A 72,089-nucleotide genomic window follows, 5' to 3' on the forward strand; every position below is an offset into this window, starting at 1 on the left:
ACTCCCAAGGTCTACCCAACAAAAGATGACAAATATCCATAGGCATAATATCACACAAGACTTCATCATGATAATTCCCAATTTTCAATTTCACCAAACATTGCTCACTTACTAACAACTTAAGTTCATCCTGAATCCATGCTATCTGATAAGGCTTAGGGAATTTCAATCTTTCCAAATTCAACTTATTCACCATCTCTTCTAAAACAAGATTATATGAGCTACCACTATTAATAACAACTTTACAACACTTACCGGATACCTTTCATCTAGTCTTGAACAAATTCTTCCTATGCAAAGGCTCTTCGTCTCCTCCAGTATGACACAAAGCTCTCTTCATCATCAACAATTCTCCATTTTCTGGTTTATTGTCTAATCCGATGGGTTTTTCTTCCACCACTGTTTCTCTTCCAATATTCTCTGTCTTCTTACATTCGAATGCACGATGTCCTTCTCCTCCACACTTATAGCAGGTTCCTCTAAATTTTATCTTATCTTGTCTTCCAAACTTCTCATTCTAGTAGCCATCTGGTTCTCTCCTCTAGTAGATATTTCTATCATCCTTCTGGCATGAATTACCTTCTTTGTTCACTTCCTTGTCCTTTCTCTGATTCATACTAGTTCCTCTACCTCCAATATATCCTCTTCCTCCTTCAAATCTTCCTCCGATAAACCTTCCACCTCTTCCTCTCTTCCTCTACTCATGTCTTTTGTTTAACTTCTCTTCCGCCTTTAGGGCATACTGGTAAGCCTCTTCAACACTCCAGTTTGATCAAACTGATTTCATCTTGTATAGAGATCCACAATCCATTCAAATATCTTGCAACTTGTTCAACTTCATCATCAACATGTCCGGATCTGATATTCAACTTGTAAAATGCTTCGATGTATTCCTTCACACTAAATTCCTTCTGTCTCAAATTTTGCAACTTCTGGAACATATTCACTTGATAATCAGCTGGCATAAACTTTGACTTCAACTTAGCAATCATCTGATCCCATGACTTAATCTTCTCTTTACCTCTTCTTTGTCTATCAACTTGCAAATGCTCCCACCAAAGAGATGCATGACCCTTCAACTGGGTATAGGCATATTCACCTTCCTCTCTTCTGCAGTGTTTTCAAAATCAAAATACTTCTCCATCTCTGAGATCAAATCTATCAATTCATCTGAATCTAACTTCCCATCATATTCTAGTGGGGTAAAATGAGGTTTAGTATTCTCCCTACTCAAAACCCTTACACTCAAAACCTTAAAAAACCTTTCCTCATCTGGATCAACCGTCGATGGGTTTACTTGTTCATGTCGAGGCTTCTTCTCCTTCATCTTCACTTACATCTTCAATATGTCGGCCTCTTCTCTGGGCTATCTCCCTAGCTTCCAACTGGGCTACTATACCTCACAACATCTCCATCATAGCAAGGTTTGTATTCCCATGAGCTCCACCATTCCTAGATCCTCTTCATGGCATCATTCATGCCGGTCCTCTCTAGCTGTACGTCAGACTGTAATCCGCCACCCTACAACAAAAATTTCAGGACACACAACCTCTAGAATGAAACTTTTCTCTGATACCACTTGAAGCAGTCACCGGTGAGGAGGGACCTCAAAGAGATCAATCCAGACTGGTCAGCAAGAGTAAACACAACAGAACACAAAGATATGATGGAGGCAATGCAGAACAGATTGTTTTATTTTATGAAAATTGATTACAACCAACCAGTAACAACCGGGTTACAGCATAACCGGCTCACAGGCCTAGTAGAACATACAAAATAGGTCACAACCGAGACCTTGAATCTTAATATCTATCTTCTATGCACAATCTCACTACCTGATTCTTCAATTGATTACATTCGAATGTGAAATTACAATTATATATATGATCCAAAGGATCCAGTCGGCCCAAAAAAGGGATCAAAACCTAAAGAACAAGACCTAAAGTGTAAAATTAACAAGGTCGGCCTCTGCCAAGAGATTCCTTCGAAAAATCCAAAGGATGAAACGTAGATTGCAGGAAAAGGTTGGCCACATGCCAAGGAACTAGTAACAAGAAACTGTCAAGGAAACTGATAATGATATCTTGTCGAACAAATGATCCAAATGTGATGCGGTCTAGAAATAAGAAAGATGATCAAGTCTTCAAGTAGAATCCAACTCCACAGGATCTGATGAGCCAAAACTAGGACACACAAAAAAGAAAAGTTGAAACTACAAACAGAAAGCAAAACAAAAAGAAAATATTTTTGGTTGATGCAAGATTGCTATGAACCGGGGATGCTCCTGCATCATGAATGCTTCAGTCTTACCTATGAGAATGATCAGTTGAAGCTTGAGTTGGCACAATCAAGGAATAATGGTCAAGAACTTGAAAGACAGATTGTTGCCTTAAGAGATGAACTTGCTATTGCTAATGATTACAAAGACAAATTCAAAGCTAGCTCAACAAGGCTTGATGAGATACTGGAAAGTCAAAGACATGGAAAGGACATGCGAGGACTTGGATTTGAGAAAGGTGAATCCTCTAGATCTAGACAAAGCAATGCAAAACCTGATCAGAAGAAGAGAAATAATCCTCGGGTAAGATAGGCTAATGCCCATAAATTCAATGGTAGATGCTTTACTTGCAATAAATTTGGTCATATGGTGAATCAATGCAGAAGTACGATGAATAATGGAATGAGCAACATGAATAATGTTCCTACCTTTACCGATTAGTGTTTCATATGCAATAATTTTGATCATAAGTCAAATATGTGTAGAGAAGTAATGAATAACTTCCAAAATAAGAGGTGTTATGCTTGTGGGATGTTTGGACATATCTCTAACTAGTGCAGGATGAGATCAAATTAGATGACTTCAGACCTATACAAAATATTGTTTATCGTGCATGTAATAAAATCGGTCACATTGCAAAGTACTGCAGAAGCAAGAATAGTGCTCTGATAGACAAGAACAAATCAGATGAGAAGGGCAAGGAAAAGGTAGAAGAGATCAGAGACAAACATGAGAAGATGTAGGTCAGAAAAGATGAATATAAAGAAAACAACGGATCTGCACCCGAATCTGGTGCAAGATCTTCATTCGATAAATAGGGTTTTTTGCCTTAGGGGGAATTTTTCATGCAGATTCTAAGAACCCCCTCTTCGGTGATCTGCAATCAATTCTGGAAGGTTGCAGAAGGCTTAAATAGTATATACATATGTTATCCAGAAGTTTTGGAGAAGATTTGATGCTCCGACAAGCGACTTTATGAACATCTAGATGAGATAGATGAAAGAAAGGTTGAAGAAGCAGATGTTTTATACTTGCATAATTTTAATAAAGCTTTGATTGAGCTGGAGAAGAGTATTCCTAAGGATCTATACAACATTATTGATGCAAGGAGACTAGCTGCTAGCAGAATAGATAATGAAATGAAAGAAAGAGAGTTGATAAATGTTTGTGCCTGTATCACCCGAGATGAAGTCAAAAGGCTCATTGAGGAATCTAATAAGAAAGAATTCAGAAGCAAAAATAGGGTAAACAAATTGATGATTGGCATGGTGGAAGAGGTAAGAAAGGAAACTAAAGATATATGGAGAAAAATAATTGTGAATGATCCTTTGTATAAAGATGCATTTAAGTCTTCTCAGTCAAAAGTAAAAGAAGGTGCTCTTGATGATCAGAAGGATGAAACTTTTGACTAAGGTACATCTGGAAGATCAAGACCACACAACTCTTGATGCTGAGACCGGTGATAATCCTTCGGTGGTGGTCAGTATTAAAGCAAGCCCTGAGATACAAAAGTGAGATACAAAAGGATGATGTTGCACTAAGTGGCAACACCGGTGCACAAGATAAAGGGGATGGAGCACAAAAAAAGGAACCTGAGAGAGTAGAGGAAAAGGTTGTTGAGCTAGACAAGGGAAAAGGAGTTGTTGATCCAGCAATTGACACTCCTGCAGTCACAAGGACCCCACCTCAAATATCTATTAATCTAGATGGTCCACTAAACCTTGGACAAATGTCACTTGTAGAGAAGCTAATGCTTGCAGTAGTTATTCAAGCTCAGGCCAGTCGGGATATGGTAAAATCTGAGTCAAAAGATAAAAAGATTATTTTGATGTTTGTCGATGTTTTGCAGAAGGTGGCTCCAAGCGTATAGTTAGATTCTAATGCTAGCCCCTCTAGTAAATTGTTACAATTGATTAATAGTGTAAATACCAGTTTTTATTCTTTAGAGAAATCCACTACTAAGCAAGTTTTGGATAGATTCAAGGAAGTAAGGATGCAAACATTCTGAAAAATGATTGAAGATGATAGAGTGAGATTGAATAAAGGTCTGCAGGTTATTTCAGATGCATTGGCAGAAGGTGGTAAATTATATAAGTCTTGTCTAATTTTTCCCAAAATTCATTGTAGATATAGACAAGCAAATAAGTATTTTCTAGGGTAAACTTGCTAGTATTTCACAGTCCTTTGATCCCAATGTAGCTCTAGTCAAAAGTGTTGAAGGACAAATATTGGCTCTAAATGATCAGTGTGAGAATTTGTTGAAAATAGCCAAGATCAAGAGCACATTGAATAGAACAATAAGAGAGACAAAATAGATTGATAAGAATAAATTATATTCTAATCAAGATGCAAAATACAGATCAACTGGATCATCAAGAATTGTTACATACAATGTAGATGAGCTTGCTTATAAAGACAAGGCTAAGAGACAAGAGAGCACACAATGATGACATGTGTCTCAATGAGATGCAAGGTAGGTAGGAGAAATAATAAAATATTCCACATGAGGTGGATCGCCCACTGAAGGTGGAATTATCACTCCATAATAAGTGGATATGATAAAGTAATAACAAGATCACATCATAAAAGGTGGAAATTCTCCTACATTACACTCCCAATGTATGCACATCCCTAAGTGTCTCATATGCAAACTACTATGTGGTGTATGTACCTAAGTAAACTTAAGTAAAGTGAAATTATATCCAACATGAATAAATAATTACACCAACAATCAAATCTCAAGCCTCAATGCGGACAAGGATAGAATTTTGAGGAGAGTTGGTGAACTCCAAAACTTGATTGCTCCCTTGTTGGACACCATGTTAAGAAATAAGGTAGACTATATGAAGGAAATGGATCAAGCTGTGTCATCTGATCTAAAGGAAGTAGAGATTCATGCAACTCTATTTAGTGCATTCATTACAGTTTTGGATAACTTGAAGAGTGGGTGGGACACTCACCTAGGATTTTTGAAGACCATTTTTGCTAACATCTTCAAGTATTTGTAAGTCTCCGGCAGGTATCTCTGTATATAAATTTTGGACATCACTCCATCTTTGGCATTGATATCAAAGGGGGAGAGAAAAGGTGAAAAATGTACAGTATTCAAAATTCTTTGTCTAAGGGGGAGCCTTAGAAATTCTTTTGATACGGTGTACAATTCTCAACACTTAGCCATTTTTCACGAGTGTTGCCATCAATGCCAAAGGAGGAGATTGTTGGCAATTGACACTCATCTGGTGGCTTTTGATGGTTGATTTTTGGTTTAGGGTTTTCATTAATGGCAACTCTTCATGAGATTCCTAACCGGTAATCACGGATCTTGATTTTCGAAAGAGGATGTCAATCGGTAGCCAATTAACCGGTATTTTAGGATGAACATAGCAGTTTTGGTCCATAAGCTTTCTGATGATTGTGGTGTAATGAATCATGTTTGGGATGATTGGGCCGACATAGAGATATCATTTTATCATTGTTTTGGTGATCCACATTTATCTTTGGTGATCCGGTCAAGCCGACATATGACTACATGTTACATTAGTAGGTGGACTTGATAAATGATCTAGTTTGTGATACCAAATATATAAGACCAGTGTGGGAGATCTTTTTGATGGATGGTATGATTGTGTGTGAGTGAGTGGTGATCAAGAATCCTTTGTAGCGTAGTTTCACATGCATACTCTTGATCTGGTAGCTGACTGATACAGTGAATATGTCGTAACAAAGCAGAACAACAGAGGTGATTCAATCAATGTATTTGGCACTTAACTGGAACTCATCTAGGCATTGTAGATTCTATTTTGGAGTTCATTTTCTATAATTCATCATTGAAATTAATCAGTAAGGAAGTGAGCCTTTCGGGGTTGTAGCCCTTATTGTAATTGAGCAGTGAGCTCTAGGCAGTGTGCCTAAATGCTTGTGCATTCCCCATATTGTAATATTGTTTTGCTACTGGCCATAGTGGAAGAATATTGTGGGTTCAAATCCCACCATGGTTTTTCCCATTTGGGTTTCCACGTAAAAGTGTTATGATTTTATGGTTGATTATTTTAGGTTCCTGCATTTCAGTTTCATGTGCATGCTTCTAGTGGTTTAAAGTTAAGTCTGAAAATTTGGTAACCAGTAGATCACTGATTCACCCCCCCTCTCAGTGATCCTTGATTCCAACAGTTAAAATTTATTATGTTGTCATACATGGTATTACTAGTAAAGATCTTAGCGTCAATAATTTTTTATTATAAAATTTATAAGATTACTTATGCACAAAAATGTTAAATGTCATAGGTGCAATCTATTTTATTCAGAGATATTTATCATTAGTTTGTGATCCATCATTTTTCTCAATGTATTCTATGATATTATTTTTCAAATGTTTTTTCTTTCTTTGTGTGTACTTTCTTATTTTTTAAAAGTTAAAGTTAAATAATTTATTTTATTTGTTTAATAATATTATAATTCAGAAAATAAGAGAATAACATTTATTTTATTATGTAAACATTTTCATAAATTTTGAATTATAATTAATTCTTTGTAATATGTCTTGATCAATTATAATTGAATTTATATTATTAGATTGATTAATTAGATCAATTTTAAGTATATAAATATAGTAACCACTTAGTTTAAAATGTAAAATTGTACCACGTGAATCACTTTTGGCTTGGAGTTATGGACCGATAAGGTCACAAATAGGGAACCTCATCCCCATTTAACAAAGTTGAGACTTAAACTTGTGAGCACATTGGATCAATGAAGGAACAAGCCTACAATCACAATATTCCAATAGGGATTTGAACCTTGGCGGTCACTGTAATGATGAAAAAAATAGGGTTTCCCCCATTAGATGTAGCGAAAACCACTATTTTTTTGGTTCAAGACCATTACATTCAAAAGAGGGTTACAATCCAATAGATCTAGTCACAAACCAGTAGGGATTAGGACTTAGAATTCTAATTGGATTGATTGGGTCTCTCTTTTGTGAGTTGAATTGCTAAAATTAGGGTAAAAGTGTTGAAAATGAAGGTAAAAATATGGAAATAGTAAGCTACAGTTATTAGATTAAGCCATGAACCTAAATCTAAGCAATGTAAGAAGATTCAAACCTATTCCCCGAAAGAGCTCCTAAAAATTCGGGACCATTTTTCCCATGCCCTAGTCCTCCAAACTTTTCACACTCCAAAGGGGGATTGATTCATCATTATGAATAATGCTTATTCTAAAGATCACAGCTTCGTACCTATTTCCTACACACACAAAAGAATGGGAAATAGGTTGGGAATAGGGGTTTGCCTAAGTCAAACCCTAGTTTAGGAATTAACCTTGAATGAAATGTTGCAAATACTGAAATAAATAATGGAAGATATACCTTAGATCTACAATGACTGATAATGATGTTTTTCTTCTTGAATGTAATCACATATATTGTATGAAATGGCATGAACATGATAAAACCCTAATTACACACACATGCTTGCATATGAATGATGTAATGTTGCTCCATAAGGGATAAATGAAGAATATGCAACCTTGAAGATATCTAGAGATGCTTGATGATGAACACTTCAATGCTTGAATGATAGATTGCTTGAACATGGATAGATTGGATGCCTTGTGATTCTCTCATATGATCAAATGAGAGGTATGGACCTCCTTATATACTTGTTTATCGAAAAACACCTTAATTTTTTGACATAGGCCAACATGGAGATCACAATCTCGATAGCTCATTGTGATCGTCAAGAAGGGCCAAATTAAGGTCATGTTTGAGAGGACCAAGGCACCACACCCTAGTCTCAATGAAGACCATGGTGCCACGCCCTGGTCATACCCCATTTTAGGTCCATGTAAGGTGAAAATGGAAAAGGAGGCTAGAATTGAATGGTATGGGCAGAATTAGGTCCTGGTCTAGCTTTGGGACATGAACACTAAGAGGAGGGCCAAAATGTGGACCAAATTGTAAGGGAGTACAATTTAGGATGCTACATTTAGCCCCCACTTTAGTGGGAGTATGAGCCTACGCAAATACTCGCGGTAAAGTAGGCGAAAGAGAGATGAAGAAGAGGATCAATGAGGAGCATGATCACAAGGAGTGTAAGACATCACTAATTTTGAGGGATCAAGCCCCCAATCTTAGGATATTAACTCACTCGAACATTTGCAAGGGCACACAAAACAAAACAAAACAAAAAGACAAGGCAAAAAGGCAAAAGACACAACTCCAAAGCTAAAGACCAAAAACAAAAACAAGACCTCAAGTCAACCAGCTGAAGAGACCTCAATATCAAAATGTCTCAATAGCTAATGTCATTCCTTAAAAATGTCATGTCAAGAACATAAGCGACCACACAAAAGAGAAAAGCACTCATCATCCACAAACCATCAATAGTAAATCTATGAGTTCATGAGAAGAAGAAAAGAGAGAGCACAGATACACGTTAAATATATTTTTCTAAGTGATCCATGAGACGAATGATGAGAAATAACATGGATGCTTGCCCCTAGATATATTTTTCTAGGTGATCCATGTTGGGGAGGAGAGTAGGAATAGTCTATCCATGTTCCGCTAGTTCCACTCATCCTTGTGCATGTGTGCAATTGATGTTTGGTTTCAAGTCTATAGTACCCTATATAAGAGTTTGTTTCCTTTGGTTTCGAGTGTGATTCAACCTGTTTAAGACATATAGTGCAAACACAAATGCTAAGGGGAAAATGTGTGAATACCAAGGGGCGAATGTCTAGTTTCGGGAACATATCATGTAAGAGTTTGTTTACTCTAGTTTTGAGAATGTGTAACCCCGTTTAAGATGAATCCATGCCCGGTTTTGAGGACATCCTATGTAAGAGCTTGTTTTCTCTAGTTTCGAGAATATGTACCCTATCTAAGACATATATCAAATGTTGCATCTGGTTTCGTGGATGAAGCATCTTGTGTAAGAGTTTGTTTACTTTGGTTTTGAGAATGAACCACCCATTTAAGACATGCAAAAATATGGTACAATATGGTACAAAAAGGGCAATATGGGTGCCCCCCCTTAAGATGTCAACATAGCCCTATGTTGATGTATTAAGGAAGCCAAGAACAAGGATGCATGTCTTCAACACCAAGGAGATATCCTTTAGGCAATAATGTCATAAATCCAAGCTAAAGAGGGAATACTCTTCAAGCCAAGATAAGATAATTGAAAAAGAAATATCTCGCAACGAGTGTAAAGAGGATCCTTGGAGGAGAAGAGATCTTTTCTCAAAAGACATCTACTTCCAAGAGGAGTTTCTTAAACAATCATAGCATCTTCTACCAAAAGAAGTGAAGGAGAACAAGAATGCATACCTTCCCCCTATTTCTAGGTGAAAAGAGATTCTTGATGAAGGATAACACACTTTTGATCCAATGTGAGGGGTAAGGTTTATAATAGATATACATTGCCAAGTGAAGAAGATGTTGTAGCCAAGGACTTACACCTCTTTGCATAAGAGATAATCCTTGAGCAAATAACAACTTCACACAAGGAATGACATCGAATCATAAGAAAATACCACTTGACCAAGGAAAAGTAGATCCTTAGAAAGGAGAGAGAAAGAAATCATTGCCCCTCAAGTCTAAGGACAATGAGAAGAATTACACAACCTCTAAGGAGATATTAAACATAAGAAAATGCACAATGTACTCACATGCATGGATATTCAATGTAAGAAAAGACAATTAATATATGTTAAATGCATCTCTCAAGAAGAGGTAATCTTCAAAGAGAGAGAGAGAGAGAAAGAGAAAGAAAGAAAGATCACAAAATCCCCCAAGGAGGGATTTATCATAAAAGACATACCATTTCATGCAAGAAAGGATATCACAAATATGAAAAATGCAACCTCTAAAGGGAATAGTGATACATTATATATATATATATATATATATATATATATATATATATATATATATATATATATATATATATAGAGAGAGAGAGAGAGAGAGAGAGAGAGAGAGAGGTTCTTGCCCCCTAAGAATAGAGGTAAGAATAGACCATTTTACTGCCCCAAGATGTTTGAAATTGAAAAAGCACCACCTCTAATGACAAAGAGCCCCCAATTAAGTTAACTACTTGTTTCATAGGGTGAGGAGAGTGCTAAGGCATTACTTTCTCACCAAGAAAGAGAGCAATATCAGTTGAAAGATAATTTATTTGAGCTTTATCAAATTGTTCTTGAAAAAATTCATTAAATTATTTACTTTCCAAGAGAATGACAACCACTATGATGAAAAACACAATGCTCATCACCTTCTTTATGCTTTTTGCTTAACTTTACAAAAGGAAAAGCAACATTTTTGTCATACTTTAGTTTCTAGAAGATTCTAGTTGCTAACCTTTCTTGATCATCAATAGAAATAGGATTTGTCTCTTGTGATGTAGGATTAGGATTGCTAGAAGAAGAAGGATTTGTTGGCATTGAATTTGTCATTGATGTCAACATGTGTGTGTGCAGGGCTGACAAAGTTGCAAAAGAGTGTCATTGATGTCAATCAGGAAGGTCAACTTGCAGGTTGCAGATTAAGTAGAAGAGTTGTTGAGATTGCAATGATTGATGTCATAAGTTGGAGATACTTGCAAAGATCACAGTGATCAGGTTGATGGATCAGATTGTTGAAGAAGACAGTGTTGTTGCAGACTCCCACAATGCCATATATTGTGTCGATGAAGTTCCTGTTGGATGTCCTAAAGCTGCTCAAGTGATCATATCGAGATAACTCAGCCGATCAAGTGTTGTGAATGTGATATCTACTTTGGTGGTTGGATCAGAATAACCAGGCCGATACCGAGTTGTGTGGAGGAAATGGTTATCAGCGTAAGTTAGGTCGATGTCGGGTTGTGGGCAGTTTATGTCATATCAGGGTAGCTATACCGACCAGGAGACCAAAGATGTGCATCAGAATAGGTGAACATAGGTGGAGTAGCAATTTTGTGTAATACTGATAGAGTAAACTACTCTGATGTCAGTGAATCAGAATAGTTATGGTGACCAGGAGACTGAGGATATATATCAGAATAGCTACTAAGGGCGGAATGACAATTTCCCACTATGTTGATCGATAAAGCTATTTCAACATCCTCCTATCAGGATATTCTATGCCAATGCGAACACCATCAGATCACATATAAGATTGGGACAACTATTTCGACAGAGGAGAATGAAGAGAAGACCCCTTTTTAAGATCATCAAAATAATGTATGCCGATATGTTGAAGGAATTTGGAGTTTTCATTTCGAAAAAGCTACGGCAATGTATGTTCAGGTTGGGTCATCGGAATAAATGTGTATTGATGGTTTAGTGTCTAGATGCTAATCCGATAGTTATGGCTATTTTGATGAGTGGTTGTTTGGCTTGTAGTCTACCAGTTCGGGGTAACCTATGCCGATAAGGTCTGTCAACCTGGAGAATATGCCTCAAGATAGCTTATGGCGACACTTCAAATCAAAGGTGAAGATTTCATCGGAGTAACTCATGCAGATGAGAGGGATCAAAGGCATCAAATGGCCATCGGGATAGGTTGTGAAGGTGGAGTAGAGGCAAGATGTCATCCCGGTAGTTAAAACTATACCGATGGAGCTTTGAGAAACCGACATTGGGATTGCTATGGTGATGAACATGAGCAAAGAGAAATCCAAATGGAGGAGTAGATCGGTATAGGTGTTTGTGTCAACCCGATGTGTTTACAAAGCATACCACCATACAACTCGATAGTCCACATAAGCTTTGACCAAGTCTGACCCGACGACGTGGCATGTACGAAGCGATTCAAAAGACACTTGTCAAAAAAATGAAAGGGTATTTTGCCAACAGAATTGAAGTTTTTGATCGACTTTGTGGCCATGTTTGCAAGCCGATAGACTCAGAGGTCCACAAGGATGTTGATTAGGATTGATAGACCGACTAGGATGATGATAGTGATAACACGTGTAATCCAAGTGGTCAAACAGGAGAGCTGAAGTACCGAAGACGGTGTTGGTGATCCAATTCGGACATGAGGATGGTGAATTAATTAATGGAGATCCAGTAGCAGACAGGTGCGTGACTCAAGATGATTAACATGCGGGAAATATGATCTTATAGACAAACATTGAGATTAGATAGTTGTAGGTGAGGTCGTTGATCTTGTAGATATAGAGCTAACCAAATGAAGGGCCATTTTGATGAGATTTGATAACAGTAGTTGATGTAGCTGAGTTGGGAGAGTTGTATGGACAAGTGGAAGAGAAGGAAGAGATAACACAAAGATGATGTGGTGTGTGGAATCGCCATAATGACGATCTTGATCAAGTCCTCTTGGTTGAATCTTGCAGATCTATGACTTAGATTCAAAGTTGATCATGAATATAGGTTGGCATGTCAGGAAACTTGAACTATCTACTGGCCAAACATAAATTGACTAAGTGAATGATTTGTAAGATACATTGGAATCTGTAAAGATCATAGGGCAATGAATGTGATTTGACTGGGGTGGTTGGCTCGTAGTGAGAGAACGGTGAAGAATTGTTGTGGTAGAAAGAGTGAGTTGGAGAGAGAGAAAAAGAGAGGAAGGAGAGAATAGAGTGTTAGTGCATGTTTGTGTGTGTGTGATTTTGCTGATTAGGGAAGGAGGTTGCCATAAAGAAAAGTAGAAGATAAAGAACGAGGATGTTAGACCAGAGTGAAGAGATCTGGGGGATGTACACACAGAGAGGTAGAAAATTGAGCAGAAACGAAAGACTAATTTTGAAAAGACAAAAGGGCTCATGAACAAGATAAGAGTGTTGTGACTGAATGAAAGTGGGGTGTTGATGTGTGTACATAACATAGAGGAGAGCAACTTAGAATGGAGTAGAGTTGTGTAGAAGTGTGTTTTGCAGAGAGTGGAAGCATTAATAGATAAGAGTGCAACAACTAAGTCACGAGTAGTGCAAACCTGAGCATGAATTGAAGAGAGGTAGAGACCTGAGATAAAAAGTGCAGAGCTAGAGTAGACATAATAGCAAGGTAGAAGGCATAGACAGTGAAGAGAACATACAAAGAGAAGACAACAGAGAACAGAGCAGAAGAGAAGAAGAACTGAGATAGAGACTTAAGGTTAGAGAGAAGATGAGAGTTTAGTCTATCTTGAGAGTAGAGTCTTTGAGAGTTACAAAATATCATTTGTAATAGGGTGCTTAACTGGTATTTGTAATCTATACTCATTATAATCATTTGAGTGGGTGCTCAGAACTAGGGGTTGGTGCTCCTTTGGGTTGTAGTCCATAAAGCTAGGGGTTGGTCCTCCTTTGGGTTGGTGCCCATAAACTTTAGGGGTTGGTGCTCCTTGGGTTGGTGCCCTAAATGTTGTAATCAGTTTTACTTGTGAGGCTAGATTGGAGCAGTAGACTCCAACAACATTTCTCACCAAGGTTTTTCCCCACCGTGGGTTTTCCTCATATGCACTTGCATTATGGGTTGCCTCTTATGTGTGTGTACTCATGTGTTTGATATCTCTGTTCATTGCTTTATGATTATTGCTATTAAAGCTTAGATCTTTTAAAAGGTAAAAGTTTTTATTGATCACCACAGATTCATCCCCCTCTCAGTGGTCCATTGTGTTCCTTCAAGATTATCATCTATGATTTTAACTATGCCTCTATCAATGATTCCTTTCATTGCATTAAGAAAATTAGGACAATCATTGGAAGTGTGATCACTAGTTTGATGATATGAACAAAAAGGAGGTTTTGAAGAAGAAGCACTTTTAGCTACACGAATGGCTTGTTGTCTTGCAAGATGGTCTTTGAAGTCTTGAATCCTTAGGAGGTCATCCATAGGAGATTTGTGATCCTTTCCTAGGCCTTTTGTGGTATTTTGTGTAGGAGGGTTTATAGGGACTCAAATTCCTTGTTCAATTTTTCCAAGTCCTCATCCTCTAAAACCTTGTTTTGATATTATGTTAAAGCCACTCCTATAAGAATCTTTTAATTGAGAAGGTGAAGGAGCACTGTAATAGATTTAATTGAATTTTTTAGTGTAAGTGTGTTTAGAAGGAACAAAGGGATTAGTAGATAAAGAAGGAATATCTTGTGGAGGAGGATTTTCCTTTCTTTCATCATGCATATCCTCTTTGGTAGATTGGAAAGGAAAATCCTTATTAAGGCCTCATCTTTACTTAATGTTAGATTGGGAGATATATCATGAATGAAATTTATAAACATCATCTTCTCTACAAATGTTTTGATGACTAAGATAAGCTCTAGGAGAATAAGGAGGATCGAGAGAGATAGAAACATCAATATTTTGATCGTGCCCCTCTTGCACTAGGGTATGTGTATGAGAAGAGGATGGTGCCATGTTACTCTTTAATTCTTGATCTCCATTAGAGAGATCAATGATAGGATTATTAGCTTGTCCTTCACTCACATATAATACCCTAGGAAAGGTACAAGTATTAGGTTCCCCATTAGCATCTCTAGAATTGGGATCTATAAAAGCTTTGAGGTGATCTACATATGATGCATTTTCCCCAAAACGTGATAATTAAACAACATGCACTATAAGAAATCATTGAGATTGAATTGATTGAAAGGAAAAAAATTTGAAAATCTAAAAACACAATATGCCAAAGTGCTATGAATGAAAAGAAGCAATGTGAAATGAAAGAAGCAAGTATCCAACACATGATTTTGATAAATATAAGTGAAAAGAAAGGTGATCATATGTGAAATAGAATGTAAATCAGATCTATTAAATGTCATCATGAATGTTTTAAACTCAGATCTAAAAATTAATTTGAAAAATGAAGCAACCCACAAATTGAATTAACCAAAATAAATTAGGGTTTTAATGAATTAAACCTCTAAATTTATGTAACTTGATTAAAATGAGATCTATGAATTTGAATTTGAATTTTGAATTTTTTCTAAATTAGATCTAAAGCAATGAATCCACTTTTAGCAATCCACAAGCTCAATTTTAGAATTAAAAATTAGGGTTTTTTGTGAATTTAACCTCTAAAGTTTTGAAATTCAATTGGAAATTAAAATTATAAATGTAAATTTGGATTTTAACTTATATAAATAGTCAGATTCGAGAACATAAAGCATAATTAATGGTGTAAGGAGTCGGGTTCACCAAAATGTAATGATGAAAAATTAGGGTTTCCACCATTTTTTTAATCGATAATATTGGATTTTATTAATATAGAAAAGGAAAGTTATAGCTTCAAAAGAAAATAGTTTCTATCATAAAACCACCAACCACCAACCTCCAAACCACCCATCCCAGACAAAACCACCCATCCCAGAAAAAACTACCTACCCAAAACAATTATGCAGACCACTAGCCAAAATTTTTTTTTACAGTAGCACTATGCACGAAACTAGTCAATACAAAGCATGAGGAAAAAAATTGACATAGTCCAAAAAACATAGAAATGGGAATAAACTCCCAAACAGAGACAACACAAATACATTTCACAAAGGACTACCTAGAAGGATTTCCAGGGTTTGCTTCCTACCCGCCACCACTACCTTCGTTCTTCTGGTCCTTAGCCTTAGCCTTCAGCCTGTCACTTCCTCATCCCCTGCTTCTGCCTGAGCTTGCCAAATCACCTCCTCCAACTCCATAATCTATGCAAACATCTTCAGCACCTCCCACCCTCTCCTCACCACCTCTCTGAATCTTGCCTTCACCATCTCCCACCGCCTAAGAAAGGGGATACACCTGCCTCTCAATTCTTGATGGAGCTCCAACTCCCTTTTGAAAATGTTCCCTTCACCCAGGATATCCCACTCCAGAAGAGACTCCATATTGTCAAGGAACTCTACTAGTATTATTGCCTTCATTACCTTTCAGACCTACTCACATGAAGAATCCAGCTCAAGTCCCCACGCCATGATAAGTGAGTATAAATTCACACGGGTCTGATACCGATGGCCAATCACTCCCAATTATTCACCAAGGACCAACTACACACTCCTAATCAACAATGGGTCCTTAGAGTGAAACATGTTCTTCAGCCTCCGCTCTGAGAACGGTCCCCAAAATGTAGTGAGAAGTTTGGGTGTCTTCAATGTGAAATTGGTCTTCATTGCAATCTGGAAAACCAAAATGCCAACCTCAAACTTTCTAGTGAAAAATCATGCTTGTGGACCAAAAATCTTCCTGAATACGCAAAGAATGACACACACTTCCCCACTCTCTCCATAAATACACACTCCTTAGGATTCACCACCACTATAGGATAAATCGACATTAATTGCCAACTTTAGTTGAGCCAGCCTATGCTCTTGGAAAGAGAACTGGCGACATCATCACACACTTTGCATTGACAGTCAAGTACGAAAACGTACAGGCCAATTACGAATGCCATTGGACAATGGCATCATCACCCCCCTGCCATCTCGTCACACATCATCCAATTCACACACCACGTTGGATAATTAATCCACCAACACATTCCCCCCCCTCCTAATATAAGAAATACAAAAATCTAAAAAAACATTCAATTTTGAGCAAATAATTGATACAAATTTATTTAGTTGCCAACTTGAAGATGCTCCTTTCACAATTGCATCCACCACCACTCTAGAATCCCCTTCTAGATGCACTCTCAGGATATTCATGTTATTAGCCAATTCCACTGCTAATAAGGCAGGCTACACCTTAGCCTCGTTATTTGTCCCATCTTGCAACCTCTACATCCCATTAAAAAGGACCTTCCCCTCATCATCACAAGCTACACACCCAGCACCTGAGATGTTTGGGTTACCTCTTGACGCTCCATCAAAGTTGATCTTAATCCATGCCTTCTTTGGTCTGGTCCACACCTCTTCACCTCTCCTAACCACCTTACTCGAAGGATGAACCCTGGAAAACCCATGAACAGGTCATTAGGGTTTCCACCATCGGATGTAGTAAAAACCACTAATTTTATGGCTTAAGACCATTACATTCAAAAGAGGGTTCCAATCCAATAGATCTAGTCACGAACCAAGAAGGATCAGGACTGAGAATTTTGATTGGATTGATTGCGTCTCTCTTTTGTGAGTTGAATTGCTGAAATTAGGGTAAAAGTGTTGAAAATGAAGGTAAAAATACGAAAATAGTAAGCTACAGTTGTCGAATCAAGCCAAGAACCTGGATTTGAGAAATGTAAGTAAATTTGGATATATTCCTAAAATTTTGTGACCATTTCACCCATGCCTTGGTCCTCCAAACTTTTCACACTCCAAAGGAGGATTGAGTCGTCACTGTGAATAATGCTTATTCTGAAGATTGTAGCTTCGTACCTATTTCTTGCACACAAAAATAAGGGGAAACATGTTAGGAATAGGGGGTTGCCTAAGTCAAACCCCGATTTAGGAATTAACCTTGAATGAAATGTTGCAAATACTAAAATAAATAATGGAAAGATATACCTCAGATCTACAATGACTGATAATGATGCTTTGCTTCTTGAATGTAATCACATATGTTGTATGAAATGACATAAACATGACAAAACCCTAATCACAAACACATGCTTGCATATGATGATGTAATGCTGCTCCACAATGGATAAATGAAGAATATGCAACCTTGAAGATCTCTAGAGATGCTTGATCATGAACACTTCAATGCTTGAATGATAGATTGCTTGAAAATGGATAGATTGGACGCCTTATGATTCTCCTACAATTCTCCCATATGATCAAATGAGAGGTATGGACCTCCTTATATACTTGTTTGTTGAAAAACACCTTAATTTTCCAACATAGGCCAACATGGAGATCACAATCTTGATAGCTCATTGTGATCGTTAAGAGGGGCCAAATTAGGATCCAATCTAAGAGGACCAAGGCATCACACCCTAATCCCAATGAGGACCATGATGCCATGCCTTAGTCCTACCTCATTTTAGGGTCAAAATCAAGGAGCCATGTGAGGTGAAAATGGAAAAGGAGTCTAGAATTGAATAGTATGGGTAGAATTAGGTCCTAGTCTAGCTTTGGGACGTGAACACTAAGAGGAGGGCCAAAATGTGGACCAAGTTGTAAGGGAGTACAATTTAGGATGCTACAGTCACAACAAAAACATCGCTAATTAACCAACATACTATAGGATGAACCCCAATCTAATACACTATTCATTAGGGACAAGTGCATGCTATGTGAGCTTAATTTCATTTTTTATTGAAAAAGTTTGTGTACCAATTAATAGAATCAATGATGCATGATTGATTTTCTTCGTATTTTTTTTACACCGCATATAAATAAACTAGGATATTAAAATAAAGTGCCATAAGTACCTAATGGTGGAAATAATTTCCTTCCACATTGTGAATTTTGTATGAGGCAATCCCAAAGTACTCAAATGTGGAGGTTGCTTGGTAGAAAAGATTATGAGTGTGCCTGTTGTTAAATTTTGTTTAAGGAGATAAAATGGGAACATAATAAGGGTGGTAGAGCTAGAGAACATTATGGGGGACATTTATGTGAGATTGGAAGCTATGAAGAATGATTAATGCAAGGATGTGGATTCATAATAATGTGATGAAAAGGAATGTGGAGTGTGCATGAATGAGACATATGGAGTAAGTAGAGGATAGATTATTGAGAGCCATCACACATTGATAAATTTCCAACTATTTTGGGCATTTATATCCAATATATTTAATTAAATGGATCATGAATCTTGAGAAGAACATTAAGAATGATTCTATTAAATCCCTTATGAAGGTGAAACTTACATGTAGCAAGCTAAAGGGGAATACACCACTATAGGGGTATCACAACTAAAAGGATAGGTGGTGAGAAGAGAAGCAAAAGATATGAAAATAAAACAATATTGTTTCAATGTTGAAGGTGAAGTTCCTACTTGGGGGTTATGAGATGACCTTATTCAAGCAATTACACAATCTGAGGTAGAATAAGCTAAGTGTAAATGACCATGTAGAAGATTTAAATTGATTGATCATTCATATTGGACATGTGGTGGATGACATGGAGATAGTTTCAAGGCATGTGAATGAAATACATCTTTCTACTAAAGATGTGTTTTGTATGTAATTGTTAATTTCATGGACAGAGTCTATCAATATGCATTGAAGGCAAAAGAAAGGTTGTCTAGAAGGCAACAAAGTACCATGTGAGGAAAGAGGAAGTTCATCTATTAGTAAAGAGGTAAATTCAATACAAGCATTCAAAGAACAACTAAGCAACCATAGGATTGATAGTAAGCACAAAGAGAAAGAGGGTCCTTTTAAGGAATAGGATGCTCATAATGTTAAATATTTTTCCTTAAAACATGCTTTACATGTTGAGAAATATGGTGTATGTTTAAGTTTCCATTCATACAACATGATATTATTATGCATAGAATGGGTACTTAAGAGATTATGCTACTCAAGGTAGTATAGGAGGTAGCACATTATTCAATGATATAAAAGAACTAGAGTGCGTGAAAGCAAAATTATGATGAACATAATGCTAATAATGTCAATAAAGAGGAAGAAGAACATAATTACGTATATTATCTTGGTTTTATGAAGAAGGTAGATGAACTTGGCCCATAGAGGATTAAACATCCTACTCCATACAAGTTTTCATGAAGTTGTTGAAGGGACACTAATTAATAACATATGAGAAATGCAAGTTCAATTTTAAGAAAGGAAATATGAGGATGCATTCTTTTGGATGTCGTGCCAATGGACTATTGCTATGTTTTATTTGGATTGATCTTAGTATTATAATAAGATGGAACCATGTGTAGATGTAAAAAATACGTACGCATTTATAAGAGGATGGTCAATATTATAAAATTTGGATCCTTTAAATGATGTGTGGAAATGGAACAAAATATGAAGATGTTGTTGGTATCCAAAAAAGAAACTCTAGAATGAGTTAAAGAAAGTTCATATTGTAAATATTACATTTATATGAAATTAATGACCAACATTATAGATGTAAATTTGATCAAAGTTCATGCACTATCATAAAAACAAAATCCTCTTCATTTGTTCATTTTCAATCCTATTTAAATTCTATATGACATCCTCTCTCCCAATTCAAATAATCTCCTCTCTAACTTCAAAATACACTTTTATTTTGATTAATTTAAATTTTAGTTCAAATTCAACCAAATACTCATTTTTAAATCCAAACTCTTATATCAGAATTAATTGCTTTATGCATTTATTTACCAAAATATTTTGAAGCGAGCGTTTTACTTCATTGTTAATCGAACCCATTTTTGCTTTCGAGCTCATTCATTATGGGTTTTCAACAGCAGCCTGGAAGATATGAGACGATAAGAGTTTTCACGAGCAGATATCTGGTTTGGTTTTGATTTATATTCACCAAAATAAGCAAATGGTTTGGTTTGGAATCACACGGAAACGATGACGGTGGTCCTCTACATTTGTACCAATCCACATTCATACAATGTCCTCTATTGCTCATTTCAATCTCAAGCTCAGAGCTCTCTGCACGCAAGGTCGCTTGAAGGATGCAGTATACGCTCTGCTTCATACAGACAACGTTCATGTAGATACTTCTACATATCTTCATCTATTGCAAACCTGCATTGACAAGAAAGCTCTCTCAGAGGGTAAAAAAATCCACTTTCACATCAGTGAGAGAATACCTACACTTGCAACAGACACATTTGTACAGAATAAAATTATCAGCATGTATGACAAGTGTGGAAGTGTTGTGGATGCTCGCAAAGTTTTCAACCTAATAACTGAACCAGATGGAGTCTCATGGAATATGATAATTGCAGCTTACAGAAGGCATGGAATTCATCAAGAGGCATTGGCATTGTTTCATCAAATGCAACAACTGCCTGTTCAACCTGATCGGTTTACACTGTCTGGTGTTCTCCCTGTGTGTGCCAAATTAGCATCTTTAAAGCATGGTTTGCAAATCCATGGAAATATCATTAGGCATGGATTTCAATCTGATGTTGTTTTGATGAATACACTAATAGACATGTATGTCAAATGTAAAACTATAGAGAAGGCACGCAAAGTGTTTGATAAAATGCATAATACAAGCGTGGTTTCGTGGACTGCTATGATCACAGGATATGCACAAAGTGGTATTCTTGATGAGGCTTCGAGACTTTTCCATGAAATGCCTCAACCAAACGTGGTCTCGTGGACTGCAATCATTGCTGGCTATGCACAAAATGAGTTTGCTGAAAGAGCCATGGCGATTTTTAAGCAAATGCTATTGACGTCTGTAAAGCCAGACGAATCCACGTTTGCATGTATCCTCTCCGCTTGTGCCAAACTTGCAGCTTTGGAACAGGGTACTGAAATTCACCAAAAAATAATAGAAAGTGGTTTTTCCCAAGATGTTGTAGTTGTAACTGCACTGGTAGACATGTATTCAAAATGTGGCAGCATAAAGAAGGCTAACAAAATGTTTGATAAAATGCCTCAACGAAACATAGTCTCATGGAATACAATGGTTGTAGGATATGTACAAAATGGTCTTGTTAATAAAGCTGTGGAGGTTTATAAGCAAATGCAACTGGCAAGTGTGATGCCAGATGAAGCAACTTTTGCCAGCATCCTCCCTGCTTGTGCTAAAATTGGAGCCTTGGAACAGGGTATGGAGTTTCATCAGAGAATAATAAAAAATGGGATTTTGTCGAACCTGGTTACAAATGCTCTGATATACATGTATGCAAAATGTGGTAATATTTTTAAGGCACGTGAATTGTTTGATAACATGTCTCAGTCAGATGTAGTTTCATGGAATGCAATGATTGAAGGATATGCAATGAATGGCTATATTAAAGATGCCCTCAAACTCTTTGAACTAATGAAACACTCTGGAACCAAGCCTGATCGTGTGAGCTTCCTTTGTGTTTTATTTGCATGCAGCCATGCAGGTATAGTGCATCACGGTTGTGAATACTTCAATTGCATGAGTGACTCTTATTCCACTATGCCTACAGTGGATCATTATGTATGTATGGTAGACCTTCTTGCCCGTGCTGGCTATCTTGATGAAACTCTAAACTTCATTATTAAAATGCCAATAAAAACTGATGTGGTTGTGTGGATGTGTTTGCTTGGTGCTTGTAGATCACAAAAGAATACAAGTTTAGGAGAATTTGTGGCAACACGCCTTTTTGAGTTGGATCCACAAAATGTTGCACCTTATGTTCTTCTCTCAAACATTTATGCAGAAACAGGCAGGTGGGGTGATGCTCAAAAGCTAAGGAAAATAATGAAAGATAAAGGAATGAAAAAGGTACCTGGATGTAGTTGGATTGAAGTTCATAGATTGGTGCATGCTTTTTGCGTAGGTGACAGATCACACCCACAATCAGAAGAGATCTATGCAGAGTTGGAGAAATTGTCGTGGGAGATGAAGGCAGGAGGGTATCTGTCAGATACGAAACCTGTGTTGAGTGATGTGGAAGAGGAGGAGAAGGAATTTCTCCTCTGTCACCATAGTGAGAAGTTGGCAATTGCTTTTGGGTTAATAAACACCCCACCTGGAACAACCATTAGAGTTGTCAAGAACCTCCGAGTATGCATCAACTGCCATACTGCAACCAAGTTTATCTCAAAGATTGTTGCTCGAGAAATTGTTGTGAGAGATGCAAACCGTTTCCATCATTTCAAGAATGGACAGTGTTCTTGTGGAGATTATTGGTGATTGTAAGGGAAACAAGCCATAAACACAAGCTCACACTATAACAAGGAATGACATCAGAATTGGAGTGGTAAGAAGAAATCAGGCTCTGTTTACAATTTCAGAAAACAAAATTTTGTTTCTTCTTATTTGCAGAGCTAGATTGTGATTTTGATTTGATGGAACGATATCCTATAGTATGCAATTGCATTACACTGAGCCCTCAGGAAGCTTGTAAATCTCTGGACTGAAAGGCTTGAGGAGGCAGAAGATTGAGAAATGGAGGGAGAGGAATGTACAGATAGATCTTCTCAGTGAATAAGGAATCTGCGATAAGGTCTCACAATCAAGCCAATGCCGGGATACACTGAGATAAGAGCATCTCTTGATTGGTATGTAGTCCTAATTTCTTATGTTATTTGTCTCAACCAATTCTATTATCGTGTCTATACTTTGCATTTGCGCTGAACCCATATATATCAAGTTATTTACATATGCAAACTTGTATTTTTTGATGTGGATTTCATGTTACTTATGACAGAATACCAAGGCATCATGCAAATTAGCCCATCTCCTGATCAAGTTAAATGTTATGAAGTAGTGTTGGAGTTTTTTAGTGGAGAGGTGAAAAAAATTCCGCTATCAAATATGTCTTTAGTTTATGTAAAATAAATTTTGCCCCCGAGATCCTTCTATTATGTTTTACCATGCAAATGCAATAATTACAAAATAAATCAAGGCTGTAATTACTTTAATATAATATAATTTATTTTCTTGTATGAGCATTGCCTAATATGCCTTCATAGAAACCTCTTTCTAAACATTTTGAACTATCCTTTGTAAGCCACATAAATGCAATAATATGGTTGTTTGTATCATTCATGATACCGTTAGGAAAGGTGTCTCAACCTTGTATCCTAATGTTAAGAACACAAAAAATGCAATTTGTGGGCTATAGAAGTCATTTTTGGCTCTAGAAAAATATCAAAACTGGCCATAACTAGACCAAGCTGGTTTTGACAACATGAACCTCCTTGAGATCTACAATTAATAAAAATGGGGGTTTAATCGTTTTTCTAGATCAAAAGTTATGGCCTTTGGAAGTTGGGTTTCCCACATTGGAAGTGTAAAAAGTTTACTAAAAACACATATGATGCATAAGAGAGTTGTAAAAGAGATTTACATTTGCTGACCAACATATAACGAGTGTTATGACACATGATTAGACATTTTCTAATGAAGATAATGGGGCCAAAATGAAGAGTCTGAGTTGGTGAGCGGATTATGCTACTTTGAGCTTGTGAGATCATTTTGGGATTTGGGCAATGGATTTTGACCAAAGATTTGAGCACCGCTGTAATGTCCCCTAATTAGTTATACTTTAAATTAACCTAAACTTGCTCAAATCTAAAATAGGTAATTAAGTTTTAGGGGAGTACCTTTGTATACTGTTTTCCTGCAAGACAAAATTAGAGAACAAATATGAAGTAATACTTATAAACTGAAAACATATGCGAACGAATTATACTGAATGATATCAATTTTGTTGTATTAATTACCATTAGTATTATATTTGTTAGATAGAATCAGATTATTATATATCTTAGATGAAATCAGATTTTTATGCTTGTTAAATAAAATCAGATTGTAAGCTAGTTGCCAATCTTTATTATCCAGTTTCTTAGTACACTAGGGTAGGCTGGTTGGATAGGGTGTCCAAGAAATCCTCCCTCCTAGGCCCAAGAGCAGATACTATATCCCTCTTGGCTCCATATGGCAGGTGTTAAGCATCCATCATGGAGTGGCGTACACAGTGAGGTGTTCTATCACCGTTCCCCCTCATCCAACCACCTCCTCTCTTAAGCTCAAGAGCAGATGCTTCATCCCCCTTGGCTCCATGTGGCAGGGATTAGGCATCCATCATGGAGTGGCATACCTAAGAGATGGTCCCATATTAAGCAGTAATATGCAGTTGATTTGTTATATTAATTAAACGATCTCATATAGATTATAAGTTCCATTGTAGAGTTACATCAGTTTACTATTAGTATCATCACATTTATCACAGCCTTACTTATCAATGATAGCTTAGATTTTTGTATTATATCAGATTCTGTGATAATATTTAGATTACACTTATTATCAGATTTATGGTAAACTAAATTCATTCCATTATTTTATCACATTTTTATGTTAACAGCATTTTAGAGTTCATCTTCATCACATTCGTATTCCTCACTTATGACATTATATTTGATTATGTTCATTAACTGTCTTCAGTATTAAATTATATTTACAGATCATTTATCAGATGATCAATTGCATGATTAAACCATATTTACTGTGGATGATCATTTACCAGATGATCAGTTGCATTATCGGATTGTAGTGACTGTGTCATTGTGTATATATTTCCAAGTAAGACTAGGGTAATACAGAATCCATACATTTGCTGGGTGCGGTCTGATGGAGCAGCTCCTCTGTCAATGCCTCCTCTCTTTTCCTTCCTGGTAGTTTCTATGTATATTCCTTGCTGGTAGACTTTATAATTTCCTCTATGTATTATGAATATATATGAAATTAAGTATGACACCAAGAACCAAGATGCTACTGCCTGTAACTTAATAACAGTTCTGATCTGATCCAATCCATTGTGATGTTCCTGGATGCTTTGATTCCTTTCATTTTTATCTCTCAATGTGAGGGAGAGGTCACACCTCTTCATCATGCATGCCCTTTGGCAAGAGACACACCGTTTCACCATTAGCATCTTTTTGAAAGAGTGCAACTCTTTATTATTAATTTATTTCTGCCCTTTGAAAGGGACATAACCTTTCATAATCAGGTCTGCACTTCTTATTTAAATCAGATGTGCACTTCTCATTTCCCAATTATCCCCCTCTCAAACGAGGTTCTCTTCTCCCTTTTATATCTCATTGTTGAGGGAGTCACAACTTTTCCTTCCATGTCTGTCTTTTGACCATTCATTAACTTAATTAAATTTTAATTAATTATATTATATATATCTTTTTATAATTTAATTTAATCTCTAATATTTAAATTTTATTATTATTAAATTCTATTTCAAAGTGGGGACATTACAACCACATTTTGGGTGGTTTCAGCTCATGTTTTCCTTCTTACCATTTGATGGTTTCATGTATAGTTTCTCCTATTTATTGGGTGGTTGAGATGGGCATTCCATGGTGATTTTTGTGGGTATTGTTATGTTGCTAGAATTGCTGTAGTTCTCTTGTTGGTGATTGTAATGCCCCAAGCTTTTCCCCAAGACATCAACAAACGAAAAATGAACAAACAATTTTTTGCATTGCTAATATGACATCGACATTCCACATTGCACACCTTCTTGTACAAGGCACTGTTACATCACACAAGACACAAGTCAAACGATCACCACTCTAGCAAGCACAGTGACACAAATCGAAGACTTACAAAAACATGGGTCAAAATCACTGCAACAAGCTCAAAACATAAGTCCTAGCAAAAGTGAGGAGCTTACAAGAATATTTGCAACTTGGTCAAAACTTTTGAGTTCCCTTACATCTTTGCTGCTTGTAAACTACAAGCCTACTTCTGATCCTCACAAGTCTATAGCTTGTGGAACTTCAAAGGCTGCAAATAGCTTTGCAACCTGCAAATTGCATACCTACCTTTGAACCCCTTAAGTCTGCAACTTGATAATTGCAAAACTTCTGAGCTTTGGAGCATCTTTACAACCTTGCAAACTGCAAAGTTGCCTTTGATCTATGAAACCCCAACATCTTGCAAATTGGATTTCAGAAACCAATAGCACCCTTGCAGAGTACAAGTTTGCCTCTGAACTTGCAAGTCCACAATCCTGGACTTGTAGAACTTTGGAGTTTCGAAGCAAGTTTGCACACCTACAAACTACTCAATTTCCATTGATCCTTGCAAGCCTACAACTTCAGACTTGCAAAACTTTGGAGTTACGGAGAAAGTTTACACACCTGCAAACTGCTCAACTGCCTCTAATCCTTTCAAGTGCCTTGCAAATCCATGACTTTGGACTTGCAAAATTTTAGAATCCTGGAGCAATTTAGCACACTGGCAAACTACTAGTTGCCTTCAATAGTCACAAGCTTACAACTTGAGGATTGCAGAATCTTGGAGTTTAAGAGCAACTTTGTACACTTACAAACTACTCAATTTCCTCCGATCCCTACAAGTCCACAATTTCAAACTAGTGGTACTTTGAAGTTCTAGAGCAAGTTTGCAAACTGCCTCTATATCCACAATTTCAAATTTGTGGTAGTTTGAAGTTCTAAAGCAAGTTTGCAAACCTGCGCATATGCAATCTGCCTCCATAGTTCTGGATTTTAACTATTCTTGCCCTTGGAACTTCAAGTTCTACTAGCAGTTTTGCACCCTTGCTAAAATACAAATCCAAAATAATGAATGGAAAAGCATACCTTTATCATTTTGCATGTTGTACAAAACCGATTGGACCAAGCACTTGAGCATTGGCCAAACAAGAATACCCTAAGGGCCAAAACTATACAAACCCAAAAGACAATTTTCCCATACCTACATGGGCCTACACATGCTAAGGAAATGCCAAGGCATGCAAGGGACAAAATTGATAAGTTGCTAGATCGGGTTCGGGTTCAAGAACCCGGTTTGCCAGTTCAACTAAATTTTGAAAAAGGATTTGGGTTTGTTAGTACAAAAACAATGTAATATATATATTATTATTATTATATAATATAATATAATATAATATATATAATAAACTAATAATATTATATATTTTAATATACAATATTATTATTATATAATATAATATTTAATTTAATTTAAAGACCATGGTGCAATCGTATATTTTAATAATGATAGCCAACTTAAAAAATTGATCCGTTATATTATATAATAATGATAGCCAACTTAAAAAATTGATTCGCTATATTATATAATAATGATAGCCAAACTGTATAAATAGTAGCCATCATTATATATTTTATCATTATTATATAATATAATGATGGCTTCTGTAGCAGTGAAAATTAACTTAGACGATTAAAAATTTCCTGATGGATGATTGCAATTTTTTTGACAGATGACTGTAAATATACGAACTCGTTGGCGAACCAGACCAGTACCATGGACCCAGTGCAAACCGGACCCAAATACGGCTGCCCAACCGATGAACCCGGTAACTTAGCAAAATTGTAATGTCCCTTTTTGGAATGGGATTTAATAATAAATAATAAATAATAATAATAATAATAATAAATTAAAATATTAAAAAATAAAAATATAATATAATATAATTAAAATTTAATAAGCTCAATGAATAGTCAAAAGGCATGAAATGAAAGGTTGTGATTCCCGCAAGAATAAGATATAAAAGGGAGATCATTTCCTTGGGACAATATCATAGAAACAAGGAATATAATAAATCACAAATGGGGAATCAAGGAAGAAAGAATGGAGCATCTGAATTAAGGAAAGATTAATAAAATGGAATTTTGTGCTAAGGTGCCTTTGGGTACCGTGTCCCCAGTTTTCTTCCTTTCCTTTATTGTTTTTTGGTGTTCTCTAGGACTTCAGACCTCGAGGGAACCTTAGAATTTAGTTCTAAGGTCTCCCTCTTCTCCGAACCCCAATTCCTATTGTTGTTTGTGTGTCGGTCTTTGGGATCTTGACGCCTGTAGGAACTCTGGTTTTCCTTGAGTTCTTGTCCACCCGCATCCCCGCTCCCGGCCTTTTGGGGCCTTTCCTTTAAAACTTCGAACTCCAAGGAACCGTGTGCATCCACTTAATGTTGCCGCATTAATGATACCCAAAAAGTTAGTATGTAAACTCAAAACACAGTTCATTTGGAACCACCTTGCATTCCAGAGTGCTCATTGCAAACCCTAGATGAATAGTATCCTTGGCGACTGGTTAGTTGTGTGATTTCAACTCGATTGTGCATTTGATCCTCGCGGTGCTTGCATTCCTAGTTCCTTCTAGCCCGTTGCCTTGCATTTGCAAAGGTTGGTTTCTTCCCCTTTGCTCTTCCCTTTTGTGCTACTTGTTCATTTTGCTTTGTGTTCTTGCTTCTCTTTGTTTTTCTTTCCTCTGGTTTTCGGTTTGTTTTGTTTTGTTTTGCTTAGCTTGGGGTTTTCTAGCTTTCGTAGCATAGGAATAAACGAATTCCCCTTCCGAGGTTTGAAGTCTGGACCTCGGTCCGCCGATTGTGCCCTAAAATCTCAATTTAGCTCAACCCATGTGAGTTAAATCCTTAAAATCACAAACCTTCAATTGAAGATTCAAAACCCTGCATTGCTTTACCACACCCTAGCTTGATCATGTCGCGGAATCCACATTTAGGGTTTGCAACCCATTCTAAGTCAAAAACCATATTTATAAACCCTACCGATTATTAACCAAGTGCCTAGAACCCTAGTCTGATTCAAGCAAAATTAGCTAAGTGTTGGAATATCCTTACGTGGTTTGGGGGGGTTTCAATAAACCTTACATGTCAATGCTAGAGACCTTTTGGATCATGGATTCTCGGAATCACTCGTTACAATTATAAGAAGTTACAAAAGGGACTTATACCTCAAAACCATGGGCTCCTGAAGAATCAATCACTTCATTTTAGTTAATACCTTGAAACTTTGGGTTCTCTGAACCCTTGAAAGCCTCAACAAACCTCCACACTTGGTCACTTTTTGAGAAGCATGCGTTTCGCGACTTTGAACCTCGAAGAAGTCAATAAACGATAAAGAAAAACAACCCTCGAATTCCTGAATCCTTGAAGTCCGAAGACTACATTATGTAAAACACTCACTTCAAGATTTTGGACCCCGAGGTGACAAAAAGACTTATGGCCTTTTAGTTCCTAAACGTTTGAAGACCCAAAACTCGAAGGTCTCGCATAAATACTTCTATAGTAGGACTTAGGCCCTCAATGAAACTCAAAAGTCAAGAGCCTTTTGTGCTCTAAGAGCTCGAAACCCCAAAGCCAACAACCACCAAAAGGAAACACCTTCATCAGGACTTCAGACCCGCGACTTTGTAAGAACTTAATCCTATCTTCTTTATGAATTCCCAAAACCCGTAATTAGTAAAGACTTGGAGTATTTTCTTTGGGATTTCAGGATCTGAAGGATGCTAAAGGCTAAAACTCAATGAGTCTCCAAACAGATGAAGACCTAATTCCAAAGGTATTCATATGTAGTGAAGAACATTCTCCTTCGGGACTTCAAACATCAAGGAGATCAAAAGACTTGAGACTTTCAAAGCTTGGAACTCGCAAAGATTTGGTCCCTAGACCCCATAACTTGAGCGATAGACTATTCATTCTATGATCTTGTAGTATCCCTTGGCTAATCTGACCCTGCTTCGCTTATTTGAACCCCAAGGAATATTGTCAAACACTTGGCATACAATGTTTGAAGCCGCTGTGGTGAATTTTTTATTTGTCTTCTTTGGGTTTGTAGGCTGCAAATGAAGTTAAGGAAAGCTTCTAACAATGCAAAGTTGTTATAGAAATGATATGCTAGCTGTTTTAGACCTTTACACACACATGTAATGACTGAAATTAACTAGTACTGCTAGTTGACATTAAGACAAACACTTGTCATGCATCCCAATGTATACCTACAGACATTAGGCATTTAAACAAACAGTTGGCATGAAAGCTAAGTGGCTGATCAATGTTGAATGTTACCATGAATGTGGAATATGCAACTTATATCTCCATTAAACATATGCAACCTCCAAGTATTTCATGATATATAATAGCAAATGATGCAATGAAGTAATGATTTTTTAATACAATGACCATAGATAGAAAACCTGGAATTTCAATAGCTGCCTTGATAAATTGGTTTGATTCTCCTCATATGCAAAGCCCTTGTCAAATATATATAGCTGTTCACCTTTCTAAATTCCCTTCTATAGAATTTGAACTACTGTAGCGCACTGTTCATGGAACTGTAGCGCACTATTCACGCGCACTGTTCATGGCACTGTAGCAGCAGATTAGAAAACTTGAAATCTGTTGTCAATAGCTGCAAATTCACACATCCAGGTCTGCAGATAATAAATGACTGTAATTGCCCTTGAATGGCACACAAATTCATGAAGCTCTCACCAATTATGCACCAATGATGACTCAGACATAAGCCATCCAATTAGCAGATCTCAGTGTTTATTTCAACACCTCAAATGCTGATCACCTTGAAGAGTTTTCATTCCTCAAGTTGCAGAAACCCTTGTAGCAGATCGCCAATCCCAAGGAATAAACAATGTCAAAATGCTAATCAATCACATAATTCTCCCTTCTCCCTTTTTCCAAAAGCCTTATATACTTTTCCAAGAGAGTTCGATTTCTCATGAAGCCATTAAATTGCATTTAATAAAATTAAATAGATATAACATGTGCACTTTAAAAACTTCATTAAATACTTTGGAGTTGGCACCCAATAATTAATCATTTAATTTGGCCCCCCCCTTTAATGATGATTTGACCCTCAAATAAGTTATGAAATAAAGTTACATTATAACTTTATAATATGATCCTTTTAAATCATTAATGTTTATTTTGACCAAATAAACATTAATATCTCCATAATTACTCATCCTTTTTGAACGCAGTCTGAACTGGGCGCTGACATGATGAAGCTGCATATGACCATACCCCTTTACGAAAAATAGTAGGGGTCCATCTCTAACATCTCTGACTTACTATAAATTGTAAGTAATGCATACAGAGTCCAAATGAAGCCGAATGAAAGCCAAACCTACAAAATTCTAATCACTGGAGAAGTTGCATCCCTCAAAGGACCCTCTATTCAATCGTATTAGCCTACGAAGGTCAGTAATAGGCTAATCCCATTGAATATCTGATGTCAACAAAAAGGGGACATCCAGCCCCAGGTGGATAAATGGACAAAATCTTGAAAATCACCATCCTCCTGAAACCCAAACCCCGGAGTTCTTGATTCCCCAAAACCCAAAGAATCAAAACTCCTCTGAAATGTAAAATTTGATTAAAGGAAATATTTCAAATGTCAATTTGGTGTTAGTGATTCTATTTCTTGACCTTGTAGGCACACCAAATGGCTTAGGAAGAAGGTGAAATTGTGGGAACTAGAAGGAAGAAGATCAAGGCCAAGCTCAAACTAGAGAAAGCACCAGTCACAATGAAGTACTTATACTAGGGAGTGGTGACTCTTTCAAAGTTTGAAAGTGAAGCCCAATGGATTGCAAACATTGAGATAGTTCATATTGACATAGAAGCCATTTAGACAGCAGTATTCCACCCTAAAACCACCAATAAGTATAAGAAGATAGAGAGGTTAGGGTTGGAACATGCTGCCACCTTTCCTCAAGCATTACAGAGTCCTAATCTAATAATGACCATTGCCCAACACTACAACCAGGCTACTAGACAGTGCACGGATGACAAAAGCAATGTGATAATGGATCTTTCTCCAAATATGGTAGCGCGAACCTTTGAGATCCCACAATATGACACTATCCTTCAAACTGATGAAAATGAAGCTCTAGAGGAATACCTAAGGAATGTGGACAAGAACAAGGAACATCTGAATAAGGTATGGCTCAAAGAAGAAAGTAAGTCTGCAGCTAAGGTCCCTGACAAGGTATCAGATTTCATGGATGTAGTGGCAGATCTGGTAACAATTCTCAGCAAAGCATTTGGTAAAGAAGACTCCAAGAATGACTATCCCTGGATGTATTATTATATTGACACCATTTTGAAGGGTGAATACTTCTTTGACTCAGCTCAGCTGATTTTAGACAATATAAATGAACAGCTTTGTAAGGTGACAACTACCAAAAGGTTCTTTATGACCTCTTATGTAATTTGGATGGTAGCAAGGTCAGGTGTCTTCTTAGGTTTAGATGCTAAAGGCAAGAGAGTAGAAGGCCCCAGAATGGTTAGAGTATGGGAACATTTCACACAGCTGCTATCAAAGTGTTACCCCCCATTTTAGAATGATATTAAATTATTAAAAGATAAGGTTTACAGTTGTCATAAAGCCACCCCAGTGGCAAGTGTTTATTTCAATTTTTTTTGTTCGCTTTTTTGTGAGTCATGTAATGTTTATCCATTTGAGTGGTTTCTTCTCCAATCTCTATATAAAGAGATTACACTTATTTTAAAACCGGTGTTTAAAACACCTTTTATCTTAATTATAATATTATTATTAAGTTGCCCTTAAAATTAGAGATTTTTGGACCCAACTTAAATGATATTATTAATCATCTTAATTTGGAAAAAAGGGGACATGACTTAGAATACCAAGAAAGTACACATAAGGGTTCTACCCACACCATCGATGCATACACATGGGATATCAACACATCATACAAGAACACATTCGCATATGAGATTGGGAAGAAAACACCAATCATAAATATACTAACTTATAACACATCAATGCATGGAACATAACCAAATACACAAAAAATAATGCATAGCACAAAAATTGAGGTCCAAACATGGAAAACATATACCAAAATGATTGCTCGTCTTGTTTCCATAATAGAGTTGTATTCTCACAAAATAAAAATTAAAAACAAATGTAGAATACAAATTTTTATATTTAAACAACATACGTAAACTTGCAAATTCTAAAATAGTGAGGGTGGGAGCTTGACCCTACCCAAATTCAAATTCAAATCTCTAAATTCAAAGAATATTTTTTTGAAGCTAAGAGAATGGATAATACCATTTTTCAATCAGACAATGTTTTTGAGGATTTTTGGTTGTAGTTCCAATATAAAGTGCCATTTTTCAAAAATATAAAACATGGGATTGTTAAATTGTTCTTACATAAATTGACAATCCACAAAATTTCAATTCCTACTCAATGAAATGCCATATGCATCCGCATAAGGTGGGCATGACCAAAATGAAGGTAAAGTCATTTAAAAGCATAAAATCAAAAGAGGGATACCGCCAATCCATGCTCATCTATCAGCTCATCAATCCTGTGTACGGGGTAGCGATTCTTAATTGTCTTTTTGTGAGGGCTCGATAAGCACTACTCATAGAAATCTTAGCTTTCCATAACTCATATGTATATCTCTTTACGTAGCCACTGCCTAAGGAGTCTTTTTATTCACTACTCATAGAAATGAAATCATAGATTTCCTTAACTCATATGTATATTTCTTTACATAGCCACTACCTAAGGAGTCCTTTTATTCACTACTCATAGAAATCGTTTCTTTTATAATAAATTTATATCTTGATAAATTCGTTCTTCCTATGAAGTTGACTCTTTGACATTGTTGTGTATTGTTGCTAAGGCATTGACTAATATGTTGAATTGATTATATCAAATTGCATCATTTGATTCTTTAATTTCCATTGATGTCTGCTGGTCAAACAAATACAGTCACTGCCTTTAATCAATTGAATCCTTTTCTAAATGCCTCCTTTTCTTTAATAATTTTTGTCACTGTCATAACATAATCGCTTCCTTTGTAGTCATTGTCTCTCCATATGCTTATCACTGCATATATAACTCATTGGATAACAATTATTGCATTCTTTATGGTTATTGCTTCTTATTCAACAAGTTCTAATATTTGTTTTCAATTCGATCCATGCCAATGAGTCTAAATTATTACATCTAAGTAGTTTTCAGGTTCCATAAACATTTTAGGTGCCCAATACGTTAACTCTTATTCTCACTATAATGTTGTGTCGACTTCTATTATAACTAAGATTCATTTCAAGAAAACTTATGCGAGTGTATTGGTGTGGAAAAATTAGGGTTTCAACTATTAAGATAGTAAAACCACTAATGTTGCCTACAAGACCAATACATTGAAAGAGGGGTGAATCCAATAGATCTAGCCACAATCCAAATAGGGAAAGGGTTGAAATTTAATTAGATTCACTGGTTTTGTTTGCCACCCTCTTTTTGTTGAAATTTGGATGTAAATTATGAAATGAGAGCAAGACAAGGGATAATTGAGATGAAACAATAAAAATAGATTGCTACAGGTAACTAACAAAGCCACAGACAAGGATCTAGGAAGAAGAAGAGAATCAGAACCTGTTCCTAAAAGTTCGGGCTTATTTTTTGGGACCAAGTAGCAGAGATTTGCTCTAGTCCTCCGATTTTCACTCCATCAAAATCTAAACCCGTTCGTCGTCGTCAACTCTATCGAAATATTTGAGTACAACTCCTAAGTCGATTCCCTGCACACAAAAGGGAGGAAAAAGGTTGTGGATGGGGGTTTGCCTTGGGTCAAACCCCGATTTATGAATTAACCTTGAAATTGAAATGATAATTGTAATGGAAATCGCAGCAAGATACTTTCCTTTTGAGGGAAAGGCTAGATCTGAAACAAAATGCTTGTAATTGAAATGTATACCTTGATGAAGCTTGCTTAAATCCTCATGCAAGGTTTTTAAGATGTCTTGTAGAATGTCTTCATAGAAGGTTGATCATGGATGCCATCTTGAATGCTTGAACTTGACTTTACTTCTTCTCCAATCCTTGATGAATGTCTGATTACTTGCTCACTTGAATCGAATTTGAAATCTTGAATGAGGCTCATAGAAGTTCTTAGCTTAGGTCCTCAAATGAGAGCGATAGACCTCCTTTTATGCTTGACTACTTGAAAATTATTTGAGTTTCCGGAGTAGGTCAACACGGGATCTAATTTCCTACTCACTTGATGTGACCGTTGTGAGAACCAAATTTGGATCCTGATTGAGAGGACAAGGTGCTGCCATGGTCCTAAGAATCAGGTTTCAGATTTGGGGAGAAGGCAGGGTGTTGACGTGCGTTTTGTGACCACACCCAACACAGAATAAAGGTTTCCAACAGTCACTTTATCCTCTCTTGATCAAAATTCAATTGTATGCTAAGATTGTGACAAGTACAAACAATTGACTCCAAGGTTCCAATCATGCAATGGATGTGAACTCAATTGGCTTGATGTGAAATGTTGGTAATCCAAGGGGTCTTACGCACACATAAAGAAGATTTAGGCAAATTAATAACTTCAAGGATATTCTCGAATGATTTGGCAATGCATGGCTCAATTTTTTGGGAACTTTTGATTGAAATAATGCTGAAAGTAAATGAGGAAGGGTTTAAGGAAAGCTACTCTAAATCTAGGAAATCAGTATATAGCAATGTCTAGGATAGGATCAACCACACTTCACTTCACCACGTTGACGCAACTACATGAAGTGGGTGCAATCTTTAAGTGTTGTGTTCGAATGATTTCAAATCATCAATGAATACCATCAGAGAAGAATATCCATTCAATAATTTGGATGAAATGCACAAAAAGAGCTCAATCCAACCTTGCACTGTTAATAACAATCAGCTATCAACAAAAGGTATGAGGAAGCGATCTTCTCCTTAACACACTGCAATCAACCTCATTCATCTAAATACATGAAATAAATCTATACTAAACGAGGAAAGTGAAACCGTGCAAGCTATGAAATAAGACAAGTGTACACCATCAGAGAACAATGCATCACATCTTATTACTTCAATAGCTTATCGCAACAATCTTAGACAATCTCTCCTCCTTACAAATGAAGGGGCCACCCCCTTACATACGCCTCCAACCTTGATTACATGCAAACTCTAATTAGGGTTTGACCCAAAAGATTCCACACACATGATGCAACAAGGTGGGAATAAACATTAATAACCCATCATGCCCATTATCAATTAATTCTTTTCTACTAAAAATGGTGTCCACTATGCATTAAATGCACCACTATCTTTCAAGTTTGTCCAATGTGAAATAAATGCTCCATCATGCAATAAATTGCTCATTGTGCAATAAATGCACCATCACTTCTTAAATCGGCCACATGCAATAGATTTTCCACTATTTTATTAAATATGATGACTGGCATGCCACTTGGTCAAATATTCTAGTGTTGAATGTGCGACTCCCTCACATGGTCAAAAGATTCTCGTACAGAATTGGATGACCACTATCTCGCTCATTGATGGCAAATGCAATGAATTGAGCAATAACTGCTTCCAATTCTCCGACGGAGACACTTGGCACATTTTCCATCTTAAATTCCGACAAGAAAATTTCTTCTTCGCACTTGGAGAAAAACTTCTCCCAACTTGCCACCACTTTTTTGCATTCTTGTAACAACTTTTAGAAAATATGGTTGTAAGTTGGTTTTTGGCGGTTGGAGGTTGAAAACCACTTGGATGGGGCATAAATAGGCTTGTTGCACGCCATCCAAGGGTTGACTTTTGGAATTTTGGAAGATTATGCTCAATAAAAGTGGAGTTTCTATGCATTTTAGAATGTTGCAGTCTGAATTTTCCTTCCATTCATTGAGAAATCTTTCTTGTTGTCACTGGAAGTCTATTGGATGTGATATAGCAGTGAATCCTCTTCATTGTGCCTTTGGTTTCACTTGAATCCATTGCGTTTTGATAAAGTTACACTCATTTTTGTAAGTTGTCAAAACCCCGCCTAAGGTTTAACGAGAGGAATAAATAATGTGTAATTTGGTCTCCTGTGCATAAAAATTCACCCAAACAAATGGGAAGACCTGTATTCATGCCATGTATCATATTTCGTAGTGTGCAGGGCTCCAAATTGAAGATAGCACGTGTTTGGGCATAAGGACAGTCTGATATCCTCATGTATCAGACAGTATAAGACAGTGAAGTGAAGAATTGGTTTGAAAGACCAAGTGAGTGGTCTTATTGAGTGGTTGGTGACAAAGAGAGGGGTGTGGGGACCTGTTGTGACCTAATCACACATCACCCCATCCCAGATGGGGACCCCCTTTGCTTTTAGGCCCTTTTGGTCGTTTGGCTTTCGTTTTGTGTGTGTTAGTGGCAATCTCTTCAATCTCTCCGCGTTACGGGTGTTTGGGAGTCAGTTGGGGTTAATCTGCTTCTTTGTCAAGCAAATTCTGTGAGGTCTAGGGCTTGTGCTGTCCTTTTTCTAGGGTTTTGCCTTCTGTCCTAGATTTTAGGGGTTCCTGTTAGGGTTTTGGAAAAACTAAGCATACGACTGGAGTCAAGACCCTTCAGGGGACCTCTCGGCAAAATTTGAGCCCAAACGGAGTAACTTTCTATTTTTAGAAAGTCCCTATTTTTTAGGGATTTTTTCGAGTCCCAGAATGTCGCCATTTTGCCAAAAATCAAACTTACTATTTTTAGTAAGTCATCTTGTGCCCTGTCTTGGGCTCTAACTCGGACATTTTGGAAAGTTTCTATTTCGGGAAAGTCTATTTGTGGCAGGATCAGGCTAGCAGGCAACAAAGAGTCAACATGCACAATCACTTCTAAATCTGGAAAGTTGAAAGCAGACAGGCAGGGGTCTAAAATGGCTAAATCTGAAGAATCATCCCTAAAGTGGAAGGTCAAAATATTCTTAGTTTGGAAGTCATTCACAAGCAGGAAATTCCGCCTCTCCATGGACAGGGCAAAAATTTGCCCAAGTCAGGTCTGGGGCGTTGAAACCAAGGAGGCATTCACAAGTGCAATTTTCCGCCTCTACATGGACAGAGCAAAAATGTGCCCAGGTCAGGCCTGGGGCGCTAAAACCAAGAAAGAATTCACAGGCACAATTTTCTGCCTCTCCATGGACAGAGTGAAAATGCGCCCAGGTCAGGCCTGGGGCGCTAAAACCAAGGAGGCATTCACAAGTGCAATTTTCCGCCTCTCCATGGACAGAGCAAAAATGCGCCTAGGTCAGGCCTGGGGTGCTAAAACCAAGAAAGCATTCACAGGCACAATTTTCTGCCTCTCCATGGACAAAGTGAAAATGCGCCCAGGTTAGGCCTGGGGCGCTGAAACCAAGGAGGCATTCACAAGTGCAATTTTCTGCCTCTCCATGGACAGAGCAAAAATGCGCCCAGGTCAGGCCTGGGGCACTAAAACCAAGAATGCATTCACAACTGCAAAATTCCACCTCTCCATGGACAGGGTGAAAATGCGCCCAGGTCAGGCCTAGGGCGCTGAAATCAAGAATGCATTCACAAGTACAATTTTCCGCCTCTCCATGGACAGAGTGAAAATGTGCCCAGGTTAGGCCTGGGGCGCTGAAATCATAAAGGCATTCACAAGTGGAAAATTCATGAATCCTTGGCATGGTAAAATTTCACCCAAACAGAAAATTTGAAATTTTGCCTAAGGCACGGATTCTGAGGAGTCAAGGAAGAATAAGAAACAGAAATTCCCCTCTGGCAAATTTTCAATTATGCTATTTTTAGACATCAAATCCTGGCCAAATATGGAAATTTTTATAGATTCCAAATCAGGACGAAATTCCCCATCCAATGAACCTGACTCCTAAAATTTAGGAAGATCCCTAAAAAATAGCGATATGGAGAAAAGCCGGGAAAGTTCCTTCAACGACACGAGATGACAAGCCAGAGTGGAATTGAGCAAATCCTGAGAAAGATCCTGCAATCTCCCTCCAAAATCGGAAAGTATGGAATCAACGAGTTGGCAGGAGGAATCTTCCAAAGCATGACGCATGACTGGGAGCATTTAAGGAAGGTTCTAAATTCGAACTCACATGCATGGGAAACTGCCTTGCATGTCATAATAATTAAGGAAAGTATGACGCACCACAAATGCAGTTACTTATTTGGTACCTCTTGGGAATTGTATATAAGTTGGAAAAAACATTTCATTTTTCACGTGCGAGATTCGGGAAAGGAAGAGTGAAGAAGTGAAAAGTTTTTTATGTTTAGTCTCTATTTCATCATTTTGAAATATTCCCAGGATGGCGGAACCTAGTAGGACAGCTACTATCTCCAGGCAAGCAATGATCAAAGCAGTGACAAAGGGTTTCTCCCCCATTCTCGGTTGAATTCAAGATGGGAGGAGATCAGTGATACCAACTTTGGCACGTTCAACTGGGCTGCATTCAAGATAAGAATGTTCGGAACTGCAGGACACAATCCATCTCTAACAGCTGTCAAGATTGTGAGAAGCGGAATAGTTGCAGCAGTTGGCTTTCCTCCCGCCATTCAATGCCCAGATCTAGTCTTGGAATGTGTAGCACGTTACAATCTGGAGCGGAAGACGATCTCAATGCCAGATGGCAAGTTACTGGCAACATTGACTCCAGAGGCGATTGGTGAAGCCTTCGAAATCCCTTCACATTACTCCATGACATATAGGACCAGCAACGGAGCCCAAGCAGTCTATGAAGCAGGCCCCACCAGGTGTGCTGATTTGATCAACAAGCAATGGCTGCTGAAACCTAGAGTACATGTGTCCAAGATGCCCAAAACTCTCACAATCTTCGAGTTCAAGCAGGAATATGTAGACATGATAAAAATGCTGAGCAGAGTAATGGGATGCTCGCACATGGTGAACTTCGAGCCTTGGATGTTCTTCTACATTGGCGAGATCATGAATTCTAATACATTGATTGACTGGGCTAGATTGATCAGCCACTACTTGCACGAACAATTGAAGAACCTGCAGGAGAAAAGGTCTCAGTCCTTCTTCATGAGTTCCTACCTATTCTATATGCTGGCACGAAGGGGCGGATTCGATGGGCTGCCAGCAAGAGGAATCATGGGCTGCGGGCTAGCTCAGCTAAAGGTGCATGAATGTTATCCTCAGCTACATCTCCACAATGTGAATTCCTACAAGTTGGCGAATGACACCTTCACCATGTACCTGACACGACTTATGCAAAATAAGTTGCACATGAGGTTGTCCACGCAAGCAAGTGCTTTGGTCCATAAGTATGGTGCCGCATTCCTGCAGTTCCCCAAGTTCACCTACATCAGGACACAGGGTTTCTCCTTCCAATCTTACAAATTGCCTCGATATCCGTCAGATAAGCTTGTACTGCTCGAGCTCATGAGGCAATTGACTGCCTACGATCAGCTGCAGAAGAAGAAGAAGAAGCAATCTATTGAATTCCCAATTGTTTTGGGAGATTTCATGGAGATATGCCCAGGATTGGAGGCCGCTGAAAGTGCAGCAAGCGAGTTGGCATTCTATCGACTACCATTTTACACTTCCAGGGCCCAATATGATCCTTACAGCCAAATCAGGAAGGTTGCCGGTGTCAAATTCATACACAGATTTCACTTGGAGGATTACTGGGCCAGTGCCGAGGATGACTTTGAAGTCCGGAGAAGAATGCACTCCAGATTGCCCCTCGACACCATCAGAATAAGTGAGATCCATGAGGTGCCAGATCAGGTGAAGGAAGACTCAGATTTGATGCAACCCGAATTCGAGAGGATAAAAGATCAACCTATCCTGTTGCCAGATTGGTCGGAGCCTGAGGTAGATGATTTGAACACTTTGGCTAGGCCAATGCTAAAATTCACTAAGGACTGGATTGACAGGCAGACAAGAAAGTTGGTTGAAAACCATGTCCCTCTGACATACCAGCTGATGGGGAATCTGGATTCTCATAGCGAGGCAACTGAAGACTCTTCGCAGGGTCAGGTAGGAAGAGAGGCCCGGATAGACAAAGGAAAAAGTGCCCCAAAGAGGCCAAGGATAACAAAGACGAAGGATGCCCAACAAGAAATCCCGCATGAGGTTCAACAGGAAGCCTAGCAGGAGGAGCCTCCACAAAAGAGAGCAAGGACGGGAAGGGAACATTCACCAGTCAGGTCCGCGAGCGTACAAGAAGTAGAAATGTTCCCACATCCCGTAGCTCACTTCCAGGAAACGTTCCAGCACCCGATATACTCAGCATCAATGCTTCACAGGGCCGTCATCAGCCAAGAAGTCGGAGGCAAGAGGTTTCCCCGCGCCTGGAAGAAGTTCGCTAGGATAATTTCATAGAGATGATCCCTGGCGAAATGGAAGAGGAATCTTAAGAGCGGGAGCATGCAGGGGAGTACAGCCATTCCATCCCCACGCCAGATTGGTTGGTAGGCAGATTGGGAAATGAAGTAAGAGGGGAACCCAACCCTGCTCAGGAATTAGAAGAATTATTGAAGAGGATGGATCAGCCACCGGAAAGGAAGGCCCCCCGGAAGTTTTCCAAGGTAGTCATGGAAGAATTCGGAGCCCTGATCTTGCACATTGCTGAACCTGCTGTGGATAGGGATAGGAATGAGATCAGGCAGGAAGATTACGTCATCAGACAGGTAGATCTTGGCCATGCTTCCACCGGTCAAGTAATGGGAGATTTGGATGATTCTTCCTTTGCCATGAAGGAGAAATTGCTGAAAAACAAAAGCAAAGTGTAAACGGCTGAAGGAGGAAAACGAACTTCTATGCGAGTATGTCAGGAGTTTCAAGAAACCCCTCAAGGAAGCAGGTCCTTCAGCCACTCCGCCTCCCTTCCTTCCTAAGGAAGTAATTGACGATGCGGAACTTACAAAGGCAATGGCACAGAATTCTCGAGAATGGATAGAGGATGTTTATGCTGAGGCAGGGAAATTTGTAGAAGATCTAGCTCAGCTCCATTCAAGGTTTGTGGCCCTCCTAAGTAGATTGGAAACGGCGGAAGGACTATGGGAAGACGTTGATGTCTACCAAGACTTAACCATTTCCCGACTCAGGGCTCTGATGAGGACTCCAAGGCAAACACTGGTAGACGGGAAAGTAATCCAAGAGAATGAAGCCTACGACTTTCCCCGATGGTTCTACGCCATCTGTTCAGGGAAGAACACCCTTGATAAATTCAGCATTGATTCCGTCACCTTGAAGGAATCCATCAGAAGGATACAGGAAGAAATCCTTAGTGCCATGGAAGCTTTATTTTCGAGGAAACTCAGCGACGGGGGAATAACAGTGAATTCTTTGAAATCCTAGTTGCATGATTTCTTCTTCATCGATTCGTTTCCCAAAGAACATTTTGCAAATGTTTCTTCATTCTCCGGTATGATGAAGAAAACACAGGAAGCTATGGCAGATTGGTAAAGTTTCTTTTCCAGAAGTGAAGAGGAGATTGCCTTGATGGAATTCAACATCGAGAATGTGCCAAGTGTCTCCATCGGGGAATTGGAAGCCGTCGTCGGTGGGTTCATTACTTACGCCATTAATGAGCGAGATAATGGTCGTCCGTTTTTGGATGAAAGTCTTTTGATTGAACCATGATGGCGTATTTATGACTAAAGGGAACATTGACTAGGTGTGGGACCGGTCAACGCATGCCACCACAGGATAAGGGAATCTTCTTGCATGTCGTCCCCTCATAATGGTTTTATGACGGATTCTTTTGCATGTCGCCGTCGCTTGAAGAGTGATGGGTATTTATGACGACATCAGTTATATTCCGGGCATGATCATCATCATGGGCGCTATTTTAGGCCCTTTTAAATTTATTGTAAGTGGGCATAATGGGTTATTTAATGCAGATTCCCACCTTGTTGCATCATGTGTGGAGAATCTTTTGGGCAAACCCTAATTAGGGTTTTGCATGTAATCTGGGCTTGAGGCCTATATAAGGGGGTGCCCCCCTCATTTGTAAGGAGGAGAGACTATAGTCAGAGATTGTTGCTAAGAGTTTTGAAGCAAACACTTAATACATTGTTCAATTGTTGGTGTGTTCTTGTGTTGTTTCGGAACTCGCATGGTCTCGTTCTCTTCATAGATTAGATTTGTTTTCATGCAATTAGATGAACTGGATTTGATAGGATCACTTGTTGCCAAATTCCTGCTCATACTTTTGGTGTGCAGCTGATTGTCGCATGCCGTGCAAAGTTAGTTTGAGCCTCGTTATAAGTGTATGTTCAACTTCGATTGTTAGAAGAGATTGTTTTATCTGATGGTTTCTTTTGACGATTTGAAAATCTTTAGCACTCCCCCTGAAGATTGCACCGCCTTCGTGTAAGTTGTGCTTTGCTGGCGAAGCGAAGCGCGGTTGGATTTTGCACAAGTTTATCCCGTCTCCTTGTTCCTAGGATTAGATTACCTTTAGTTTAGTTTCCCTCTACCCTATTCCTATTTACTTTCTGCATATTTCATAATCCGAAAATCTAAAACTTAGAGCTTCATTGCAAATCATCCGCGTCAATAAATTCTCGAGCTTGCATAGATTTCTTCAACATACGTAAGGCCCCTTGGATTACCAGCAATCACATCGGCCAACTGAGTCACATCCGCAGCATAAAAGGAACCTTGGAGTCGGTTGTCTGTTTCTTCTACTATATCAGCATGCAATCGTACTTTGATCAAGAGAGAGTGAAGTGACCGTTGGGCAACTTTATTCTATGTTGGACGCCGTCATAAAAAACAGGTCAACAGGACCCTAAACATCCTTTGGAAGTGGCTGGAAGGCATAACATGAGGAACTGAGCCATATTCAGATGACTGTCCGAAATGTTTTGACTGTCACAGTCACAATTTCCAGTCATGTACATGCTGCGAAAAGTGAAATGGTAGGAGTCATTCATTGTTGGAAGGCCTATACTGGCGTGTAAGGGTCCTAGGGACTCATTCCCTCTAGAGTTTGAAGATTACAACAAGTTTTGGTGTCATTGTTCATGACTGCCCTATTAGGACAGAGTTGACAGTTTTAAGCAACTTGTGAGCAGTCATAGTTGTTGCTGTTTGGAGTCACTTTGAAACCCCCCTAAGGTGTTTGATTGTGAGTTGGAATGTTCCTAGACCTGTTTTGGGTTAGAGAGAATCATTAAGGATGTTGTCATGTTGCACAAGGGTTGAAACCCCACACTTACCAAGTCAAAATAGTGCAGTCCTAAAAGTTGAGAATTTGGCATTGTAAGCCAACAAGTGAGAATGTCACATGGTTCCATAAGTCTTGGCACAAACCCCTGCCAAGCCTTGTTTCTCTCCATACTCCATGTGTAAGAACCAAGCCTTTTGTAATGGCCCATGAGGGAGCCTAGTAGATAAGCCCAAATGAGTTGTTTTGAGTGATGTGTTGTAGAAGCCTATAAGTTGTGTTTGTCATTTTGAGTCTAACCCTTGCCTCTGCATCACCAACCTTCACATACATAAGGATTCAAGGATGCACATATCATCCTTATAAGCTTTCGAGGTATCCAACAAATGAATTGGTGTTGCTTGAGGTAGTGAGACAATTGTCCGAGTTTGACTTCATAAAGAAGGAGAAACATAGACCTGGTGTAAACTTCCCTATCACACTTGGGAAAATGTTGAAGATATGCCCTACAACCTTGGTAGCAGAAACAACCATTACAGAGTTGCAATTCTATCAACTTGGAACATACAAGTCCAAAACTAATTTTGATCCTTTTCATAAGATCCTTACAGCTGAAGGAAAGAAATACAAGCATAGAATTGATCTAGAGGACTACTAGGCAAACCTCACTGATGAATTTGGAGTTAGAAGGAAGATGTGATCAAGAATGTTTGTGGACTTCATGAGAAAGTGCAATCTCTTTTCAATTCCCGATCAAGTGAAAGACAATAGAAATCATATACATCCTCAATATGAGCAAGAGAAAGACAAACCTATTCCAGCACCAAGTTGGTCACAGCCAAAAATGACAGACTTAAACACATTGATGAGAGAAGTGATTGATTACTCAAGAGAATGGGTAGACCAATAGATCAGCAGGCGAAGGAACAAGGTACTCCTTTAACGTATGGAAGGATGGAAGATGATGAATCTTCCTTCGATGAAGATGAAATGATGAAAAGTAATGAAGAGGTAAGCAATGAAGGACAAATTCAGGTTTCCAAAAAGAGGAAGGATATGGCTAAAGATACACAATCAAAAGACAAGGAGGTTGCCAACTAGGAATCAAGACATAAGAAGCAAAAGTCCAATACTACTCAATCCACCATGAACACTTCATCCATTAAAGAGATTGATATGCATGATGCAGGAAATAAATCAAGACAAGAATCTGAAATAGAGATGCTACCTCAAGGGGATCATGATGAACACATATCATCATAATCTGTACAACATGAGGATCAGGAACAAGGTCCGGCTTCTCCAACCATATATCATTTTGAAACAGAGATAGGAGAAGATTTGGGAGAATCCAACAACCCCAATCCTAATGAGGAAGTAGATGAAGCAATCATTTCAGCCTTGAGGGGAATTAATGATGATAATTAGCTTGAGGATGGAATGGAATTATCCACAGTACCGGATTGGTTGAAGAATAGCTTGAAGGAAAAGACAATGGAGGAAATTTAGCCAATTGAGGACTTAAATGATTTCCTAGATTGAAATGGTAAAGCTAGGAACAAAAGAAGGCTAAGAAATTCTCCCAAATCACTAGAGACAGTGCAGGATCACTCATCTTGCAGAGGGTAATTCCAATGGTTGATAGACCAAGACATAATATCGCTCCAACGGACTATGAAGTTAAGACACTTGACCTTGGATCAACAACAAAGAAGCAAGAATTTCAGGAACTCAATGATACCGTCAAGGCAATTGAGGCAAGGTTGGACAAAGTTGAAGAGAAGAAAGAAGGATTGGAATTGGAAAACATGAGATTGAAGGAGTTCATACAACGGTTAATGAAAAATGAAACCAGTGAGACAAGAGGATGATACATTTGTCCCACCTATTCCCATTACTCAAGAATCATTTGATAGTTACGAAGCAATGAGGAGCACAAATTAGGAAGTGAGGGGATGGATTGAAGGTATCTCAAAGCAAGTGAAAGAATTCCTAACTAAATTCATCCAAGTATATGATAAAACAATGATATTCATGAATAGAATGTTATTGTGCGGATCCGGTTATTACTAAGAGAGGAGGGGTGAATCAATAATAAGGATAAACTGAAACTTTTCACCAATGTGCACAATACTTCACAAAACAGTTCATATCCAGTACCGGTATCAACTTAATCAATCACTCAATGCCGATTTACCAAAACATTACCAGTAGCAACTTAAGTGTTCATCATAAAGTAAAGACATCAAATGCATAACTCAACAATCCATCCACAACATGAACACAAGGATTTTTCACATGGAAACCCAAATGGGAAAAACCACGGTGCGAATTGGTACCCACAAAATTTGCACTTTCGGAATGTGCCCAATTAGGAGCCTAGCCTGGTTAGGAGCAGACCCTGTTAGGAGTCACCTGGTCAAGGGATTTTACAACTTAGCTCTGTTAAGAGCTTTACCCTATTAGGAGTAACCTCAATGGAGGATTTAAACTCAAGTTAATGAGCCACTCGGTGAAGGGATTTACAAGATCAGGCCTGTTAGGACCTACCCGTTTAAAGGATTTTAATACTGTTGCAATTGTTAGGAAACAACAGATAAATGATCTGATCAATGCACTCTCTGCTTGCTAATACAAACCCTTGTCAGCTCCAATCTGCTTCACTCATGCAAACATCACAAACTGGTTCGGCACACACACACTTATTTGATCATTGACACACTCAACCTTCTCAAACTTGACCTAAATACATTTTACAATTAGGTTGGTTACAAAACCCTAATCTACAATGAATCTACATCATAGATCATATTAGATCATTACAATTCATCATACAGATCATTACAACAAATTTCAAAACAATTACAACCGTTGAATGATCATAACTCATCACCGCACATCGAACTGATAAACTGTCAAACCCTTATCACATTTTGCTAAGCACTTCGTTGCTTCCCAAGAAATTAGATCCTTGAACGCACCAAAACAGCATCTTATCTCTTCACACGAATTCTGACACGTCATCATCAACTTATGAACATGAAAAGAATCACCACCAAACCATAAAACATCACCGGTCAAAAGATCTTGATACCGATTCTCAAACCCTGACTAATTATACAACAGTCAATTACAAACATGACTTCCGGTTCTCCAAACATGATGCGGTTCATGTCATAGACTCATTATGATGTCATAAGCACACATTCCAAACCGCAACACCTAACTCAACACGGATCACAACCGCAACCATCTCCTTCTCTGTTCTTGCTTACCGGTTCACTGTCACTTGATTGTTTTGCTTTCCAACTCAACTCATTTCAATCCATTATCTGTTAGACTTAACCAGTAGACTTAGATGGCATACCAAGCATAAACAAACATGGTTGCCATCAATGACAACACAAATAACTGATCATCAAGCATCATATCATAATTATATCATCACCAATAGTCCATCAATATATCATCACCAATAGTCCTTTACCGGTACACTATCATCTCCATCAGTTATGCCAATATGCCAACAATCTCCCCCTTTGGCATTGATAGCAACACCAAAAACTACAACATCAAAATCTCATCATGAAACCTGTTATGTCTGTTGTTCATCACTGTCCCGGTCATCGGTTCTTCTCCTTTGCTCTCTTTTGATCTTCTCTCCCTATCATATTTCTTCTCCCCCTTTGACAACAATGCCAAAGGTCCAAAGGCATCTTCTGTCTTCAATTCTGCTTGTCAAATCTTAGCTGCTCCCCCTGAGGAGTAGCTCACTTCTCATCAATCCACAGTGAAAGATATTCAAGAATTCCACTGGATTGATGCTTCACCAGCATCCTAGCTGATCTTGGGTAGGGGTATAACCCCTAACTTACCTCTGAGATATTCAAAGGTAGCGTTAGGTAACAGCTTAGTGAATATATCTGCCAATTGCTCTTTACTTGACACATGCTCCAATCTCACTTTTTTTTCCTGAACTCTTTCTCTCAGAAAGTGATACTTCAACTCAATATGTTTAGTCCTAGCATGCGATACCGGGTTCTTAGAAATGTTTATAGCACTAGTGTTATCACATTGTATGATCACCAGTTTTATCTTGCTTGAATCCTTCCAAGACATGTCTCATCCATATGGCTTGTGTACAATTCATTATGCAGTCACATATTTTGCTTCTGCTGTAGACTGAGAAATACAAGTTTGTTTCTTACTAGTCCAAGCTACCAGTCTACCACCTAGAAAGAATGCGTCATCGATTGTGCTCTTTCGGTCATCCACATTCCTTGCCCAATCAGCATTGGTGAATACCTGCAAAGAAAAATTTCCTTTGTATGGATACCACAATTCATAATCAACTGTCCCTCTAAGATATCTGGATATCCTCTTTATTGCTGTCATATGTGTCTCCTTTGGGCTCTTCTGAAATCTTGCTACTAAACCAACTGTATGGGCAATATCCGGTCTACTATGAACAACATAATGCAGTTTCCCAATCATAGATCTGTATTCCTTCTCATCTACAGAGGGTGAATCATCCTCTTTTGACAATCTACAACCGGTAACCATAGGTGTTCCAACCGGTTTACAGTCTTCCATTCCAAAGGTCTTTAACACTTCTTCACATTCTTAGACTGACAGATAAAAAATCCACCTTTCAGCTGTTGGACCTGCAATCCAATGATTTTTTTTATCTCACCTATAAGAGACATCTCAAATTCTTTCTTCATCTCATCTGCAAAAGTCATATTCATATCATCATTTCCACCAAATATAATGTCATCAACAAATACTTCTGCAATCAACATCTTGTCTCCTTCAGTCTTCAAATAAATATTGCTGTCCTCACTAGTTCTCTGGAATCCTATCTTTATCAGATGTGCATGAAGTCTTTCAAACATGCCCTTGGTGCTTGCTTCAATCCATATAATGCCTTATGCAGTTTGCATACCATATCCTTATCTTCTGATAATGCAAACCCATCCAGTTGTTCAATATACACCTCTTCTTCAAGAATACCATTCAAAAATGCTGACTTTACATCCATTTGGTAAACTTTAAAACCTTTAAATGTTGCAAATGCAAGTAGCATCCTGACTCCTTCAAGCCAAGCAACCGGTGCAAAGGTCTCTCCATAGTCTTCACCTTCTTCTTGTGCATACCCTTTGCATACTAGTCTTGCTTTGTTTCTAACTTCTCCATCTTCATTCAACTTGTTTCTAAATACCCACTTTGTTCCAATTACATTTTTATCATCAGGTCTAGGAACAAGTAACCATGTATTGTTTTTCTCATTCTGATCAAGTTCTTCATTCATTGCATTTAACCAGTCATCATCCTCAAGAGCTTCTCTAATTGACTTCGATTCAACTGTAGAAATCAGACAAGAGCTTTCTCTCATTTTTCTTCTTGTCTGTACTCCAACATTCTTGTCACCTATGATCTGGTCTTCAAAATGATTTAACCTTACATATCTAGGAATTACCTGTTCCGGTGCAATAACCTCTTCTTGTTCTTCATCATCTTCATCTTCTACCGGTTGAGCTTCTTCCACTGCACTGTTCTGCTCAACATCTTTCTGCACTTCCGGTTCAATAAACACAAGTTTTTGTTCATCATCTGCTGGATCAGATTTACTGGTATCATCAATTTTATCAAGAAATTCATCAACTTTAACATTCACACTCTCTATAATCTTTTTTGACCTTTTGTTGTAACACTTGAAAGCTTTACTCTTAGTGGAGTAGCCAAGAAATGTTCCCTCATCACTTTTAGCATCAAATTTACCAGTATAATCATCTCTTTTTATGAAACATCTACTGCCAAAAACTTTGAAGTAACTAACATTAGGAGTTTTACCATACCATAGCTCATAAGGTGTTTTATCATTACCTTTTTTCACCAATACCCGGTTCAATGTGTAAACAACAGTATTGACCGCTTCTCTCCAAAACATCTTAGGTACATCTCCCTGTATCAACATAGTCCTAGCTGCTTCAACAATAGTTTTGTTTCTCCTTTCTGCAATACCATTTTGTTGTGGTGTCCTTGGAGCAGATCTGCCTCTTTATTTCATTTTCATCACAATATCTCACAAACTCATCTGATGTAAACTCTCCACCCCGGTTAGATCTCAGGCACTTAAGATTCTTAGAGGTTCCTTTTCTACTAAGGCCTTGAATGCCTTGAACTTGCTGAAAGCTTCTGACTTTTTCTTCAGAAAAGTAACCCACATCATTCTAGAAAAATCATCAGTAAATATCATGAAATACTTGTCACCATAAAAACTTCTAGTCCTCATAGGACCACATAAGTCAGTGTGCACCAAATCAAGAATATGCTCAGAAGAAAAAGATTTGCTCTTAAAAGAAGTAGTAGTCATCTTACCCAACTGACATTCTTTATACAACACATTGTCTGGTTTAACAAGTTGTGGCATACCTCTCACCATACTAGATTTGCTGACCTTAACCACATTATCAAAGTTCACATGACAAAACCTTCTATGCCATAACCAACTATCTTCAACCTTAGCAACCAAACAGCTATTCACATTATCATTTAGATGGAATAAGTTACCTTTAGTTTGCTTACCAGTAACAATTAATTCTCCTTTGCATCCTAAGATCCTGCAAACTCCATTCTTAAACTCAAGATGATAACCTTTGTCATTCAACTGACCAACACTCAACAAGTTATGTTTTAAACCTTCAACCTAAAATACATCATCAGCATTGCTTGTACCATTGAAAGAGATAGAAACTTTACCTTTAACCATACAAGGTGAATTGTTTCCAAATCTTACCACACTGCCATCAAATTCTTCGAGAGAAAGAAACTTGTTCTTATCACCGGTCATGTGGTGTGAGCAACCACTGTCGATAATCCATTCATCACTGTTGTCAATGCAAGATACCAAAGCCTTCTTATCAGACATATCTTCCTTAACATCAACAAAAACAATCTCCTCATTGTCTTCATCCTTAGATTCTTCATCAATGGCTCCTTCATCAACTATAACATAGCACTTTTTTCTTTCCTTTTAACTTATATTTTCTAAACTTTTCCTTTTGATCATTATTAGGACAGTGTGCAGCAATATGTCCTATCTTGTTGCAAGAGAAACATTTGAGAGGCAACTGACCTTTGTACTTACCAGTGCCTCTAGGAATTCTTTTAGCCAATAGAGCTTCAAATTCCATCAGATTACCTTCATCATCCATATCAGCTTTACTACCGCCGTGTGGACTTGATTTGCATTCATGACTTTGACAAACATCTTTTCCTTTTCTCACCGGTACACTAGATACAGAAGCTTTAAAAGCAGATTCTGTCTTAGGTACACTGCTATCAAAACTATTTAACTCAAAAGCAATGAGCTTACCAATTAAAGAATCAACAGTAACCTTATCCTTAGTAACTAACCTCAACTCTTGAATAGTAGACACTCTAATTGCATAGGTAGGCAATATGGTTCTAAGCATCTTACTTACCATAGTGTCTTATTCTATAATACCACAAGCACTTTTGATTCCATCGACAACTTCTTTAATCCTCTGTCCATACTGAGTAATATTTTCTCCTTCCATCATTCTCATATCATCAAACTTTCCTCTAAGACTCTCTTCTTTAGCCTTTTAAACATGCTTATCACCACCATAGATTAATTCTAATTTCTCCCAAACTTCAAAAGCAGTCTCCAAACCATGGACATCAATATATTCAATATCAGACAGTGAACTTAATATGGCTTCCAATGCTTGAATGCTTTCTTGCTGCTCCTTCAATTGATCTGCAGTCAAAGGACCGGTAGGAGGTACATACTTAGTAACAACATGCTGCCAGAACTGAGCACCCATACCTTTGATATATATCTTCATTCTATCACTCCATATTTTGTAGTTGTCCTTTAGTGAATTTGGGAGCCTCCATCATCTTCCTCGGATCTTTTCCTCAAGCGGTTTAGCTTTTGCACAAAGAGGACCTAATGCTCTGATACCAATTGTTATTGTGAGGATCTGGTTATTACTGAGAGCGGGGGGGGGTGAATCAGTAACAAGGATAAACTGAAACTTTTCACCAATTTGCACAATACTTCACAAAACAGTTCATATCTAGTACCGGTATCAACTTAATCAATCACTCAATGCAGATTTAACATTACCGGTAGCAATTTAAGTGTTCATCATAAACTAAAGACATCAAATGCATAACTCAACAATCCATCCACGACATGAACACAAGGATTTTTCACATGGAGACCCAAATGGGAAAAACCACGGTGGGAATTGGTACCCACAAAATTTGCACTCTTTTGGAATGCGCCCTATTAGGAGTTTTACCCTGTTAGGAGTAACCTCGTTGGAGGATTTAAACCCAAGTTAATGAGCCACCTAGTGAAGGGATTTACAAGATCAGGCCTGTTAGGACCTACCCGGTTAAGGGATTTTAATACTGCTGCAACTGTTAGGAAACAACAGATAAATGATCAGATCAATGCACTCTCTGCTTGCTAATACAAATCCTTGTCAGCTCCAATCTGCTTCACTCATGCAAACATCACAAATTGGTTCAGCACACACACACTTCTCTGATCACTGACACACTCAACCTTCTCAAACTTGACCTAAATACATTTTACAATTAGGTCGGTTACAAAACCCCAATCTACAATGAATCTACCTCATAGATCATATCAGATCATTACAAATCATTACAACAAATTTCAAGACAATTACAGTCGTTGAATGATCATAACTCATCACCGCACATCGATCTGATAAGCTGTCAAACCCTTATCACATTCTGCTAAGCACTTCACTGCTTCCTAAGAAATTCGATCCTTGAATGCGCCAAAACAACATCTTATCTCTTCACACGGATTCTAACACGTCATCATCAACTTATGAACATGAAAAGAATCACCGCCAAACCATAAAACATCACTGGTCAAAAGATCTTGATACCGGTTCTCAAACCCTGGCTAATTATACAACAGTCAATTACAAACATGACTTCCAGTTCTCCAAACATGATGCGGTTCATGTCATAGACTCATTATGATGTCATAAGCACACATTCCAAATCGCAACACTTGACTCAACACGGATCACAACCGCAACCATCTCCTTCTCTGTTCCTGCTTACCGGTTCACTGCCACTTGACAGTTTTGCTTTCCAACTCAACTCATTTCAATTCATTACCAGTTAGACTTAACCAGTAGACTTAGATGACATACCAAACATAAACAAACATGGACAAATATGGTTGCCATCAATGACAACACAAATAACTGATCATCAAGCATCATATCATAATTATATCATCACCAACAATCCATCAATATATCATCACGAACGGTCCTTTACTAGTACATTATCATCTCCATCAGTTATGCCAATATGCTAACATAGAATACAAAGTTTGGAAGAAGTGTGAGAAGATTTTTAAATGGTTCAAGATAAGACAATTCCATGCCTCAAGGTATTGAAAAGGATTCCTATGACAAGACTAATCCAAGGAGTGATTGAGGAAGGAGATATATATGATTTTAATCATTGGTATTGTTCCTGGGTGATGAGGAAATCAGCATTTGATCGAGCCAAAGAAGATTGCATCAAGATGGAAGGATCGATTAGGGAAATACAATCAAGGATCTTTATATCAGTTGAGGAATTATTGGGTCAAGTTACTACCATAGGTGGTTTGAACTTAGGAGAATTGAAAGAGTGGTTGAAAGTCATTTATTTCCAAGAGCTGGAATCCATCAAAAGAAATCGGTTGGATGATCTTATTTCTCTCATGATCGTTGTAAGCAATCTTCAAAAACAAGAAGCTGATTGGGAGAATGTCTTTGATGCCTATACAAAAAGTTTAGACGTGATAGAGATTCAACATGATGTCTTGCCAAGTGTTACAATGGTGGAGATTAAATTGGTGATGACTAGATTCATTGAATATGCCATCATGGAAAGGGTAAGGGCAACCAAATTCTAGAAGATAGTTTGTTAGAAGGTGTCATCTAATTTTCTCATTGGCTCTTACTCCTCGTAGTTGGTGATGAGGATGATATTCCATTTTTGTTGCATTGCATTTAGTGATTTTCAATAATCCCTAATTTTGGGATGATCTCGGCCATTGATTCCAATCAATCTGGACTATTACCTGTAATTACTTGTAATAAAAACTTCTATATAAACCCTCTCTTTTCATTTTGTAAGAGAGCGATTTGAAGAATTGTTACTTTGATGCTGCCAAAATTTATATAAATCATTGAAGTTGGGTGATTCTATATGAAACCTTGGATTATTTGTATGATTCTTTACTCTTCAAGATAAAGTAGATTTGCTTAAGTAAGAGTTTCATAGTTGCATGGATGATATTGTTGATAATTGATGGTGAAACCTGCAAGTTCATATCATTTATAATTTGTTGATTGTAAGTTATAGTGCATGGTTGGCCTGATCTCTCTAAGTACTTAACTTCGATTTCTTATTCCTCATTAATTCATAGTGCTTTTGGGATTAATGTGTGTTGGTGATTCAAACATCATTTGTATTCCTTAGAATTTGCACCATCTTCGCTTTATTGTTCCTAATGGTGAAGCAAAGTGTGGTTTGGTTTCACTTAGTTGTCATCAATTTCTTACATTGATAGTGTTAGAACTAGATTTCTAAACCTTTACCTCTTTTGTATTTTATTTCAAAACCTTGTTAGAATTAGGATCAAGTCCTCATATTGCCAAATCATAAGTTAATCATATCGTGGTGATTGCATTCCTAAAGCTAGTTTTCCTCAAGTTGATAAATCTTAGAGAACAACATAAGTCCCTTTGTGCACCCAGCAAGATCACATCAACCAGTGAGTTATCCACATGTCAAGGACTGACAATAGAAACCTTGGAGTCATCTCGGTTGATCACATGGTTTAGCATCCGAGAGATTTTGTTCAAGAGAGGGTATATTTTATGTGTGTTGCATGGTGTCATAAAAAACACATCAACACGCACATCTATTTATATCAGCTTATTCACCGAAACTCTCAACAAGGTCGCCCACAAACAGAATAAACATAATTTACACAGTCGTCCACCCTGAGCAACTACACTAAATGTGGTCCACTTTAGAAGATAAAAAGGGCCCAAATACATCACAATATGTCCTCCTAAGTTGATTCCAATGAACCACACACAACAACACTTCTTCCAAAGTCGACATCAAACATAACATGTAGATAAATAGTAAAGTACCTTAAAGAGTCAGGCCAAAAACATTATCCAATGCAAATGACTAAATGCGGATCTTCACATGCCACGATAAGACCCATAACAACACCTTAACTCAACCTCCAATGCATATCTGGACCAAAAGAGTATGATCCAAATAAGATGAACCTATTGAGTCAGCCAGAGACCATCACAAATGATAATGCCAAACAATAGAACATCATAACTTCACTTGCAAAGTAAACCAACACTTGAGTTCTGAACTAAAACACTGCACGAACAATATGAACATATCCTCGAAACCACAACACATGAAACAACACTGCAGAGAAATGCAGAGCATTCTTCGGACCAGTCCTGATAGACATCCTCGCTATTAGCAAATTGCAACAACCAACTTCAACACCTGAACTATTGGGGACCTGAAAACATAATAGTGCAATATTCACAGAAAATGGACATTTAATCCAAAACAGAAAGCCATCATCTTCAGAAGCGGAGGAATGCGGAGCATATTTCAGCTTCCAATACAGTCACCTTTCGGAAACACCACATACTCACTCAATATCACCTCCAGACATCATAACAACATCTGAACATTCATTTCCTGACCTTTACATATCAGGCAACAATCCAGACATATCAAGTTGACATCAATGACAACACTAAACTCACATTGCTATCAACAAGAACATTTACACTTATGCTTTCTGCCATTAAACCAAATTCATGCTTTTAAAACTAAAAGGATACTGGTTTGGACCTTATATTTTAGAATAACAAATTCAAAAATAATAAAAGGAACACAAAAATAATAATCTTATGTTAGTACCATTCTAGAGATGCTGTGTCATCATGTCCATGTACATATCTTGTCCTATAAAAAGAGACTGTAAAACTGCATTTTCCCCTCAAGAAGAAAATTTTCCCTCCCCAGGATTGTGGCATTGAACACTGCCAAGGACCAAGTAATCACTTCTCATAAGACAAAAAAAGCTACAGTGAATGATTTGAGAAGGCACAAAGCAAAATATAAGCAAGGTTTTACAAAGTTTCTTAGAGTGAATAATGTAGAAACAGGGGCACAGGTTTCCAGAAGAGCGACACACCTCTGCCCTTCCATGAAGCTTGCTGGACGCAGTATGTAATGGTTATGTAAAATATATAAAAGAATAAGAAAATGCCTAAAGAGTTGCAAAAGATCCATCATTTAATTATACTGCAGAAACGTGAAATACTCTCATTTGAAATAAATGTTCTGTTCTTTGGCAGAGTTATCCCTTCAAAATCTAAGAGAAGCTATTTGATGTATGGGAGGTAGAAACAGAAAGTTAATGTTTTACTAGCAATGATTTACATTAAACTGGAGTTTGTGGATAGCAGCTTTCTGTTAAAAGCCAAAGACACAATGACTTCCACTACTATAATGTATAAATTTAGCAAATAAGTACATCGTGACTCTCTATGGGGCTAAGAACAGGTATTTTTGAGTCTATATTTAGGAAATCTGTTCCTGAATGAATTCAGCTATATCATGAAAAGAAACATTCTTCTTTCAATCTCTAATTTCGTAGTTTGATTAAATCATTATTTTAGGCTTGAGTCGAAGATATGGTACTATTCATAAGTTTTCGAAAGACTCCAAATCCCTCCACCTTTAAATTGTTTTGTCTTATCCTCATTTTATTTGGGCTTCAAGTGGTCAACAGAAGGAAAAATGGTTAAAGCTCCTTGTCAGCAAAAATGGTTCATATTTTACATTTCTACAGTTCCATTTGAGGCCTTTAGCTACTTCTTTACAGGAAAGATTAGTTCTGTCCTTGCATACAGTTTTCTGAGTACACTCCACCTCTGGCATTTGAGAAGAGCGAAAGCTCTTTCTACAAGGTGAAATGTCTACAGTTTACACATAGATCTTGTGGATACATAGGAGTACGTATGATTGTATTAGTTAAGTTTTTACTTTTTGGGTCTGAAGCAGCTCCTTGTGTGTACATATATTATAAACACACGTTTCCTAAAAGTTTGAGAAAGATATAAAGTTCAACTACTTCTGAGTTAGATGTGCAAGGCTAATCTGTGTAGGTACCACCTGAATACATCACTAAATGGACAAACATTTTTCAAGTTGTGAGTTATCCTTTCTTTTGTGTTGGTTGAGAGATGAGTATAGAACTGTCTAAATTTTAGACATACAGGGTTAATTGGTAATAACATGTTTAAGACGTATGTGATTGTAGGCTCGTAAATATTCTTTTCTATCCTCTTATTCTTAGGATCCCTTGTTGCACAATATTGAATATACTAATGAGCAATACCCATATTTTTAGAGACGTAAAATTTGTGAATAAAAGTTATTCCTTGTATGATTGCACCTGGTTTTTATCACATGGCCACAGTGGCCCCTAGTGCTTTGGATTGATAAAATTGTCTTTTTTTTTTGTTGCAGGTAACACTCTTTGTTGTACAACGTGCTGAGTTTTTGTAATATTTGCTTGCAAACTGCTATCTGATCCCATCAAAACATGTATAGGCTGTATTATCCCCAACTTTAGGAAGAAAAGCTTTTCTGTCTGCTACATATCCTCCATATATGGGTCCATTAAAACATTAACCACAATTAAATGTGGAGATCTCCATGCAGTGAATTCAATGTACGTGCTCTTAAATTTGGGCTTCACAACCTACTATACTGGCAACATGGCAAATCTTTTGGTGGAGGGTGGTAGCAGTACGATTCATTTTGTAAGTCTTGATGGATAACTTGTTTTACATATAATACATTGTTCATTGCCTGCTTAAAATATAATGGATAATGTATTTCATGTGCAATACATTTTGTTAAGTTTATTGATTGCTAAAATGTTTGAGAACAATTCAATTTATTAGGGTCAGTTATCATGGAATTGTATCACTTTATCAAATGTATCCTTACCAAATTTGTATTTCAGTACAAATGTTCTAATTCAGACCTATGGAGCAATGATGGTTTCTTGTACTTCACATTACAAGCCCTACCAAATGCCTTGAATGGATCTTTGAATGTGTAGCTGGAACAAACTTTGGCTTTTACAAGCCATAGTTTTTTCCATTAGCAATCAAAAGATCAAAATCAAAATGGTTAGACGAAGGGAGCACAATACTTTTTCAAGGTAATATTAGATATTGGAATTATCATCTATTTAAAATAATATTTTGTGGCTAGCACGGAGGTTTTGCAAGTCTGTGTTTTGCATTCAAGGGACGTACATGTTCTTTTCACTGAATCCAACTTCTAAAGAAGCAGAAAGTTTCCTGGTAGATATGAGAATGATTAATTTTTTAATGTCATGAACTTTTCTCTGATATGGTTTGGATTAAAGTGCAACACAGCTTTCTTGTGTGATAAATCTCAATCGTCTTATGTTCACAAATCTTTCAAAAGTATTGTGCACAAAATTTTCATTATAGGAGCAACTTTGGTATTTTTCCAAGAATATATTAGCCAAATCCTTTGTTCGTTTCCAAATTCACTGCAGGCAGATAAGTTTTTCAGTAATTTTATCAAAAGATAACTAAACAATTACGGATTTGATTTATTGTCAAGATTAAGGTTTCTTTGCTTTACACAATATTAGTTTCTCTGTTTGGATCAATATTCCTTCGCATTCCAAACTTTTTCTTTCTTATGTAATTCTCAGAACTCAAACAAAGCTTTACAGTGTGGAAATGCTTAGTGTAGTAGCTTTGTCTTCTATTGTGAACTTCCAGACACCATCATTTAGGGTGTCATAAGCGATAACATCAGCAGAAGAATGTATGCCTCATTTTGCTGGAAACCATTTGACTCCCTCAAATGGAATTCACTTGTGTAATGGTTATAACATTGTCTTCTATTGGCAACAATTGCCACACCATGTCAGCAATAACCACATTCGATTCTTGATAACTGTTGCAACAAAGACTATTCATTGGCACATTGAAGATTACGATTTTCTTTATCTTCAATGTGTTAAAGGCTCTCTCTTTTACCTCAAACGACTCTGGCTTAGTGCACCAAGCTTCACTCTTTATTTCAATGCGAAAAGTTCTTATTGTGAATGTGATTATGATTTCTAATGTTTTTGACTTTAATATTACGCAATCAGCAATGCATTGCATTTTGATTTTCAAGGTGCTGTTAAATGCATGCTAAGGAAAAACAGCACAATTTACAACCTTTCTGAACATTCTTGATAAGAATGACAACAAATATGATTTTTAGGTTGAATATGGTAATCAATAGTAATTGATATGGTAAGATTGTTTTAGTTATCACACCCATGAAATTCTTAAAAATTAGTATTATCGATAGGCACTAATATTTATAGATCTGTTGATCAAGCATTGTATAGAATGACTGACAAAAAAGACATTAATGTGCAACAAATAACCAGTAAGAGGAGAAACATTGTCTTTCAGTTTTTCAAACACCCATAGATGATGCTATTACTCATATTCTTAATATGAATGTAGATGTGAAAGGTTTCTGGGTGCTAATGCGTGTAAAAGACATGTGAAGCAGGAGTCTGGTAGGATGGTCAGAAAGAATATAAAGAAGCGATGCATATTGCTGCTGGGAATTATATATGCTATAATTTTCTTTTCTTCCTCACCGGACATTTAAGAAAATTCAACATAATCTTCTAAATATGCTTAGACTTTCAACTTTCAATGCATGTAATAAAATAGATGGCAAAAGCTTCTGTCATTAACATAATTTTACTTTTATACCATTTTTGTCATGCTCACAAATCGGCTTTTGTTAAAAGTTGCGAGTTTCATGAAAAGAGGTTTCAAATTTTGACTAACAAGGACTTTGGAAATATATTTTTCATCTTTAAAAGAATTGGTTAAGTCCTATTATGTAATAGGAAAATAGTCATATGCATATAGAGTTATATAAGAATGTTTTAATTTTATATGTATTTTTTGATTAAATTTAATATTTTGTGGTGATTTATTTTAATTTTAAAATTATATATAAAAAATAGATTGTATTTTTAAGGTTTTTGGAAGACTAATGTGTAATAGTTAGAATTTAGAAAGTTGACTTAGAAAATTTATTAGGAGAGAAGAAGATTAATTGTAATGTTATTGGTAGAGATTTGTGTATAGTTTTTATATAGCTACAAGGGTTACAATTCATTCTATGGATTGTGAAAAGATGGTTTTCATTTTAGATTAGAATAGTTCCTTACTAGAAGATTAGGTAAAATGTTTGAGTAATATTTTTTATTGGGATAGTTAAAAAAAATCAATGTGTTGTAGTTTTGATTTTTTCATTCAGTTTTGTTGGGAATTAAGGTGTGTCAACTTTAGCCATTCCTAACATTGTATTTATCTATTTAATGTCTAAATATAATTTCTTGATCGCCATATTTTGTCATCTAGTGTAACATGGCATAGTGAGTTGTCTTCATGCTACTAGGTGACATGAAGGATGTCAAAAGATGTTTTATGTCCCTATATGGGAAACTAGGCATCCCACTTTGGTAGAGAAATTTTGCCATGTGTTTGTATCTTAGAAACCTATGTAAGTCACTATTGTATGACAAATTCTTATGATGAGTCATGACGACTTTCTATGAGAGGTTGACAAGTGTTAGAAGGCATGTTGCACGGAGAAAAAGGGTGCCCAAGTTTGGAAGCATGTAAGAGGGATTATAAAATCTTGGGCAAGTGTATGTTGCATGCATAAAGGTGGTTGAAGAATTTGCTACATAATTTTAGAAGCCCACCTCTTTTGGATTTGTCTATAAAACCACTTCAAACATTTAAATCTCTATATATTGTATATCTTTTATGTCGGGTTTGAAAAGAGGAGGAAGGAAAGTTGTTCTTTGCAGGGTTATGTTGTGGACTTCTTCCAAGATAGCAAGAGGCAGACTCCATGGTAAAAGGCTATGAGACTACAAGAGCATAGTAATAGTTGTTGCAAGAAATTTGCATTGGTTCGATGCTTTAGAGTGTGGGGTTTTTACTCAAAAGAGTTTTCTCATGCATATCAATGTTTCTTCTCTTCCATCTTTCTTCTATTCTTCTTCTTTCATGTTCTTGAAGTGATTTACAAGTTGTTATGTTGCTGAAATTATATTAGATCTACAAACTACAATATCTTTCCTCTAAGGGTGAATAGCTTGGTTTCCACTTTTAATGGCTTAGTGGTATGTGCTTGTATCAAGTTATTGAAATTTGATTAAAATAAAAACATAGGATATTAGAAGTGCATATTGGCTCTAGAGGTCTTTCTGGTTTCATCTTTCCCTTTCAAGTTTTTCATTTCTCTTTCATGAATAATAAAAGATAAATAATTTGTATAATCAATATACAAATTATAATAATCAATATATAATTGTTTTAATAATTTTAAATTAAAAAAATCAAATAACTAAATATTTGTTAAAGTCTTCGAATCTAAATAAATTATTATTATAGTTATAATCTTATTAAAAAAATTAATTAATAGTTACACGTTTTTTCATATAATGGTTGTTTATATGCTTTTATAAAAACCCCTTTTAAACATTTTGACATATCTTTGTAATTTATATTTTATACATGAATTATAATTCTAAACCACTTTCTTGAAGATTATAATGTGCACAAATTGGAAAAATATAATTTCAAATAACCTATTGAGTTGCTACAATTTTGTTTGCCTTTAGCTTGACCTATATAATTGCTACTTACGTATGTAGTACTAAAATTATTTTTTGTTTGTACTTTATTTTAATTTTGTATGCCTATGATATTAGAATAATGAGGTTTTCTAAAACAGTAGTTGAGATAGAAAAGAAAAATTGAAACATGTGGAAGTACAATTCCATTATATTTGAATGTGTATGTGGTATTATAAAAACATATATAATAACATTTGTAAAATAATTTCAATAGTGAAATTGTGTGTGTGAATTTTTATATAGTTTTATGTTTACCTTAAGAAATATTAAATGTATCATATATTGATATATCTATATTTTTTATTAGATTAGATTCGTGACTTTGTATCTTCCTAATCCAATTCATTTTTTATTCCATGTGTCTTCATTCGTTTAGTCTTATCTTATCTCTTTGCATAAAACGCCAATACATTTGTTATGTATCCATCCTTGTTAAAATAAAATTTCATTCACTTCCTATATGAAAATTGATCATTTTTTCTACCTAGTTTACTTTTTTGTGGCACAAGATTGACTTGGTTTGATATTCAGCACACAAACATAAACCTTTAAGTATAACATTCAAATTCAAATTCCAACTTTCTTCTCCCTTTTCACTAGTTGTTGTGAGTCAAATTAATACATATTTGTATGACTTATTGTTATGTCTTAGTATTTAAAGACATTCATATGTACATTAATTGATATGTGAAAAGATATCCAAGAAGGAGAAAAAATATTTGGAACACAAGGCAATTATTCAAGGAACAATACGTTGCATCAAAATCATATAGGTCATTTGTGGGATTGTGAGCATAAAGTTAATTTCATTATAGGGTTAATTTAGGAAAACTCAAGACCCTATCAATCTAGCAAATTCTCCAAAGGTGTTTATAAACACGTCCTTGACAAGATCAAATCACAAAGAATTGGAGACAATTCAATTGACATGACTAGGGCTCAAACTTTGGCAGCTCATGATTAAACTCAATAGGATTTAAAATTTTGTTTTGACCATGTTACATTCATTAGACAACATGCATTAAGTTTCTATACCTTGGTAAATAGATTTTGCAAAAAATCATAAAACTAACTGCCTTGATATAGTACATTTAAAAAAAAAGAAAAATTGTGAACCCCTTCATTCAAGCGCAACACAATGGATTCAAAACAAATATAAACACAAAACTCAAACAAAAGCTCGCATTCAATATGGAGTGAATAATGGAGATAATAAACAAATAAAGCAACATTTATACCTTCATTGTGATATTTAGATGTGCTCCAAGTGGGTGTATGTGGATGCTCTTTGCAAGTACATCACCAATTTGACAATGTATGGGTGTAATGGTTGAGTTGACTATGAAAATAACATCTTGTAGTTACCATGAAAGTGGATGATCAAATGAGAGGGGCAACCCTCCATTAAATAGATTTCTCTAGAGAGAAATGGAGGCCCAAGATGAAGAGATGGAAGTAATGGTTAAGATTTTGATCCATAGAAAGGATTATTAGCCTTGTAACTAGTGTCATGAGAGGGGAAAAGATTAATGGTGGAGACTTTATTAAATCATAGGATGCAAAGAGCTATTAGTGAGTGGATGGATATTAGAAGGTGAGGTGAAAATCCAAGTATGCTTACATGTGTGGGCATGAAGGTAGCATGTGAGGAGAGCATGCTCACATGTGTGATTAAGGAGGTGGAGATGAATAAAGATCAAGGGATGAGCTAAAGGATTAGGATCTCCAAGTTAGCATGCTCACATGTGTGAGCAAGGAGTGAGATGAGTTAGGATGCTCACACATGTGAGAGCATGGGGAGATTGAGAGAACATGCTAGATGATGGGTGGATTAGATTTTGATCCATGTAAATGGGTTGGAGGGCTAAGATCAAAGAATGAATTATTTTTTCCGCATATGATGAGGTGGAATTTAATGTTAGAAGAAAATGGTAACATGGATTAATTAATCTAATTAAATTAGTTAAAGAAAATGAGGGCTAAGATTAATCAATTAATTTGATTTAATTAATTAACTTTAAGAAAAATAAATAAAAAAAAGTTAATTGTAGGAATGATTAATTAAATAATTATTTATTTAATTAATTTGTGAGAAATTAGTAAGATAAAAAATTAGTGGTGAATTTGAGTGTTTACAATTTTCCCCTCTGATATGATTCAATGATTGGAAGAATTGGCATTGTGTCAAAGAATAATAAAAAATAGAGAGGATGAGGCTTAAGTGACAGGTTGTTTTGGTTGCTTAGAAGAAAAGAAGTGATGGATGGATGGGAGAATGATGTTGTTCAAGAGACCCATCGAGCCAAATGGGCCCTAAGGGTCTCTTGAAAAGACATGTAGTAGTGGAGCAATGACAAGATGACATGTCACTATGAAGTATGAATCACTTGAGATGATCAAATTTAGATGTTGTATATACCATGATAGTAGGATAGATTGATGATAGATTATGAGAAGCATGCTAATTGATGTTGATTAGATGATTGGATCAAATTAGGTGAGACATGCGTGTACATGTTCAATGATGATGCCTCAAGATAATTGGGTATGATATTTGTGGAATATGATTAAGGGATTGACTAAAATGGATGAGGATGTTGGTAGAAGGAGAAAGATAGGAATGGATAAGTGATGAAGGATGAAAAATAGAGATGGATAGAAAGAGGTTGGTGATAGATGATGGAAAAGAGGAATAATGGGGGAGAATATGAAAATGAAGAATGTTGTTGGAGAAATACATTATATAAAGAGAAACCTAATATATTGCTATAGCACTTGGAATTATGAACCATGTTATATTGGATCATGATGACAATGTGTCATGTGCATGAGGGGTGATGGGAAAAAAAATAAGTTATAAATAGCATAATATTCCAAAGGGCACATTGTCATGGCATACCATAATATAAAGGATTATGGGAACTACAACAATGTATTATGTGGAGCACTAAGACTATAGGCAATGACTAAACATAAACATATTCAAGCAATCAAATAAACACACAAAAAAGATGAGGTTGTATTAGCTGCAATGTTGAAGCCAAGGTATTGGATGGGAGGATTGAGGTGGTAGGGAGGGATACACTAAGGGACTGTATGAAAATGTATAGGAGAGAGATAGGTAGAATGAAGAGTTTTGAACAAAGAGCATGAAAAAAGGGGCATAGTGTAGTAACTTGAGGGGATGTGGGGTGGCATGTGCAAGGGAAATAGGCCATTCCATGAGGGGAAGTAAATGAATGAACCATTCAAAATAATTATCAATAACACAATGTCCTAGATGTGAAATTAAGGAAGGGGTGATATGCATTTTGAAGGAGGTCAAAAATGAAATAGAAGGGTCAGAGGGATGTGTTGGATATAAAATGTACATTAAAGGGGATTAAGAGACAAATGGTTGAGAAGTTTGATGGAGGATGGGATGATTATGTGATGCATTTGGATGGGAAATCTAGCAAAAGAGAATGAACAATGGAGGGATAGCAATAGGTGTGTTGAGCTTGAGAAAATGACCTATGGTGAAGGGAATAAGAGGTTGAGGGATTGTGATAGAGGGGATGGGATAGATGGATTGGTGCATGCTTATAGATGGGGGAAGTTCGAAATCTCAAAATACAGATAGGACTGGAGGGACCTATCTTGGGACCACCCTAAGAGGGGGGGACAGGGGCGCCACGCTCTTGTCCTGCCCTATATTGGGGTCCAAATAGGGTCCTGAGGCCATCTCAGGGCTTTAACAAGGAAAGGTTCAAGGTGGAAATGCATAGAGAGGTCCCGGTTGGGAAGGAATATGTTGTCGCCAAGGTGAGGACTTCAAATGTGGTTAAAATTGCTAGGGTCGCAATTTTATGACAGTACATTTAGCCCCCACTTTAGCGGGATTATGGCTTATGCCAACACTGCCGGTAAAGTAGAAGAAATATAGATGAAGATGAGAGATGCGAAGCAAGATTACAAGGAGCATAAGACATCACTAATCTTGAGGAACAAAAGCCCCCAATCTTAGGATCTTAACTCACTCAAACATATGTAAGAACACACAAAACAAAGAGGAACAAGACACACGAAATAAAACAAAGCACAAAAGACACACAACAAAGACAAGACACAAGACCACATACCAAATAGTCGAAGAGAACTCAATACTTAAATGTCTCAACAACTAATTGAAACACAAAGACAAATGCCATCACATAAACACCCATAATCACATAAAAGAGAAAAGATGACATCATCCATAAACCATCAATAGTAAAACTATGGGTTCATGAGAGGAAGAAGAGAGAGGACATGAATACACACTTTGGTGATCCATGAGAAGAAAGGTGAAGAAAGAGAACCATGGACATCTCGCCCCTAAAACTAGGTGATCCATGGAGAGAAGGACATGGAAATATAGCCCCCAGAGTTTGTCTGGATGATCCATGTAAAGGAGGAGCACCGTTACTTCCACCCAACCTCAAGCACGTGTGTGTGCAAGTGAGGTTCAAAGCACCTCATAGGAGTCTATGCCCAAGTACGCTAAAACATGTATAGAATGTATAGTACAAGTGTCAAAAAGGCATGATATCTCACTCTAAGAGCCTGTGCTCCGATTCTGAGAATAATCACCCTACATAAGAGAAAAGTGGTGTCATCTCACTCTAAGAGTCTGTGCTCTGGTTCTGAGAATGATCCACTGTACAAGAAAAAAAAGAAACATCATCTCGCTCTAAGAGTCTGTGATCTGGTTTTGAGAATGACCCATTGTACAATGCATGAGAGAAGTATGGTACAAAGGAGAAGTGTGGGTGCCCCCCCCCCCCCCCCTTAAGATGTCAACATAGGTTGATGTTGATATCTTAAGGAAAGTAGAACAAGGGTACCTACCTTCATCACAAAGAAGATATCCGCCATGCAACAACATCATAAATCCAAGCAAGAGAGGGAACATTCTTCAAGCCAGGATAAGATGGTTGAAAAGAAATATCTTGCTATAAGTGTAAAGGAGATCCTTGGAGGAGAAGAGATCTTTGTTAAAAAGACATCTACCCCCAAGAGGAGTTGTCTTAGACAAATATAACATCTTCTAGAATGAAGCGCAAAAGAGAACAAGTATGCAATCCTTCCTCCTATTGCTAGGTGAAAGGGATTCTTGATGAAGGATGACTCACTTTTTAACCCAATGGAGATAGGTGAATTTATTATAGATGTATATTACCAAGTGTGAAAGAGATTGTAGTCAAGGAATTACACCTCTTGTATAAGAGAGAACCCTTGAGAAAACAACAACATTTTCACACAAGGAATGACATCAAGTAATAAAACTCACACCATCCACAACATAGGAAAGAGTGGATCCTTAGAGATAGAGAGAGAGGGAGAAATCATTTCCCCTCAAGTGTAGGGACAATGAGAAGAGCTTACACAATCTTCTAGAGAGAGATTAAACATAAGAAAATGCACAATGTACTTACATGAATGCAAGCACAAAAAGACATTTGTATATGTAAAATACATGTATCAAGAAGTGGTAATCTTCTAAGAGAAGAGAGAAAGAATATCACATATTACCCAAGGGGAATTAATCATAAGAGAATATCATTGTAAGAAATGATAATCACATATGAAAAATCTAGCCCCTAAAGGAAACAATGATACATGAGAAAAAGGAGGGAAAAAACTTGCCCCCCCAAGTGAGGAAAACAAAGAGAAATATTACACATCTTCTAATGGTGAGTATTGGCAAATGATATACCTTCCTAGTGGAACAAATCCTCACAAGGAAGGGATAAATACTTCTCAAGAGATCATTCCATGCCAAGGGGCATATCCTGCTTGCTAATAATCAAGACGGTAGAAGAGGTAAGTTTCCAAGAGAGTGAAGGAAAGAGAAAAAGAGCACTACTCATTAAAGAAATTGCTCTTCAACAAAGATAAAAACCCAAGAATAATGATATTCTCACATAGGAATGATTCTTATTCTATAAAAGAGATCTGATAATGTATAATGCACCAAGAAAGAAATGAACATATAGAAAGAATGAATAGAAATGAACTTCATGTTGCTGCCCTGAAGTGTGTAAAGTTGATACAACACCACCACCAATGATAAAAAGGCCCCAACTAAGTTAAGTATTTATGTGATAAGGGTGAGGAGCAACATGAAGAGAAAAGAAGTGCTAAGGCACTATTTTGATGTCAAGGAAGACAACTAGATCTATTGTAAGAGAAATTCGTGCAAGGTCATATTGCTTTTGAACAAATTTCTTAAATACATACCATTTCCCAATAGAATGTGAATGTGAATCATGAAAAATGCAATATTTAATAGCTTTCACTTGCTTAAGATTTTTATTTTTATGTTGAGGAGGAAAGGAAATGTTCCTATCATATTTCAAATTATAATAGATTCGGGCAGCTAGTCTTTCAGGACGATAGATATCGTCTCGACATAAAGGAGAAGAATGAGTAGAAGGAGGTTTATCATCCACAATTCTAATTTTTCCACTGTCCATGCCATCTTGAATAGATTTTTGAAAATAAGGGCAATCATTAGCATTATGGTCATGGGTTTAATGAAATGAACAAAAAGGACATTCTGAAGAAGAAGCATTCTTGCGGGATCTTTTGATTTGTTGCTTTTTAAGATAATTTTCAAAATTTTGGAGCCTAAGGAGTTCATCTGTAGAAAGAGGAGCATCATTTCCTAGGCCTTTTGTAGTAGCGTGTGTAGGAATATTCATAGGGACACAAATTCCTTGTTCAAATTTACCATTTCCATATCCTTTAAAACCTTGTTTGGTGATGATATGAAAGCCATGACTATAAGAATGTTGCAATTGACTAGATGGAGTAACAAGATCATGAATTTGTTTGAAATCTAATGTATAAGCAGGAAGAAAAGGATTTGTAGATGAAGAAGGAGTATCATGTGAAATGACAATCTCCTTTCCTCTATCAAGCTTATCCTTTGTGGGGGATTGGGGATGAACATCTTCATCATCTAGAAGCTTATTTTTAGTTATTTCTATGCAAGGGGAAAGATCATGAATAAAATGCATGACATCATCCTCCCTACATATACTTTGATGCTGAAGATAGGTCTTAGGAGAATAAGGAGGATCTAAAGATGTAAGAATGCTAATGTTTTGATTTTGCCCCCCTTGCTCAAGGGTATGTCTAGAAGAAGATGGGTCCTTGTCACTTTCCAATGCTTGCACTTGTTTAAAGAGAACATTCATTAAAGAATTAGGTCTCATCTCATCCACATAAGATACCATAGGAGAGGTACAAGGGTTAGGATCTACAAAAGCGTTCAAGTGATTAACCTAGGAAATGCATTTTGTTAACATCACCATAATGCAACATAAGTGATACATGAAATCTTTGAGATCTAATTGAAAAGAAAATAATTTGGAAATCCTAACAACACAATATGACCCAGTGCTATGAATAAAGAGAAGCAATAGGAAATGAAAGAAACTCTTATCCGACACATGATTGTAGTTAATATATGCAAAAAGCAATGTGATCATATGCGAAAGAGCAAGTAAATCCAATTTATTAATTGCCATTGAAAGTCTCTTATTTAAAATCTTAATTTGCTGGAAAAGAAGATCTAAAATTAGGACTTTTTTATGAAAATTAATTGAAATTTTGAATTTGATGAAATTTGAATTTGTGTTCGACCTTAGGAGGTGTTAAAATTGATAAAGTACGCCAATTTTGTGGATTTAAGCAGAAAAATACAGTCAATTCCGTCTCCCAAAATTTTGGGAAAAAAGCCAGGGACCATGTTGAAAGTGCACACAGTCTGACCAACTTTTGCGAAATTTTCAGGGATGATAGATATTATGATTTTATTGCAGAATAAAAAAAACTATCTGATTTGGAGATGTGTAGATTGGGCAAATTAGCAGTCGAAGGTCGAAAATAAAAGGATTTTAAAAATTAGGGTTTTGTTGTTTAACCACTGAATTTTCAGAATAACAAGGCAGATTTGAATTACAAATTTGAAATCAAAACCAGATCTGAAACAAGCAATTAAAATTTTGCACTTCACAAGCTTAATGTTCACAAAATGAAAAATTAGGGTTTCAATGCAATTAACCTCTAAAATTTGCAAATAGATCAAACTTGGAAATGAAAATTTGAAATTCAAATTGCACTTAATTAGATCTAATAATGAGAATTTGGAATTAATGTGTAAGACATTGAGTTCACCAAATGTAAAGTGCAAAATTGGATCCTAGTGACTCCCCACCTAGGAGAGAGAAAGTAAGCCACTAGGATGATTTTCACTTGGAAGGACTTTACATTCAAAAGAGGGGCTTGAATCCACTAGATCCAAAACCAAGGGAAGCAAGGATGTGAATTTCAAGTGGATTGCAAGGGTTGAAGTGTGATTTACCCTCTTTTGTAAATAAGAAAGTTGACTTGTTGACTATGTAGGAAAGAGAGATGAAATGAGTGAAATAAGGGACTACCGGTTCGGGATCACGTTGTAACTTTGGATCTGAAATATCTAGATTGGTATGGATCTGCCTTGCAAATTTAAGGAGAAGTTGTTGGGACCATGCTGAAAGTGTCCACAGTCCTTCGAAAAATCCGCGAAACGAGAAGGTTTCTTTGTCTCTGCAAATGAAGCCCAAACCTGCAATTATAGTTGCGCACCTGCAACCTACACACAGAAAAGAGGGGAAGTGTTGTGGATAGGGGTTTGCCTTAGTCAAACCCCGGTTGAGGAATCAACCTTGAAAGAAAGTAATTGCAAATGCTTGAATGTAAATAATGGAAATGTATACCTTTTAGATCTATAATTTGTTGATAATGGTTGCTTTGCTTCTTGAATGTAATCACAAATGTTGTATGAAATGGCATGTAACATGACAAAACCCTATCACACACACATATGCTTGCCAATGAATGTTGTAATTTTTTCTCCAATGGATGAATGAAGAAGACACATGAAGAAGAAGACTTGATTAATGCTTAAAGACTTGAATGCTTGAACTTCGCCTATTGCGTATATTTCCTCCTTTGTCTCTTTTGTATCACCCATTCATGTCTATGAAAATGAGAGGAACAACTCCCTTTTATACATACCTCAGAGGATCAATTCACCAAAGGCCAACATTGGGGAAGTTCAGAATCCTGAAATGTAGATAGGACCGGAGGGATCTATCTTCGGACCACCCTAAGAGGAGGGCATAGGGCCACCATGCCACTGTCCTAGAGGGGACAGGGGTAGCACACCTTGATAGTTTTGATACTTAATGTAAGTACAAATCCAATAGTAACAAGATGAGAGGGAGGGGTGAATCATACAAACTTAATCTTCCATAAAAACAACAGATTCAACCTCGGTAACATATACTTCAGTAATATAACCAAAAATGCTAAACATGCAAACTCAAAAGCATATAAACATCATAACACTCATAACACCAGATTTAACGTGGAAACCCAAATAGGGAAAAACCACTGTGGGATTTCGGACCCACTAAGAAATATACTCTTCTAGAGTATGCTTGGTTAAAAGCAAATCCTGTTAAAGATTACAAACACATTGCTAGATGTGACCCGGTTAAGGGATTTCCCTCAGATCTGTTAGGATCTTCAACTTGTTAGAAGTGACCTTGTTAAAGGATTTCAAACACTCAATCAGAATGTCACCTTGCTAGAGGGTTTTACAAAT

The 72,089-nt window shown here is 37.0% G+C and overlaps 1 protein-coding gene across 3 annotated transcripts; it reads left to right on the forward strand.

The window, feature by feature from the left end:
• The first annotated feature begins 20,485 nt into the window (after positions 1-20,485).
• LOC131076029 (pentatricopeptide repeat-containing protein At4g21065) lies at positions 20,486-58,409 on the forward strand. Of its 3 annotated transcripts, none has more exons than XM_059218186.1 (3): positions 20,486-22,990; positions 23,098-23,291; positions 58,159-58,329. In XM_059218186.1, the coding sequence occupies exon 1, from the start codon at positions 20,689-20,691 to the stop codon at positions 22,921-22,923; it is 2,235 nt and encodes a 744-aa protein (XP_059074169.1). In that variant the 5' UTR covers positions 20,486-20,688; the 3' UTR covers positions 22,924-22,990; positions 23,098-23,291; positions 58,159-58,329. The 3 variants fall into 3 exon arrangements, with proteins under 3 accessions (XP_059074169.1, XP_057869036.2, XP_057869035.2); XM_058013053.2 differs by having other exon boundaries at positions 20,486-22,147; positions 22,448-23,291; XM_058013052.2 differs by having other exon boundaries at positions 20,486-23,291; positions 58,159-58,409.
• Positions 58,410-72,089: the final 13,680 nt, after the last annotated feature.

The sequence above is a fragment of the Cryptomeria japonica genome, chromosome 3, assembly GCF_030272615.1.
Source record: "Cryptomeria japonica chromosome 3, Sugi_1.0, whole genome shotgun sequence".
Classification (NCBI taxonomy): domain Eukaryota; kingdom Viridiplantae; phylum Streptophyta; class Pinopsida; order Cupressales; family Cupressaceae; genus Cryptomeria; species Cryptomeria japonica.

Excerpts from the sequence above, each read along its gene's own strand:
- LOC131076029 (XM_058013052.2), top strand. The coding sequence starts at position 20,689 with ATGTCCTCTATTGCTCATTTCAATCTCAAGCTCAGAGCTCTCTGCACG.